We start from the raw sequence: 72,089 nt of genomic DNA, 5'->3' as shown, positions 1-72,089 counted from the left end.
GTTCTTTCACCAAACAAGCATCTTCTTGAACTTAGAAATAACCTTGAAATTTTGCAAAAAACCGGTTTAACCGGGGTTAGTTAAATTTTCCGGATTGTTCTTTCCTGCTCTCCCTTTTCGCAGTTCATGTGCTTATCTCCTACCGGTTTATCTTGCTTGCCATGAAGCCGGTTTGCGGACAGCAGCAGAGTCGAAGACTCCGGTAGGATTTAGCACACTACTAAACCGGAAAGAAAAAACATTCAATAAGCAACCGGTAAACTGAAAAAAAAGACAAGTTGCATGCAACTTAAGTTGGGTAGTCCCCGAGATTCATTCCAGGTTCCGGCATCTTTTATTCATAGCATATAAGGTACAAAAAAGGAACTTCTTACACCACCACTTCAAGAGTAGAAAGGACGCAACAGAGCTACGTTCCATGGACGCTTGCTCTCCTCTCCGGACCTGTCCGCCTTTCCTTTCTTCCACTCCTGTGCATCGATCAAGTAGTATGCATCATTGTGAAGCACCTTGCTTACAATGAAGGGACCTTCCCATGGTGGCAAGAGCTTATGCCGGCCTTCAGTGCGCTGCACCAGGCGAAGCACAAGATCTCCTTCCCGGAAAACTCTTGGGTTAACCTTCCGGTTATGATAGCGTCTTAGGTTTTGCTGGTAAATGGCTGTTCTTGCCAAAGCCAGCTCTCTTGCTTCTTCCAGCAAGTCGACATCATTTTCTCTGGCCTCTTTGACCTCTTGCTCAGTATAGAGCTGTACCCTTGGTGAATCATGAATGATATCGGTTGGTATCACTGCTTCTGCTCCATAAACCATGAAGAAAGGAGTGTATCCGGTAGACCGGTTTGGAGTTGTTCTTATACTCCACAGTACTGATGGTAGCTCATCGAGCCAACATCCCGGTGACTTTTCCACCGCATCAATGAGTCTAGGCTTGATACCGGAAAGCACCAAGGCATTCATTCTTTCCACTTGGCCATTGCCTTGTGGGTGTGCCACTGAGCACAAATCCAACCGGATGTTCTTTTCTTCACAGAACCTTTTGAACTCACCTTGAGCAAAGTTGGTTCCATTATCAGTGATGATGCTGTGCGGGTATCCATACCGCAAAATGACATCTTTTAGGAATTTCACCGCTGTATGCCCATCACATTTTGCGATGGGTTTTACTTCTAGCCACTTGGTGAACTTATCCACCATGACCAAGATGTGAGTCATGCTGCTTCTTGCAGTTTTGAATGGTCCAACCATGTCAAGGCACCAAACAGCGAATGGCCATGTTAGCGGTATTGTCTTTAAACCGGATGCTGGGGTATGGTTTTGCTTGGCGTACCTCTGGCAGCCGTTGCATTTTCTTACCAAATCCTCAGCGTCCTCCAAAGCAGTGGGCCAATAGAACCCATGCCGGAATACCTTTGCTACTAGCGCCCTTGACGAAGCATGATGCCCACACTCTCCTTGGTGAATTTCCTCAAGCATTTCTTTCCCTTCCTCCGGTTCCACACATCTTTGCAGGACACCGGTAACGCTTCTCTTGTACACCTCACCATTGATGAATGTGTAAGCTTTGGACCTTCTTTGTATCCTCCTTGATTCATTTTCGTCAGCCGGCAAGGTGCCGCTGATCAGGAATTCCTTAATAGGTTTAACCCATGATGGTATCTCCCGAACCAAAAACACCGGTGCATCTATCTCCATGCTATCCACCAGCATCATTTCTTCCGGTATGGGTACAGCAGTCCCTGAGCCTACCGGAGCAGTCCCCGAGCTTGCCGGAGCAGTCCCCGGGTTTGCCGGAGCAGTCCCCGGGTTCCCTTCATCGATATCCATGGGTACTACGTGTGACTCCGGTACAAAAATTGATTCTGATTCCGGGCTCGGTTTGATCGATGGCACTCTTAGGTGAGCCAAAGCTATTCCGGGAGGAATTTCTTGCCTAGATGAGCCCAGCTTGGACAAAGCATCCGCGGCCTCATTTTCTGCTCGCGGCACATGGTGAAACTCACACCCTTCGAAGAATCCGGCAATCTTTTGCACGTGAAACCGGTACAAGGCCATGTTGGCATCTTTTGCATCCCAATCTCCTGAACACTGCTGTACCACAAGATCTGAATCGCCATAGCAAATGATCCGGTGTGCACCGATTTCTTTTGCGACCTTAAGCCCATGGATCAAAGCTTCATATTCAGCGACATTGTTTGATGCCCTGAAATGTACTTGCAAAACATACCGGAGGTGGTCTCCTTTTGGTGAAGTAAGCACCACACCGGCACCTAGACCTTCCTTGAGCTTAGATCCATCAAAGTGCATCTTCCAGTATTCTATCCTTTGATCTGGCGGTTTGTATTGCATCTCCGCCCAATCAACAAGGAAATCAGCCAAAGCCTGTGATTTTATGGCATCTCTTCTTTCATACACCGGCACGTATGGTGATATCTGGATTGCCCATTTTGCAATCCGGCCGCTGGCATCTTTGTTGCACATGATGTCGGAAATTGGTGCTTCGCTCACCACTTTCATGGGGTGCTCCTCAAAGTAGTGCTTGAGCTTTGTGGCGGCCATGTATACGCCATAAGTCATTTTCTGGAAGTGAGGGTAGTTTTGTTTTGAGAGGGAGAGCACCTCGCTCAAGTAGTATACCGGCCTCTGGACGGTTTTTTCTTCCTCTTCTCTTTCAACCACAACTACTACACTCACAACCCGGTTTGTTGCTGCTATGTATAACAGCATAGGCTCCCTTTCTAGAGGTGAAGCCAGTATGGGTGCTGTGGCTAGCATTGTTTTTAGCTCTTTAAATGCTGCGTCTGCCTGAGGGGTCCAGACGAACGTGTCGGATTTTTTCATGAGAGCATAGAGTGGCAGAGCTTTTTCTCCCAACCTGCTTACAAACCGGCTTAGCGATGCCAAGCTTCCGGTAAACTTCTGCACATCTTTTAACTCTCGAGGGATAGCCATTCTTTCTATTGCCCGGATCTTTACCGGATTAACCTCTATGCCCCGGCTTGAAACCAGGAAACCGAGCAACTTGCCGGCAGGGACACCAAAGGTGCATTTTGCCGGATTGAGTTTCATCCGGAACCGCCTTAGGTTATCGAATGTTTGCCGGATGTCATCGATTAAAGTGTTCTTTACCTTAGTTTTTATCACGATGTCATCCACATAGACTTGCACATTTTTTCCAATTTGATCAAACAAGCATTTTTTGCATACAGCGCTGGTACGTTGCACCAGCGTTGCGCAAACCAAAAGGCATAGTGACATAGCAATAAGCCCCGTGCGGGGTAATGAACGCAGTTTTTATTTGATCTTCCTTTTTCAAGGGAATTTGGTGGAAACCGGAATAGGCATCCAGAAAGGACAACAACTCACACCCAGCAGTTGAATCAATCACTTGATCGATTCGTGGCAAAGGAAAAGGATCTCTTGGGCAAGCCTTGTTCAGGTTGGTGTAGTCGATGCACATGCGCCACACCTTTGGAGCTTTTGCCTCCAGGTTTTCATCTTTCTTCTTTTCAACCATCACCGGATTGGCCAGCCACTCTGTGTGCGTGACCTCCACAATGAACCCGGCAACAAGCAGCTTGGTTACCTCTTCTCCTATGATCTTTCTTCTGTCTTCAGCGAACCGGCGCAGTGGTTGCCGCACCGGCTTGGCATCTTTCCGGACGTTTAGAGAGTGCTCAGCCAGCTCCCTCGGAACACCTACCAAATCATCAGTTGACCAGGCAAAGATATTCCGATTCTCACGGAGGAAGCTGACGAGCGCGCTTTCCTATGCGTGGTCGAGACCGGCACCGATACGAACGGTGCGCTCTGGGTAAGCCGGATCCAGCACGATGTCCTTTGTTTCATTGGTTGGCTTGAATGCCGGTGTGCCCATGTTTTCACTCATTGCCGCTAAGCTCATTTGTGAGGATTGAGCCAGCGCAACAGCTGTCTGCATTCTTTTCTTTTCCTCCGCGATCACCGGCGATTCCGCTAGGTTCGATCCGGCAGATGCAGTTTCCAGTGAGATCTTATAGTTTCCCACCACAGTCAGTGGTCCACGAGGTGCCGGCATCTTCATCTTGAGGTAAGCCGTATAAGTGGTGGCCATGAAAGCAGCCAACGCCGGTCTCCCCAGCAATGCATGGTAGGGACTGTCTAGATCCACCACCTCAAACTCCAGATTTTCCACCCGGCAATTGTCACGTCCTCCAAATGCCACGTCCACCCGAACTTTTCCTATCGGGGCACAGGACAAGCCAGGAACGATCCCATGGAACGTTGTGCGCGTTGGCTGAAGCATGTTTTCTGTTATGCCCAGCGTATGCATGGTGTGCTTGTACATGATGTTGATGCTACTGCCATTGTCTATCAGCACCTTGCTGAACTTCACTCGAGTTTGCGGCCCTTTCATGATTGGGTCCACAACAAGAGCATATCCACCCGGATTCGGCATGATCTTGGGGTGATCCTTGGATGACCAGGTAATTTCCTGATTGGACCACATCATGTACTTGGGAACTGCCGGCATCACAGCATTGACCTCCATGGAGCGCCGGTGTACACTTTGCCGGTCTGTTGGCTCAGTGACAAAGACAACACAGCACAGATGCGGATCTTCATAAACATTCCGGCCTAAAGGTGCCGGTGGAGGTGGCTGGTTATCATTTTGCTCCACCCGGGTAACTTGCTGGTACTGCTGCCGGTTTGGCTGCACCGGTAAGGCGTTTGCCCCGGTAAGCGGTGGTGGTGGCGGTAGCTGTTGTTGCTGCTGCGGCATGTCTTGCGGTGGCCGCGCATCTTTCACTGTTCCTTTTTGCATCAAGTACTTGGTCCAGGTGCAATCCTTCGTCAGATGGTTTGACGGATGTGCCGGATTCGGTGTGTGCCACTGGCAAGGTTGATCCATGGCAGCTTCCATGGTGTATTTTGCGGGTTCTTGCCAGTTTTTCTTCTGGACCCAGGGTTTCTTTTCCACCCATTGTTTCTTAGGACCCGCCCATGGCTGCGATCCGGTTTTTTGCCTCTGGCTGTCGCTGGCCTCAAAGTTTTCCTGCACAGCAGCAACTTGCTGCGGACCGTACCTTCGATCCAGAAAATCTTCTCTTCTCTTGTTGTTCCGGTTGTCCCGGTGTTGTTCGTGGCGCAGCTGTTCTGGCTCCGGTTGCACTGCCGGCTGCGTTGGGTCTCCCAACGCATAGCTATCAGCCACACGTATCATCTCTGCCAACGTTGTCGGCATGTTGCGCTGCAACTTTTGCCACAACGGTGAACCTCTTCTGCATCCACTGCTAAACCAAGCAATGGCTTGTGCCTCGATTACCCCTTCACAGGAGTTCCTTGTGGTGTTCCACCGGGCCAGATAGTCCCGTTCTGTTTCGTTCGGGCGCTGCACGCACAGAGCAAGTTGTTGCGGCCTGTTTGGCCTCTGATAGGTGCTGCTGAAATTGCTCACAAAAGCCTCCTCAAAATCCAGCCAGCCATTTATGCTTCCTGCCGGCAAGTTGTTTAGCCAAATTCTTGCCGGTCCAACCAAAAACGATGGTATGATCCTCACGGCCCAACGCCGGTTTCCTCCTCCTGCTACGGTTCCTCCACCGCCTGCAACGTATACCGCGGTCACGTAATCCGCGAGCCAGTCTTCCGGCTTTGTGGTGCCATCGTATGTTTTTGTGTCTCGGGGCAACATAAAGTTGCGAACTGGTGGTTTTTCTTTCATGATCCTTGGGCCAAAGCACTTTGGGCCTGGAGGACCTTCCTCCTCGATCATTTCTGACAAGTACACTCTATCCAGACGGTGCCTCGCATCCCGTTCCGGTAAGTATCTCTCTCCCAGGCGTTCTCCCAATGGGTTCCGGTATGCTGCCGGTCTCGTAGAATCGGCTTCATCGTAACATTCCGGTACCGCGGCCCTTGCCTGCCGGTACCTTGGGGGATCTATCTCCTCCTCATCGTACGCTGCCCTTGCAGCTCGATAGTTTTGCCCGGTCTCATATCTACCGGCATGATTGTTTCCGGCATAGCCTCTGGCGTAGCCTCGTTCTGCCCCTTGGCTTTTTCTACCGGCATCGTGTTGCCCGGCTTGTTGCTTTTCGGCAAGAACCGGATCGTACACAGTCATCTGCTGCGCATTCACTTCTTTTTCTCTCCTTCTATCCGGATGGGGGGACGATGCCTGCCCATGGGACTTGCTACCGGCATTCTTTGTTGAACGCGCTGATTTTGAGGCCGCGGCCTTGTTCAGTTTAGCCAGCTGCTCAGCATTTTGCTGCTCAATGGTTTCCAGCAGCTCTCTAACACGCTCTTGCTGCTTTACCAAAGCCTCTCCGGAAAGCGACTCGCACAGCTCTACAGCGGCCTTAGCAGCTTTTATAGTTTTATCCGGGCTGCTATACTTAGGCTTTTCCACGATGCTAACAGATGCAGAGGCACTCTTGCCGGTAAGAATCTCTTTGCGCAAATCTTGATCTAGGTTGCGAGCTTTTAGCCGGTTTTCCGGCATCCTAGCAGCATGCGCGCTAACAGAAGCAAAGCCATGGGCAGCGTTATACTCACGTACGGTTAGGTTCAGCTCGCGCTGCGCCCTGACGATGTCCTTGCCGCTTTCCAGCATCTTCTGGCGCTGCGCCTCCAGCTCCGCCTGAGCCGCTGCCGGGTCGATGTTCTGCGCGATGGGGGTGGCGAGGACGTTCATCGCCGCCTGGAGCGGTGTCTCCGGTGGCGCGGATGATGCTCCCGCTGCGCCTGCGCCGCGCTCCAGCGGTGGCTTAGCCGCACGGGTCGAAACCGCGCGACCGGCACCTTCAGCCGCAACCTCCTTTCCTGCACCAGCCACACCGGTCATCATTACCTCGACGCTGCCGGCGGCGCGGCCAGCACAGAGCCATCTTGGCGGGTCCGGTGCCACCAGCATCGGCGAGAGGCGCTGGCGCACGGGGACGGTGCCGAAGTAGACGCGGTGGCTGCCGAACTCGATGATGCGGCCGTTCTTGGGGAAGACGCCGCCGTTGGCGAAGCAGCCCGCGTTGTCGTTGATGAAGTCCATGGCGTAGATGCTCTGCACCAACGCGGACACCGTACGCTCGCCGGAGACCTCGAGGATGCCCGCCCGAATGTGAACTCCATCAAGCGCCACTTCATGCCCCACGGTGGGCGCCAACTGTCGTCGTGGTGAACGAGCAGATGCCATAGGATGGCTTAGATTGGGGCCGAATGGACGCAAGAGGATTCGGGGGAGGGTTTGCGATCAGGTGGGAAGAGATTCCGGATGGTTTCCTCAAGAACTTGGCCAAGGCCAGAGGTTGAAGAAGAAAGACACAAGGAAGAACTCCCTCTAGATCACCATGTTCATAGATTCACACAAGTTCTGTGCTCGCCTTTCCTGCATACACGCGTGCCCGTGAAGAAGGGCTGCCCCCTCTCCTTATATAGGGGAGAGGGTGGCTTACACTGCAAGAAACCCTAATGGCATCTTTGACTGGACAAACTACTTTACCAGCTACTGTACAAAGCTACTTTAATCATAGATGACACCGGGGTCTTCTTTAATCAGGGAGGCTGACGTCCTCCGGCTTCTTTCTTCGTCACCTTCTGCTTTATCGTCAGCCCTTCGTTTAAAGCTACTTTGCTTAGCTCATCTTTGTCTTCTAGTTCTGGAGAGGATCTTTGACCAGCCTTGCCGACAAGCCCTTCCTACCGGCAGCCCGGAACCTTTTCTATCCGGTTCCGGTATCCCTCTTATGAGGATACCGGTTTAGCTTGTTCAGCCAAACGCCTATCTGAGACTCCGGCATGAACATCTAACCGGTATCCTGATGGCTCAAACCATCCGGTTTGGCATGCCTTTGGCATACCGGGGGTTATCCCCCCAACAGTCTTGCTCATAAATAAGCATATGCACCAATCACACACAAGCAAAGGTGGGTAGATACCCTGTTTATGTCATCATCTGGCTATTAAGCCATATGGTGCAAGCAAATGTAGTAAGGCCATTAGGAAATCATCCTATGGGAACAACAGCTATGGAAATTAATGCATAACTGAAGAAATCCAGCAAGAGATGAAGACACAGCTAGCCTAGCCACATACTTAGCACCTATAGCTTCTGATGCCATCAGACTGATAGACACTCTGTGTCTATTCATGTTGTCAACATCAAAGTCCACTGGAAATCCATCAAGGGATTAGCCAGTGAGCATCTATTTACCACAGAAAGCCAATATAGGTGGGAGCTACCCTAACAGCAAGGATTTACTGTCAGGGCCACCTCAACCACTTTACCCAAATCCCACAAAGAAGCTAAGCACATATATCATTACCCAGAAGGGTTCAAATGAAGCTAGGGTTCCCAATATCTTATTGGCATCCCTCTAGCTCTACTAAATCAACTCATATAATCATCACTCCAAGGCAGTTCACATCATTTATCTATTTAATAAGCCAAAACTATTTAGATAAATGAAACAGAGAGGAAAACCATGCACCAAGTCCTGCAGATGATCCAATGGATCATTGCAGTTAGACACAGGCAATGAACCAGCATGCAAGCAACAAGCAAGTGGTGATCAATTGATCACCAGAGCCTGTTAGAGCACACCAAAGCATGCAAGAATCAATCCCTAGCATCACACAGTACTTGTATGAATTAAACAGCCACAGTAAGCAAGAGATGCTTCACAGATAATCAATTAATAATCATATGATTGTATCCAGAAGCACATCAAAGGCTTGATGAACCACTGGATCATGATAAACAAGTAAAGCACTTAGTACTTATCACTGAATCACACTATTAAGCCAACAGCAATGCTCAGATGAGCATGCTCATGAATTTGAGCACAAGAAACAGCATACCATTGCACTGGCACTTGCCAATTTGCAAGAAATACACACTGTAATCAAGCCAGGGCAGTATACATGAATACACTTGAGTATCTGGTAAGCATAGTAACAAGAACAGAGCCACAGAGATGGAATTAAGCAAGAAAGGAAAGCGTAGCAATCAATTAGACTAGGAATTGTTGCACAGGATAAAGGATAGCATGGCAGGACTGCACACAGCAGTAACACAAGCACTGGCATGGCCATGGCAACAATGGCCAAGGCCAGAGGAGCAGAGCAGCATGAACAAAGACAAAGAAGAAGACACAAACAAGACAAGAAGACAAAGAAGTATGCAAAGACAAACAAGACAAAGACAAAGACAAAGAAAGCACAAAGACAAGCAGGACAAGGGCCAGTCCACACCATCCAACTGCAAAACTTTGTAGTGTTCAGGCAAGTTCATCACTTGCTCATGTCATTTGAGTATTTCTATCAAATTACTTGCAAAGTACTATGGTTATCACTATTGCATAAAGAACCAAAACCACTACTTTCATAACTATGAATATGACTATGTGGTGGGCAATGGAACCATGGATTGTGTTGATATGGTGGAGGTTCCATTGCAAGGGTTTATATCCATCTAGGATTAAACAACAAATGTTGCCAGTGATTCTTGTCCCGTAATACCCGTGTTAACCATAAGATCCGGAGTGGGACGGAGTAGTCAAAAGTGTTTCCACCTCTCGTTCATCAACGGATGCGCTTTACCGTAGTACACTTGTAATCCAAGGGGGCAAGCGGTGAGGCTGGGGAGTCCTAAGTCCCCACGGCATAGTCCGTAGTACACCTGTCGCCCGAAGGAGCAAGCGGTGAGGCTGGGGAGTCCTAAGTCCCCACGGTAGTGCGGTCTAGGATGGGTTGCAGCTACCGGCGTAGGAATGTATGGTTGAGCCCTGCATTGACGTCGTGGTCGGGGTCCACCCTGAAATCTACGGGAATAATGGGACCGGCGTGGACCCAGGGTCGGGGCATGCAACAAAGGGTGGGTGTTCGAGGTAGCGGAGGAACATGATTGGCTAGACCTTATACCGGGCCTCACACCAAAGGAAGTGTGGACGGGAAAGCTGCCCGGTTGGCACCAAGGTTAAGATCTCTTATGGGTAAAGCAACACACCTCTGCAGAGTGTAAAGAACTGTGACCTGTCACTCCCTGTTCTGGGATATGGAACTGTGAACGCGGCCGGAATGGAGCTCCATGAAGTTCTAGTAAACCGGTGAAGGCTGACGGACATAGCTCTTTGAAATAAAAGCAATCTCTTGAAGAAATGTTTATCAAAACCTGCATTGGTATTAGACTTTCTGGTCTAATATCGTAGCTAGTGCATTAAACACCTGTTATCTATAATGAACTTGTTGAGTACGCTCGTACTCATCCCACTCTTAAATCCCTTGCTTAGATTGTCTGAATCGTCTGGAGGAGGACTACGACAACCCTGAAGGAGCCGAGATCATCGGCTATGAAGAACCAGACCTCTCTGGAGGTATTGAAGGCGTAGACTACCTCATAGTCTACGGAACCGGGGAGGCTTCCGAAGGAGACCAAGCCTAGAAGCATCGAGTAGTAGTAGTAGACGAGCAGCCCGAACTCTTAATACTTAGCTGCTCGAGAATAAATGTATAACTTAATGAGACTTCTATATTGTAAGTTAAGTTGGGTTCGCCTCGAACCCAGGAGTATTCCTCTTAGGACCCAGGAGGAGCTCCGAGATGATATGTGTAATATGCTTGTAATATTAAATGAATGAGTTATGGACCTGCTATGTTCTGTTGTACTACTCTGAGGGATGTAATATTTGCGGAATGGTACTTCGTGAATGTTATGTCAACGACTGGCATACTACAACATGCAGTCGTATGCAGGGTCACCACATCGAGCTTGCTAACAACATGGCGCGCCCATGGTGCTCGCCCATTTGCTCGAAAGGTATGCACCTCCGCCGGCTGGCCTCTATTAGCATGTGATTTTTACTCGCCAATAAGGTACAATAGTTAAGTAATTATATATATATATATATATAGATATATATATATGTTTGTAGAGTTCATCATACGATTCATCGGATGACGAGTATGACCAAGAGGAAGAGGAGAACATATCGCTACTATTAGCATACCGCGCCGTTAAGAAGCCAAAATTTGGTGGATCGGTGTTCGGTAGACAGAAGTTGTGGAGAAAAAGGATTGAAGGGCATGAAAAGTTGATGCGGTCGTACTTTAATGAGAATCCGATATTCCCCGAAAGCTATTTTCGGCGACGTTTCCGGATGAGTGTCAACTTTTTTCAAGCATATTGCAACGGAGGTGACCAAGTATGATCGCTTCTTTGAGCAAAGGAGAAATGCCGCCGGAGAACTTGGTCATAGCACATATCAAAAGGTGACCAGCGCCTTGCGTATGTTGGCGTATGGTATACCGGCGGATCTAGTTGATGATCATTTGCCCATGGGAGAGATGATAAGGGGTGGCCCGATCTTCTCAGTAAGCAACGGTGGTGATGATGATCACGGGGTGATAGCAGAGGAGGAACACGATGATGTAGTGGATGATAACTTGTATGACGGAGTGAGATCTCTCGATTGGTCTCTGTCGCCAATGCAACAACTCTCAACCCTGCAAGATATTCGCAACTCCACACACTTGCGCATGTAGCCGCCGACCACGAAGCGGTAAGTTGCAACCTTCTAATTCCCAATGGAACAGCAGATCACACAAGACTTTATCAGGATCTACACAATATCAAGCAATATGGTGTAGGGAATTCAATAGTTTTGCAGAACAAACAACTAAGAACTAGGGTTTATCTTAAACGTGGTCTAAAGCAACTTTGGGGGCGTCCTATGGACTTATATAGGCGTCCAGGACCGGGCCTGGGACCGGATGGTCCGGCGGCACGACCGGTCGGACAGGATCTGGCACCGGCCTGAACTTCAGCTTCCCCTCTCGCGCATGCCTCCCGCTCCTCCCCCGCGCGTCCATGGGATGTCTTCATGTGCAGCTCCATGTCCAGCTTCACGTCCATCTTCTGGTCCAGCTGCTCCTCTCCTCCTCGTGCAATGCTTGCTCCCTCCTCATACCTGATCATACATAAGTAATAGCACTTAGACAGTATAACATTCTCATCAATCAAAGTATTGTTTAGGAACAAGTTCACCTGTTGTTTAAGTAGCTTCACACGAGCTCGTGTCATTGGTCCAATCCTAACTTCATTGGACTTGAGCTTCACAGCAGGATCATCTTCAACTTGCAATGATGGAGGTAGTAGTGAGATAGGGATGTCCTCATCAGTAAGATCTTCCAGTTGATGAGTTTGGTGTCAGTAATTCTTTCAATGTTGCTGATTTATTGAGTTTGGCAAGCACGTCTATCTTGTGTGTGAAGCGCTTTGTAGTTGCAATTGTCAATGTCTTTGGCTCCACATACTTGAGAGCCGCCAATGCTCAAGACACGGCAAGGCTTTTGGAGATAAACACCAACCGGGGGTTTCCCGGTATGCTTGGTTCCATTGATTGTATACATTGGAGTTGGAAGAATTGTCCAGCGGCATGGAATGGATAATTCAAAGGCTATAAGAAGGATGCCACCATAGTACTTGAAGCGGTGGCCGACCAAGAGACTTGAATATGGCATGCTTTTTTTGGAATGCCCGGATCTTGCAATGACATCAATGTTCTTCAACGGTCACCACTAATGACAAGACTTGCAATGCGGGAAGGTCCATTGGTGGAGTTTGAAGCAAGTGGCCACAAGTACAACTATGGCTACTTCCTCGCCGACGGCATATATCCAAGGTGGCAAACATTTGTAAAGCCGATTATTCAACCAAGAGGTAAGAAGCAAACCCAATTCCATAATGCACAAGCGGCGGCTAGGAAAGATGTAGAGAGAGCATTTGGGATTTTGCAAGCCCAATTTGCCATTGTTAGAGGACTGTTATCACCAGAATTTGACCAAGTCAGAGGTGGGCCGCGATCAAGATGGGTTTAAAGATTATACATGGAAGAATATGCATGAATCGGCCTTATGCGTAATGTTGGGCTAGTATGCCCGTGTACCTGTAATATAGTAGATCGCATCTTAGATTAGAAGATAGAGTTTGTCCCGTGCACGGTTAGGTGCACGCCTAAATTAGAAGTCCCCTGGACTATAAATATGTATCTAGGGTTTATGAAAAAAAACAACAACCAACGTTCAACCACAAATCAATCTCGGCGCATCGCCAACTCCTTCGTCTCGAGGGTTTCTACCGGTAAGCATCATGCTGCCTAGATCGCATCTTACGATCTAGGCAGCACAAGCTTTATGTTGTTCATGCGTTGCTCGTACTGAAGCCTTTTTGATGGCGAGCAACGTAGTTATCATAGATGTGTTAGGGTTAGCATTGTTCTTCGTATCATATGCTATCGTAGTGCAACCCTTGCATATCTAGCCGCCCTTACACCTATCTTAGGTGTAGGGGTGGCACCTCGCTTGATCATTATTTAGTAGATCCGATCCGTTACGGTTGCTCCTTGTTCTGCAAGGATTAGTTTAATATCTGCAATAGTTAGGCCTTACAAAGGGTTGGAGGATCCAGCGGCACGTAGGGTGTCGTTTGCTAGTCCTAGGCAGGAAGTTCCGGGGATCAACCTCGTGTTGGTTTTTAGGCCCTATCTAGGATCGGCTTACGATCACCGTGCGTGGCCGCGAGGCCCAATCGTGAGTAGGATGATCCGATTATGCGGTGAAAACCCTAAATCGTCGTAGATCGCTTTAGCTTTATCTTGATCAAGCAGGACCACCATATATTCGTGCACCTCGTACGAATCATGGGTGGATCGGCTCCTTGAGCCGATTCACAGGATAACCTGAGAGCCGATCGAGGCTCGTATTTAATGTTTACGTGTATGCCATGCAGGATCTAAGCGAGGCATCTCCATCACCTTCCTGACCAGGTATAGGTCAGGTGGCACGCCCTTGCAACATCATCGGACGTGTGTACCAGAGGCTTTGCGGGCCGTCGCTCGGAGGGACCAGGGCCAGCCGCAGCCCTAAGTTGTTCCCGGCTCTACTGTGTTGCCCGTCGCTGCCCGCCGGTGGGTTTCTGACGTCAACACATTCTGGCACGCTCGGTGGGACGAGCTTCGACATCAACTACATCGCCATCTACATCTGAGATGGTGGACGGCACTCCAGTCACGTACGAGGGTCAACCACAAAAGGGGAGTATGGCGCCCCAAACGAAGGAAAGCCGGTGATGAGACATCGGCTGGCACAACGAGATGTAAGCCTCTTTTGAGCAATACAGTCAAAATAGGGGCCAATTCAGCAACCGCCCCGTATTATCCTTGCCATACGCTTCGCCTGCATTCAGCGTCGATCTAGCGGGTAACGGAAGGCTGGAGTATGGGTTTACATCGGCTTGCGAGTTCAGGGGAATCAGCATTGGTCCTGATTGCAGAGCCGATGTTCAGGTATAATCCTACCGATAACCGCAGAGCCGATATCTGCAGTGACCTGACAGATTCGGCTCGGGGGGGCACATGATCAGGCGGACAGACGCATAGGCAATGATAAATTAGGAGCCGATGGAAAATCGGCCAGTAAAAAAAAATGTAGCAAGTACAGCCGAAGCAGATTCAAGTTCAGCGAAACATTTGTCTCTGGAGACCCTACTGAAGAAACGCGTCGAGGGCGTGAAGGGCGTCAACACGGATGCGATCTACCTCAGCGATCTCAGCCTCGTCGTCCTCGTCTTTACCCGTCACCAGCTGACTGCTCAGAGTACGAATTTCAGCCAGATCGGTCTTCAGATCGGCTGTGAGGCCTTTTGCTTCCTCTTGAGAACGGGCAATAAGAGCTTCCTTGTCTTGGATAAGCTGCTTGGTCACCCTGACCCTCTCTTCAAGGCTCTCCAGCTCCTTGCGCAGGGTCTCGAGTTCGGCGCGATTGGCAGAAGTGTCCGTCTTGGCGTCCAGAGCAGCCTTCTTCTCGTTGAGCCGTTGGCACTTTTCCGCAATATTGGCTCTCAGTGGAAGCTGGGTTTGGCGAAGAGTAATCCTTTGTCGAGCCGATTGCACCCTTGACTTGAAGACCGACAGAGTAACAGCGGGCCAGAGCTTCACTTGCAGTGTCATAGGGAGATGGGGCTGGATATCTTCGAGGATACCTTTGACTTCCTCGGAATTTTCAATCAGGGTCTCAGTTGAGGAAGAGAGCAAGTCTTTGAGACGCTAGAGTGGACCATGGACCGTACTAAGACTCGGCTCCCCACTTGCCTTGGAAGAAGTTGGTTCGATGGATTCTGGATCGAACGTCAGCAAGCTCGAGAGATCACAACCCTGATAGGGCAAACAAAGCAAGTTTAGCATACAATGAAGAAAGTGATGGAGCCAAGGAGAGGGGGCATACCTCTCCCAAGGTAGGAGGAACAGCCGGTGTAGTGACGATCGGCTTTTCTGTGGACTTGGATAGGTCAGCCACTTGGGCAGCCGCGATCGTCGAGGTGGCTAGGTCCAGGGTGGCGGGCGGCATCGGTACCTCCTCGACGTCTCCGCTGGAAGTTTCTTCGGTCTGCAGGAGGAAATGGTTAGCCGGTCCAAGTGACAATGGGTTAGCATGAAGTATGACCGAGGAGATAATTACATTTGAGACCTGCTGGCTTGATGGAGAGACTCGTGGGTTTTTACGAGCCCTTTCGACGCATCGACGCTTCGTGCGTGACCCCGATCTGGTCGGGGCTTGGGGAGCAGGAGGCTCGGGGATCGACCTTTTCTTAGAAGCCGGCGCTGGTGAAGCCGTCTGGCTCTGGGTGGTGGACCTCTCGGAATTGCCCGAGCTCGAGTCCCCCTGGCTGGATTCTACGGCCCTGCTGGAGGTTTCTTCGGTGGAAGTCTGGAGAAAAGAATATGAGCGTGTTGTAAAAGACTGGGTAAGCGGATAAATGCGGACGGGGCATAAACCAACTTACATGCAAGCTTTCTTGGGCAGGAGCTTTACGCTTCAGGGTTTTCCTGGCAGCCACCTTCTTCACTGCCGTCCTCGCCTGAGTCGAGGCTCGGGGGGCAACTGGCCCCGAAGATGCTTTACTCTTGGGAGCCGATTTCGGTGAAATCGGCTGACTCTGCATTATGACTTTCTTCAGGGGTGGCGAGCTCTGGCAGAAGAGAACCACTGGTGCCGGAGGGAGGAATACGAAAGGGGAACCATCGGCTTGCGTGGGAGCCGGGCCATCTTGTTGCTGCCAGGAGATGGAATCAGGTCACAGACAATCACTATAATGCTATTACAAGAAATGTTTAAGTGGTGGTACCTGGTCTGCGGGTATGTCATATTCGGCATCAAGTTGTCTCAGCAGCGGTCCTAGAGCCCTCCTGAAGACGTGGGTCTTCCACATGGACCACCAAGTCTCGAAACCATCGGTAGTGGAGGAGAAATGGAGGTCGTGGGGAATTGGAATGGCCAAAGCATCAAAGAAGGTATAACACCTTTGGCCAGTAAGGATGTCAGGTAGTTCAGCTCTACTTGCTGTCAGGTGGTGTAAGAAGAAGTGTGGAGGCACCTGCCCGAGACCAAGCTGTCGGGCTACCACTACCGGCTGATAACACTCATAACCGGGCTTGATGATCCGGTTCGAGGTACTCATGCCAACAGGGAGGAAGCAAGGACGAATCATGATAGAATACAGATGCTGGGTGCTGGCGTCATCGGCAAAGTCATCCAATCGAAAGGAGACTGGGTTTTCAAAGTTCGCCGATTCAGTATAAGGAAAGAACAGGGGGTTGTCCAAACCTTGGAAGAAAATCTTGAACCACCCTGCTGCTTCCTTAGGGATCAGCCTGCTGCCTGGGAGACCATACAAAGCTTGGCCATAGCTGGTGCATCGGATCTCCTTTCCATTAACATCTGGAAAGGTGCAGGTGGTCAACGGTGGGAAGTCTGGGATCTGGTTCTGAAAGTATAGCTGGGCCCACAACTGAATAAACCACCAGGGGCCGCCAGTTTTAACTGTCTTTTGAGAGAACAGTTTGACAGACATCAGTTGAAGGGATCGATAGACCTCTCCAAGAAACAGTTTGCCTAGGCCAAGTTGGGTGCCTTTAGCAAGTTCATAGGCCAAGGAAAGGTAATTCTTGGTGGGGGCGAGCGATGGGCCACAGAATATGAAGTGCTCCAACCAGAAGTTCAGGAAGGCTGTGTGTTCCCTCTCTGTCACGGGGCCTTTGTTTTTCATATAACGATTGAGATAGGCACCCCAGCTGGTACACTCTTTTTTAGAGGAAAGAGTGAAAGGGACTTTCGGCAGTTTGAATGCAGAAGGGTTGGGGGATGCAATGTCTAGGCCTGTGATCATGGCCACATCCAGCAGGGTCGGTGTCATAGGGCCATGGCCAAACATGAAGCAATTCAGTGCATCAGACCAGAAGTAGCCGATGGTTTTCAGAATATTTTCATTCTTCTCAAGAGGAGACAATGATAATGACAAGGCATCGGCTATCCCTATGGTTTCCCAAGTGGCATAATGGGTTTTGGATACTCTATTGTACCATGCCACCCAACCCTCAGGAGGATTAGGCCAGGCTCGCAGGCAGTCGGCCCAGAAAGTTAGATCTAAGTTCTGATTCACGAAGGGGATTCTGTTAGCCTCGCACGAAATTAAGAGGGCGGGACTCTCGGAAGAACGAGGACCGAGGCACATCGAATTTGCGAGAGAAGGATGTGGCAGAAGGATGTCTGAAACCTAAATGAGTAACGGAGCAAAACATTAATTCAGGTGCTTGCTATTAATCCTAACGTCAATTCAGATGGCCAGAGGAGATTAAGGGTTACCTTCAGATCGGAGACCATGGCGTTGGTGTTGGATGATTCCGCCATTGGACGCGCTGAAGAGTTGCAGGCGGCGCGGTCGAGATCTGAGACGAAGGCGGCTGTGAGTGGGAACTGCTCAGGCGGCGATTTGGGGATCTGAGTTTGCTTTCTCAGACGAAGGTCGCAGGTTACCGTTTGGAAGGGCGGCTAGGGCGACCTTACTCGTGTTTTTATGGTAGAGACCGATGCGATGCCATCGGTTCTTTTGGAGAGATTGTTTGACTTTGACTATCGGCAAAAGGCTGACGGGAAATACTTCTTCATTAACAAAAGGAGGGTTTTTTACAATGAAGAGCCGATTGCTCAAAGAAAAAGGGAACAAAAGAAGAGCCGATTGCTCGCATGCTTCTGATCCTATTCTACTGATCCTCGCTGCCCTCGTCGTCGGCATCATAGCTTCCGCCGGCGCTGCTTCCGGAGAACTCCTCGTCACCGCTACCCCAGTCTTCGACTGGAGCTTCTTCCTCTTCGTCGTCATCGTCATCTTCACTGTCCGCCCAAGCACGGAAGCGCTTCGCTGGCGGGTACCCAGCGTAGGAGGAGGAGGAGTCGTCTTCCTCTTCGTTCCTCCATGAGTGGAGGTCATCCTCGCTCTCGCTCTCCAGTTCCCTTTCAATGAGGAACTGGAGGTCGTCCTCCCCGTCAGTCAGGGGCTTGTCGCCATCTGACAAGAGGCCGAAGTCCCACTCGGGCTCTGACATCGGCTCACTCGAGGAAGAAGATTGGAAAGAGAGGCCGGAGGAGACGGAGGAAGAAGAAGACATGGCTACGGAAAGAGGGTTTTTTGGTGCCGATAGCTAGAACAGAGGAAGGGGATGAAGAAGGGCTGATCAATCGGCATGGTTAAATGAAAAGGAGCTTAGTGGAGATTTAATGCCATTGCAGTTTCCAAGGAAGTAATGCTAGAGTTATCAAGTTCAGCAGAGAAGTTGAGAAGACAAGCATCATGATGAAGGATACTGCGACGGTTCTGCTCTGCCACGACATGACCCGACGAAGAGAAAGCAGAGTGATTTTGGAATTATCAATTCCAAAACCAGGGGGGCATGTGTTATCACCAGAATTTGACCAAGTCAGAGGTGGGCCGCGATCAAGATGGGTTTAAAGATTATACATGGAAGAATATGCATGAATCGGCCTTATGCGTAATGTTGGGCTAGTATGCCCGTGTACCTGTAATATAGTAGATCGCATCTTAGATTAGAAGATAGAGTTTGTCCCGTGCACGGTTAGGTGCACGCCTAAATTAGAAGTCCCCTGGACTATAAATATGTATCTAGGGTTTATGAAAAAAAAAACAACAACCAACGTTCAACCACAAATCAATCTCGGCGCATCACCAACTCCTTCGTCTCGAGGGTTTCTACCGGTAAGCATCATGCTGCCTAGATCGCATCTTGCGATCTAGGCAGCACAAGCTTTATGTTGTTCATGCGTTGCTCGTACTGAAGCCTTTTTGATGGCGAGCAATGTAGTTATCATAGATGTGTTAGGGTTAGCATTGTTCTTCGTATCATATGCTATCGTAGTGCAACCCTTGCATATCTAGCCGCCCTTACACCTATCTTAGGTGTAGGGGCGGCACCCCGCTTGATCATTATTTAGTAGATCCGATCCGTTACGGTTGCTCCTTGTTCTGCAAGGATTAGTTTAATATCTGCAATAGTTAGGCCTTACAAAGAGTTGGAGGATCCAGCGGCACGTAGGGTGTCGTTTGCTAGTCCTAGGCAGGAAGTTCCGGGGATCAACCTCGTGTTGGTTTTTAGGCCCTATCTAGGATCGGCTTACGATCACCGTGCGTGGCCGCGAGGCCCAATCGTGAGTAGGATGATCCGATTATGCGGTGAAAACCCTAAATCGTCGTAGATCGCTTTAGCTTTATCTTGATCAAGCAGGACTATTCGTGCACCTCGTACGAATCATGGGTGGATCGGCTCCTTGAACCGATTCACAGGATAACCTGAGAGCCGATCGAGGCTCATATTTAATGTTTACGTGTATGTCATGCAGGATCTAAGCGAGGCATCTCCATCACCTTCCTGACCAGGTATAGGTCAGGTGGCACGCCCTTGCAACAGCATCGGACGTGTGTACCAGAGGCTTTGCGGGCCGTCGCTCGGAGGGACCAGGGCCAGCCGCAGCCCTAAGTTGTTCCCGGCTCTACTGTGTTGCCCGTCGCTGCCCGCCGGTGGGTTTCTGACGTCAACAAGGACCTGCTAGATTTTGGGACCAAGAATGCCTTTGGTATATCATGACCGTGTGTGTCATCATGCATAACATGATTATAGAGGATGATCGCGGGAAAGATGTGGATCATACCCACTACGACTTGATGGGTGTTCCCGTGCAAGTGAGGAGGTCCGCACATAGGATTGCTCGGTTCATTGCTTCCTACCATGTCATTCGGTGCAACAACACACATGATGAGCTTCAAAAAGATCTCATGGAAGAACGGTGGAATTGGAATGGACAACAGTAGTTGCATACTTGGTGTATTTGTCTCAAAACTATATTGTATTGTTGTATGTTCGATTTGTTGTATTTGGTGTGAACAATGTATTGTATTTGAATGGTTCATTTTATTTGTGAATTTTATATGATTGTTTGATCTTGTTGGATGCATAGTTGTGTGTGTTTGTTGTTTGCGCCGCGCCCGCGCGCTGCAAAACAGAGCGTCTGACGGAGGTGCTATTTGTACGCGCCAACGCGCGCTGCAAAATGGCGCACCCGGCGGGGGAAAAATCGCTCCGTCGCGCGGCAAAGGTTTACACCGCGGTAGCAGCGTCATATATCGGGCCAAATTATAGCGCGCCTGTTGGAGATGCTCTAAGAAACTGCCCAGGTAGCTAGGTCTTGCTTGCTATATATATACTAGCACAAAATCCATGCGTTGCTACGGAATCACAATAAAATTAGTTTCAATGTGATTTAAAAAAATATTAAATATTTCTAATAGTAATGCAAGCTTGGATATAAAGATTGCAAAGTCACATTTCCATTCGTGCATCATCAGCTTCCGACCGCTCTAGTCCCCGCGCCGCTCTGCTCCCGCGTAAGGGCATCTCCAACCGGGCGACCCATCCCGCGCCCGCGCGTCCGGATGGGTCGACGCGGGGACGCACCGCAAAAGCGGACGGCCGCGGCGTCCGGAACGACGCAAACCCGGCCCAAATCTGGGCTAGGTTTGCGTGGCCGCGGATGGCACGCGCCGTCCGCTCGCGTCCGCGCGCTGGTCGCCTCGTCTCCCTTGGGCCCACCCGTCGGTGACCAGGGGAGTCTATTAAATGGGGATTGGAGGGGATCTGGCCCTCCACTCCAGTCCCCACTCCACTCCCGCAGCGAAACCGCCGCCATGGCCCCGAAGCGGGTTTTCGCCGGAGCCAACGACGACGAGGCGAGCAGCAGCCGGCGTCGTCCGCCGGCGCTGCGACCATCATGCGGAAACCGAGGCGGCCTCCACATCGGAGAGGCCGCCCGCGGCGGCGCGGCATTGCCGCAACCGCCGCCGCTGCTGCTCGAGCCCAAGCCCGAGTCCTCGGAGGAGGACCCGGACCTCCGCGCCGCCCTCATCATCTCGGCGGCGGAGGAGGAGGCGAAATGGCCGCAACTCCATGCGGCCATTCGCACCTCCGAAATGGAGGAGGCGGCGCGGCGGGAGGTGGAGGACGCGGAGGGCCGGGAGCTCTACGCCTGGGCCCTCCGGCGCGACGGGAGGAGGAGGAGGAGGCGGCGCGGCGGGAGGAGGCCGGCGCCGCGCCGACGAGCAGCGGCGCCGCCAGAGGAGAGGTGCCGCCGCCGGGAGGAGGCGGCGCCAGAGGACAGGGGCCGCCGGCGGAGAGGCAGCAGCGCCTCCGGGCGGCGCGGGTGGCGGCGCGGGTGGCTCCGGACCCCCACTCGCCGTGGGAGGAGGCCCTGTGGTCTCCCTGGCCGGAGTCCCCGGCGCGGTCGAGCCACAACAGTGCCTCGCCGCCCGGGGACCTCGACGACGTCGCCGACGACGCCCACAGGGGCTAGGCGGCGCACCGGCGGCCACCGCGCCGCCGACCAAACCCTAGAGGGTTTTTTATTTTCTGTTTATATTTTAGTTTAAATTTAAAAGCCCATATAGGGGCTTCTTTTGTTAGTTTTATTTGCCCAAAATAGGGCTATGTACTAAATTTGCCCAAAATAGGGCATATGTTTAATCAAATATCGTTTAAATTTTCCATTTTCATTTTGTTTTCGTGTTTCTCCAATTTGCGATGCGTCCGCGCGTTGAGCGCAGCGCGCGACCCAAACGGACACGCGGACGCGGGGCGCTGTCCGCGTGTCCGGGCGGCGACCCAAACGGCCCAAAACGGACGGCCCAGCGCGTCCGTTTGGGTCGCCCGGTTGGAGATGCCCTAAGTCCGCCTCCGATCAGCATGACAACAGGAGCCAACCGAGGTTAACACCCCATACCGCGCGCATGAGCCAGCCATGTTGCCCTGATCCAGATCCCATCTTCGCCTCCGTTTCGGTCTTTCTTGGCCTCCACAAATACTTTTTTAGAAAACACTTATTATCCGGCGACCGATTGCTCGCCAGCGATCGGTCGTTCGGCCTCGCTCCCGCTTTGGCTTAATAGGCCTGTTTTTTCGGTCCAATAATAGTTTCGCTGCAAAACACATGAGTGAGTTGATGAAATTTTTGTTGTAAACAATCCGTAATTTTTGTAGGATTTGTTGTTAACAATTGTTGTAAAGAGACAACATTTATTTTTATTTTTGTTGTTGATGCTAATAAAGTGATTTTTTTGTTGTAACCATTTGTGACTTTTGGATAAAATAGTAGGTGATTTTTGTTGTAATTCAATTTGTAGCAAATTAAATATCGATTGACCACTTTGCATCATTTTTGCAAACATATTGATTTTTTATTGTAATCGTTTGTGACTTTTTGTAAAAAAAAGTTGGTGACTTTTATTGTAATTCAATATGTAACAAATTAATGTTTTCTTTTTTTGTAAACGTATGGATTTTTGTTGTAATAGTCTCCGGTTTTTGTTAATAATAATGGCTACTTTTGTTGTAAATTGATCTCCAATAAAACAATTTGTTGGTTTAACCACTTTATTTGTGACATTACTTTTTAAAAATGTTGCGACTTTTTGTTGTAATAGTATATATTTTTTGTACGCGTAGAGATGATTTTTGTTGTAATACTCTTCGCATTAGGGAGGTACTGCGGGTTGGTTTCCAGAAAAAGGAGGGTGGCAACTATAAAACTGCATTTATACTATTATCTGAGAAATATAGTACTGCGGGTTGATTCTCCACAAAACCGGGGGCTATAATGTAAACTTCCTAATGCGACTGATTCTGCCCATCGGATCGCCATCGGACGACGCGGAGGACAACCGATTTTTGTCCCCAGATCCACCGCCCGACGGGTAGCGTTGGCCTACTTTTTTCCACAAAGTGGCATGTCTCTCTAGGTCCGCGAGTGAGGTTCTCAACATTATTCGCAAAAAAATGAGTGTGATTCTCAACATTGCCAACGTGGGCCCACACCTGCCTTGGCCGCTCAGCAGCATCGCTTGTCCACGCCTGCCTTGCCACGTGCTCACGTCTATTTTTTCGCCCGATGCGTTGCCGAGAGGGGAGAGAGAAGAGTGCGGGTGCGGGTGAGGTTGTGATGTTGAGGGTGAGGCTAGAGTGTGGGTTGATGTCAAATAAATTTTAAGTTTTTTTTGCAAAGTGTTCTGTCCGACGCTTTTTAGGATAGAAGGGAGTACTCCATCATTAACAAGCGCGCACATAGTTTAAAAAATTGCTTAGACCATTATTTTAGTCAATAAAATATGAAATATATGACACAAAATTTATATCATTGGAAAGCTTTTTTTGCATACGAATCTAACGATATATATCTTGTAGACATAAAAGTTATATTTTGTTGACTAAATTAGTGGTCAAAGTTTATCTTAAACTGCGTGCGTGCCTGTTAAACCGAAACGGAGGTAGTAGTATTTTTGGTGCTAACACCAAAGGATTATGTTGTTGGGAATCAGCTAATCTGCTTTAACAATACCATATTTAGCGTGACATTGTTCTTATTGGTTTCCTTGATATTCCGTTTAGAAGAAATAGTTAATTGATAGTCCATAATTGTCCTTATCTTATTTGAAATGAAGAAACCTAACCAGTAAACCAAGACGATTCCAAGAACAATAGCAGAGAAAACAGCCTATTTATGTATTGTTAAACGAATGGCGAGAATTGTTTCCGCGGGCCGGCATAAATCAGCAGGTACGTACCTTCCAATTGCTGTAAACCGGCTACGGCTTTAGCTAATTTGACAGTTTAACAATGTGATATGCAGCCCCAGGCCGACAGAAGCTATTGGGACGAAGATCACAAGGGATCACGGGATGCCATCCTTCGAGACAGCAAGAAGAAGTGCTTGCATCGAAATTCATTTTTTTACGGTGTAATGTTTGTTTAGCCTAGCAACATACAATTATTTTTTTCGCTGAAATTTGTTTCGTGTCTCCATGTAGTCGACAATAAAAAAAAATTCCAGAACTAAATGATGGCTTTCAGCAGCTTAGCACGCATCGAAACATTTCTAAGATGCCATGTTCTCCCGTTTCAAAAAAAAAAGAAAAAAAAGATGCCATGTTCTCTACGAAATCATCAGCAAGTTAGCACGCATGTCTTCATCCATTTGGCTCAGAGAATATGCACCCAATTATGTCCTTGTACAGAAGAAGGTTTACAGCTCAGCTAGCAGCCGAAGAACTCAGTATTTTTAATTGACATGAATGGGAAATTGAACTCAATTGCTCATGATCCCAGCATGGAAAATCCCAAATCGAAGCAACACATCATCCCAATTAACTACAGAATACAGATGTATCAGCCTCATGTGCCTAGATGGGAAGGGTCGTAGGGGAGTAGAGACCAGAGACTCGGAAACTGCACCGAGAAAAGAGAGCGGGCGTCGCCAACATCAAGAGGAAAAGAGGGGTTTCTGGAGTAGAATAGAAGCTGGAGCGTGCAGATAAGGCAGCAGCGGCCGCTACTGGTTCAGACGGGAAAGGAGGGTGATAGGTTGGTTCTGCGCGGCGTCAGGAAGCAGCGGGAGCAGAGCGCGACCGTCTGTAGCGATCTTGGCGGATGGCCGGAGCTGGTCTCGGGGGAAGAACCGGCATGGTCGGACGCGGAAGGTCTGCGTATTGCGCCGGTGACGTCTGTGCCCGCGAGCAGATCTTGGCGGCTGCTCGGGGCTAGGCTCGGAGGAAGAATCGACGTGGTATGAGGGCTCGGGAACAGAGCAACGAATAGGTATTTTCACTTGGCGGTGGCAAAACATGTAATATTAGCTCACGGTTTTCTCTGCCTACAATGACGACTGGTTCTTTTCCTTCTCTAGTTTTTTCTTTATCTAGCTAGGCGATCTGGTTAATTTAACGTACCAAAACGGTCGCAGGTTGGAAGTTACTGGGAGTCTCGGTTTTTTTCACGGACGAAAATTTATTCGGTTTTTTTGATCTACCAACACCACCGATTCGTAACTTATTAGAGCATCTCCAGGAGCTCATCCAAATTTGGTCCTCTATATCTCCATATAGATGATCATCTATAAAGATTCCTTTTTAGATGTCCCCAGTTTTCCAGCAGATCATCTATAATTTCCATATAGATGCAGTACCAAGACAGTAGCAAAACAGACAAATCAACTTCCGTGCGATGCAGTACCAAGACAGTAGCAAACTAGCAAAGCAGAAAATCGACCCTGCCCTCCGCCGCCCCCTGCTCCCTTGCTCCCTACCACCATGGCGCCGGATCCCATGCCCGCCGCCACCCCCTGCTTCCCTGCTTCCTCCCAGGACGGCGCCCGACGGCGGCTCCCTCCCAGGCCCTCCGGCCCCCATCTCAGCCGCCTCCGTCGCCCCATCTCGGCCGCCGCCGCCGTCCCCATGTCGCATGCGCCGCCCCGGGCCCTATACCCAGCGCCACCGCCGTTCCCATCTCGCCTGCGCCGCCCCGGCCCGGGCCCTACTTCCAGCGTCGCCGCCGTCCCCATCCTACCTACCGCGCCACCGTCCCCATCCTACCTACCGCGCGGCGATGCATACCTTGGGCGAGTCGCGGACAGGCGCCGGCGTCCTCCTCCTCGTCGCCTGCAGCTTCCAATTCGCGCGGGACCCGGGCGGAATCGCGCGGGAGGCGAGCGGAATCACGCGGGAGGCGAGCGGAATTGCGCGGGCGAGGGAGCGATCATCCTGGCTTGGTCACCCAGAAGTGGAGGACGCACCCGAGAGCTCGATGGTCATGTATCGACCCATGTCCATATACATGTGCTGCTGGAGACGGTTTTTGTGGGCTGCTACTACGACAAGACCATAACTTGCTAGGTTGTAAACCCCTTTCTGTCATGGCAAAACTAGTACATGCCAGTTGGGTTTAAATTTTATACTTGATGATCATGCATTTTCTGTGTGCAATATTACAGCTTATTCCATACTGCTCTAAACAGGACCTAGCCTTTCATGTATATATAACCTTCCAAATAAGAATAGCATTGTGTTTCTTTTTTCCCGAGTAAAAAATAAACTTTATACACAGGACTCTAAAATAATAAACTTTGTACACAAACCAATTAATATAAAAAACTATGATACTAATATATGATATCATGCATTGTGGAGATAGTAACATATAGTAGTATCATACGCATGATACTTCTATATGATACCATGCATTGTGACTAGTCTAAGATCCAAGAACTACAGAAATAAATAAACATTGTAGGCAATCTTTCCTATCATTTGCTTGTGCAGATCACAAATGCCAGGTTCAGAGTAGTCAGGGAACATGCAAATTCTGCAAAACCTTGCAGTTAACTAACAGGCTCCAGAGTGGCTATTAGAGTATATTACGGTTTAGATATACTACCTTCTTCCCAAATGTTAAGGCTTGTATTATTTATAGAAAGTCAAACTATATTAAGTTTGACCAAGTTTTTATTAAATTTTATTAACATCCAAAAATACATAATCAATATTATTAGATAGGTAATGAAATATATTTTCATATGGTATCTATATAATATCATATTTGTTGATAGATTTTTCAAAAAGTTGTGCTCAATCTTTACTTGATTTTACTTTTCAAACAAAATATAAGCCTTAACCTTTGGGATGGAGGTAGTATTTGGCAGTTTAAGATTGTAACCTATTGTACATTATAAATCACGAATTTCTCCACTATTTCTAACCATAGATTTCATATCTATTTGGTTAAATTATTCTAATGATGTGGATTAATGTGGAAGATTTTACTGTGCCTTTAATTAGTAAATATAAGATATAAGATGGTATAATTTTCTGACATAATTTATATTTCGCTAAACAAATTTAGAGTCAAACTGACACGGAGGGAGTACCAAATATCATAGCTAGCGCCGCGTTCTAGAAACAGCTTATATATGACCATTGTAAATGCCAGGTCGCACTTGTTCTCAATCATGTAAGCAAACTCCTAATGGAAGAAAAATGAATAAGAATTATGATGCCTTGGATAATAAAGTTACATAGGACAAAACTAAATATCCGCACTAAATTTTAGTAACAATTGAAGCATTTCATCGTTACAATTTTTGTTTGAAGCAACCTAAGAACATTGCAATATGTATCCAAAGACATAAATAAAACTAGTTGAATACCCGTGCTTGCTACGGTCCATTTAAAATATTATGTGATGGCTTATGTCTCATATGTAAATTAAAGTCAATGAATCCTACCACCATGTGGCATACGTTGGTGAGCAACTCAAAATTGATATATAATCAAAAAAATGTCCATGGATCCTAGAGGATAGGGTGTTTTCTGCACCTAGGTGCATATGCACCCTTTATTTGAAATGTATATTGAACATATTTAAAAATGTCAAATAGATACAAAAAAATGTCTCATGTATATCTTGATATTCTACATGCTCAGAAAGTTGTTTCAGCAAAAAAAAAAACGACATGTTTTCTTACCTATGTAAAAAAGATATTTTTTTATCTTTTTTCTCGAGATCTTCTTTATCTTTTCTACATAAGGCACCAAAATTGTCGGCTTTATGTGAAACTTTACGTGCACACATAGATTATGTCCCTCTACATGCGGAAAAAAACTATTTTTTTAGTTTTTGAAATATGGTTTATACATACTAATGCAGCTCGACCTTCGGTCTTCGCCACATCATGTGCGTCAACACCGACACGTCACACAAAGGTGAATCTTCTCCTTTATGCGTGCCTACAAATGTCCATGTGAAATGATATGCTACTTCATACTCCGTCATATGCCTATGATAGGGATGCATCGACAAGCACGGAGGGAAGGGAGGATGCCATGGACGCTCGAAGACTCAAGACCGAGGTCGTGGAAGCATGTAAGAGGAGACGTAAGAAGAGATGGTCAAACCGGCACCGCCGGATCCCACGCCGATCCAAATCGGTGCCCAATCCGGTGTGCCGGAATCCACGCCGAACCAGACCGGCACCCAGCCCGACACCGTCGGTCTTACGGCCGAAACACATCGCAATATGTACATTTATTCCTACGTATGCCTAAACTACCCCTCCTTTAGTGGCTCCCTATATATAGCCCCCCCCCCCCCCCCCCCTCATTAGATAGAGTTGATTTGAACTAGAACTTGGCTTGTGCCACCATCCTTTTGGGATTAGGGAAACTCACTCCTTAGATTACCAAATCTATTGTATCAAGTCACTTTTCATATGATTGATCTTTCATACTTGTGATTCTACCTCGGTGTTTCACTCGTGTGACTCTACGATCGTAAGCTGGTCTTTCTCTCGGGTATTCAACCTCGTGTCGTTCTCTTCAGAGATTCTAACGGGATATGGTTCGGGCTATCAGAAGTAAACCGGAATTGTATCGGATTTGTGTGTGTTGTTTTGCGTGTATTCATCTTATTCTTCGCCGTGTTTTTCGTGGTCTTTCTCTTTTCCGCCTTTTCTTTGGTCAATTCGTGAGATCGGGCAACCCACGTAGCCTTAGACCGTATCACATACCAGGTGCATATGCACCCGGATCAGTTTTGAATTTTTTTGTGGTAACGCTAATCAAAATCTGAACAATGCGGTTCTTAAAATTTTTAATCACTGGCACTAGCACCCCGCAGGCTGAGCGTGCCTCACTTCATATTCTTGTCCATTTTCTGTGGAACGAATGGAGGAGGTCAAAATTGCAGTGTTGTACATCGGAAGGCGAATGAGAGAATGGCAAAAACAGATCACTCGCTCACATCTTTTCTTCCCTTAAATATTCTAAAATGCAGTTTTATGGAGGCGGTTAAAGTACTTTATAAAATAACTTATCAAAATATCCATATAAGTGCCAAATATTTTGTACTAATCTAGTCCGAAGTTTGTAAAGTCGACACTTCTATTTTTTATCAGAGGGAGTAAGGAGAATTAACAGTGTTAACATATTTCATAAAACACGGTTTCTACATGCATTGCCATCAACCATGTAATGATAAATAAAGATGAAAAAAACATCACTGGCATCTTGTATTGTCACAAATACAAATATACATCAGATCCACACTGTGCTCTGCGTACATGTTGAAAGCTATCCAAATCATACCAATTCATTTGAGGCAGACAATGGCAGTGACAGATTGAAAGCCATACCATCTACACAAAAACATGATATCATTTGATTTCCTATACCAAATCCCCTCGTTTCCACTTTACCAAGTCCACTCACATACCTTTAGAGACGCCCAAATAATTCACCTAGTACAAAACATTCCACGAGTGCAATCCTAATCGCAGATTTAGAACCAGTGTTATGGAAGAAAACAAATACCATCCTAGGTAATTTCTTTAGCTAGTCAATCTCCCAGGAAAAGATAGTTATTCCCTGAGGTATCCAAAAAAAAAAAGTAGGCCCCATGTTGTGATAACTATACAACACGGCCAGGACCCAGGATCAATTCGACCTATAGTCGCCAAAAAATACAGTACCTCAAGCTGAACATCTAAAAATAGCAGTCTCGTCCTATTTCTGTCTGTAGTGGGAACCAGCGGTTAAACCATGAAGGATCAGTAGCATAAGGAACAGTAAATGTACCGTCCCATCTCCGCCTATAAATGTCCCTCTGAATAACTGTGTAAGAAATATCTGGCTGTTGTTGCTGCTGGGATGATATGTTAAATTCACTGAACTGCAACTTCATGCCCATATTGACCAAATCGAAACACTCCTTCACGTATGTAGCTTCTTCGAGTGAGAAAAACTGCACACGTATGTTCTCAACATCTGGACAAGTCACCAACTCAGTCTACATATAACACATAAACAGTCTTTTCAGTACATCGAAAAGAGTCAGAAAGAAAATTAATGCTTGTGTGAGATCAAAAACATACAGCTGCTAGAGGATTCAGTATCTTCTTTACCGCCTCGTGAACAGCATTAATATCAGCATCGTCTTCAGCACACAGGTCACGGATGAACTGAGGCACATCCCTAAGAACTAATGTAGTAATCACCTGTCAATAGACAGCAGATTAAGGTGAAATGAAAACTAAAAGAATCTTTCTTGCAAAACGCTATTAATGGCGTTTAATCAGCCGCTTAAGAATATAAAATAATGGCTAATGGATAGCGTCCGGCGTAAGAGCCTCCGGCTCCAACGCTAGCGGCCGCTACAGTTTTCTTTTCTGGCACTGGATAGCGCATGCCGTTGCCTAGGATCTCTTTTTTTTGGCGGGCGACTTGTTTTGCCCCGATGCCAAGCCCGATCCCTGGAACGGACGGGAATTATGCATAATTGCCAGGAATCTAGCCCTAGCGTCGGCAGATTAGCGCCGCATTGTGGAAGGGAGAAAAAAATTGTTCTTGCTAGCGAAGCTTGCAAAACGCAATCCCTAACTGCCAGGAATCTATCCCTAGCGTCGGCATATTAGCGCCGCATTGTGGAAGGGAGAAAAAAATGTTCATGCCGCTGGAAAATACCAATCCGAACGGGAGAAAAAAAAGGAGCGCCGGAAGAAACTCAAGCGTCGAGGCAAAGGACCCAAAGAAACGGAAAAAGGGGTTACCTGGGCCATGGATCTGATTCCTCTCGCCCTCGCACCAGATCGGCTGCTGCTCCTGCTTGCTTCCGCCGCTCCTTCCCTTTCCTTTCTGCTGTGCTGCCGCTTCCCCGCCGCCGCCGCCGCCGCTTTTGGGGAAGAAAGAAGAGAGGGATAGAGCAAGTGCGGCAAGCTTTTGGGTAGAAAAGGGAAGCCGTGGCTGTCTGGCTGGTTGAGGGTTTCGGCTCCGTCGCATAGGTGGCGAAAAACCTATTCGCCGCTCTGCTATCTGGTGCTCCGCTCTCAGCGCGGTAGGTCTGGGCCGGCCCATTAGCGATGGCAGGAGCTTCGCTTCGATTTTTTCTTCTGTTTTCTCTTTTTCTTTCGGGTGTTTTTGGTTCAGCTGTTTTTTCCACTCCACTTTCTGGTTTTGCTGAACTTTTTTCCAAGTTTGGATTTTCTAAGATTTTTTTAAAATTTTGATTTTTAATTTTTTTTTGAACATTTTCATTTTAAATACTTAATCTGAACATTTTTTAATTTCAACTATTTTTCAGGTTTGATCTTTTTTAAAATTTGAATATTTTTTCAATCTTTATTCAATTTGGAACTTTTTCATATTTAAATATTTTAAATTTTGAACTTTATTAAAATTTAAAATTTGTTTGATTTTGAAACCTGCTGTTTTTAGAACCGTTCAATTTTGAATTTTGTTCGCTTTTAAATTTTGTATAGATTTTGATTTTTGTCATAACTAGATGATGCCCCGCGCGTTGCTGCGGGAACCTTGTTTCAGCAATAGTAATAGTTGCAATAAGATAATTCATTTTATTCTGATTGTAAAATCTGGTAGAAATAGTACGCATCAATTCCAAAGATATGCACTAATGCAATGGAAGGTGCAGTCTAACTTATTTGTCGTTACACTTTGCCTTTAATAATGTATTCATCTGCATAAGAATTTTTAGGTTCATAATGAAACGTACACGAAAAGAACTTCCACACATATCGTTGAAGAAACATTCTATAAAGAAGTGAGGTTTTTGATTTTCCTTTAATTAGTCATCTCAACCATTCACTTAAACCCTTTAGTTTGCAAGCACCATGCAAGATAATGGGGGCCGCAACTCCCCTGTGGCCTCCTACTTCTCAGTTCTTTACCAATCTCCTTGAAATATTTCAGTGTTAAAAGAAGAGCCAATCTCATACATACGTAAATATAGTATGTATTCATAAATCAACTTTTGTAGGTACATGATCCACCTTCCATTAACCAATTTGACAAAAGTACAACACGCCCTGAATTTTTCATAATATAAGCTACGTGTAAACATGCTTAATTGGAAGTCAATAACGTGGCAGAGGTCTGATTTCTCCTGTAATTTATTAGAGTCCATCCCATCCTCACAAGACATAAATCAATATATGAGTGTGTTCTATGAAGAGTTGAAGACAGTAAATGTGTTTTATGAAGTAATAAATCCAAACCTGTGAATATGGAGGAGGTTTGGTATGTCTTGTGCAAGGTGTCCTCTCCATCTTTTCTTCACACAGATATGGTTGGTCAGAAGGTATGTTTCCCGTTGCAATATGGCACAAGTGTTGAATTTAAGCTTGCAATTGCAAGGCGCTAAAGAGTATAACTGATGTCGAGGATTATTTCCTCATATACCTGCTGCACTGTCAATCTCAGTGTATATATATGTTTGTAATCGATACCAAGAAAATGAATTCTACATGAATATTTCATTTCAAAATGACATAAGTAAAAGAGATAAAGAATAAAAGTTGGATTTGGTTAGCACATGGCTAGCATACGTGACAAATCTTGTTGGATTCTTGTACATGGATTCTAAGTTGAAGGAGTGAATAAAATCCTGCAGAAACAACATACTGAAGTGAAAGAAATTGGTTAAACTGTGGAAGAAAGAGACGGGTTTGAGGTAGGTGATTACTCAGTACTCACCAAATTTAGCAGGTTTTAGCCCGACATGGAGATTTCTATCATAACCTGTTGCGGAGGACAATCAGCATATCTTCATCGGTTTCCTCTCTGTATCATTGCGGCAAAATTAATTAGGAGAGTTAATCGGGATTGACATGAAGGGTTAGTTGCCTGTTCACATGCGTTGTTCTAGGCATCATCGAAGCAGGGGACATGTCCATTAGACAAAGAAAGAGATCTCAACCACGGGACTATTCAAACAAAGTGGCCTTACAATCAATCTAGGTTATAGCATGCTAAAACAGTAAGTTGTGTAAACTGCAAACAAACACGTGTGGCTCGTCTCTCGACTTCAGTCTGGGAAGGCATGCTACACAAAAAACATTAGGCATGGTATGCCCAGTTCCAAAAAAAATCAACATTAAGAGCAGGTCTAACAGACCCCTTAAAAGGCCCAACCCCGTAAAATAACCGCCGATATACGGGGTAGGGCTTTACCCGGCCGTCTAGCAGACCCCGTAAAACAGGCCACCATGTCGATTTTTTACAGTTTTGGCTACGGGGTGGCTTTTGGCCCCTTACTTGTAGGGGGCGGGAGGCTGAATACAGGGCCAACCCCTCACTCGTGGCGCGCTGAACTTTCAGAAAATCGCGACGGTTGGAGCTACCGGGCGCGTGTGCACCCGATGGTGTCGGAGCCGGCACGGGCGGGGAGCGCGCAAGGCACGACGCGGTGCGAGCGGCGGCTGCGGGTGCGGCCAAGCCAGAGATGCAGGGGCGCGCGGGCGTGGTCGGGCGCGGCGGAGCAAAGGCGCAGCTGGCGGCAAGGCAGCGCGCAGGGGCGGCGGCCGCGACAAGGCAGCGCGCAGCGGGCGGCAAGGCAGCGCGCAGGGCGGCGGCCGCGGCGGGGCAGCGAGCAGCGGGCGGCGGGGCAGCGCGCAGGGCGGCGGCCGCGGCGGGGCAGCTCGCAGGGGGCGGCGACCGCGCAGGCAGCGCAGCGGCGGCGGTCGGCCGGGGTGGGGCAGCGCGCAGGGGCAGGGCAGGGCTTGGGGTAGGGGACAGGGTGGTTGGAGGAAGAAGAAGGAGAGGTGGAAGAAGAGAAAAAAAGAAAAATAAATTGATTTGGCATATTTTAGGAATATGCCCTTTTACAGTTTAGGGATACGGGGTCTGCTAGCTCGGACGAGTTTTCGGCCGATCAAAATCGAATACAAAGCCCTCTACTCGCGTTTTAAGGGGCGAAAAAATACGGGAGCCTGTTAGACATGCTCTAAGCATGGCATGAATATAATTAGGAAGAACCTGGAGCGGCGAGGGAACTGGATTAGGTTGCGAGCGACAGGATGGGAAGGAGCTGTGTCCCAGCCAACACGTGATAACAGCAGGATATTGATCTCCACACCACGGACTTCAAATCCGCCCATTGATCTCGCATCTGGTTGGTTTTTCGAGGATGCGACTCTTGAGATGGGGGACGGGAATGAAGCTTTGCTGCTGTGGTGACGATGGCGAGATCGGAGAACCTCTACTGATTAATAGAGGGAGGAATTGCGTCGGTTACTCGTGCATTTGTTTCGGATCCGTGGATACAGAAGGTCAGATGAAATCCCTAAAGAGCTCTAAGCTCTCAGGGTTGGGCGCCCTTCTTAGCGACCGGCGGGTCGCTGTCGCCAACCCCACATCGTCCAACTATTACATGTCGGTGTATCCATGTGTTGCATCTCGGTTCCTCCTCTCCAACCGACATCGGCACTGTCGTTCCACCCCCACCCGCAAATCATCTCCATGGTTCCTCAATCCACAACAGGCCTGTAGGTGGTCACGGGCCGTCCACGGTGCCGCCAGCCCAGCCTGATTAAATCGTTATATCGGACGCCCACTGTCGGGGAAAAAAACTTGGTGGGCTTCCGCTACTCGTTCCCTACCGCCGCTCGACGCCTCGACGGGATTAGGGGTGTGTTTGGATTGTTACCAAATCATACCCTACCAATTTTTTGGTCATGACCAAAAAATTAGTTGTTGTTTGGATAGTTGCCAATTTTTTGGCTTGCCAATGCTCCACTACCAACTCTAGTTCAATTTTTTAGCCAATATTGGCCAACTTGTGGGCAAGAAATAGCTCAACCAAAATATTGGCTAGCCAAAATTTTGATGGGGCAATCTTGGGCACAAACCAAACACACCCTAGGTTTCTTCCTCGCTGGTCGCTGCGGTCCGCTCCTCTTCGTGCCGCGCCGCGCCATGGCCGGCGACGGTCCGCCGCTCCCGCCGCTCCCTCCCTCCGCTCAACCAACTGCCCCTCCCTCCACTCCGCTTCCCCCTCGAGCTCGCGCGCCGCCGCCACCCCTCCTCTCTCTCCGCCGCTCGCCGCTCCCCTCCATGGCCACTGCCCTCCGCCTCCTGTGTTGACCTCGTCCGCGTCCGGCACCTCCATTCTGCCACGGGAAAGTACCACTCTCACCCCGTCGTTTGAGCAGCAGGCCTGTGTGGAGCTCCCGGCGGCCGGCGAGGTTCTTGGGGATCCTCAACCGCACGCATCCGGCGAGGTCCATGGGGAGCTGCCGAAGAAGATTTGCAGAAGGTACTCTTCCTCTCTTACTCCTTGCTTGCAGCTCATGGAAGAAGACAGTCATTGCTGAGATAAGGAGCTTCACAGATATGACCCTCTGTTACAAATTTGAGATTTTTCTAGGGAAAATTGAACCCACTGTAAAATTATAGCCTATTCTGTAGCAACTAGAACTATCACTTTAATGGTTGCTACCAAGTTCACCTCCTCCTAGACTGTCGTTGTGTTCTTGGAGAGTCCCCAAGTCTCTGTCATCTATTTTGTCTGTAGTTCTTAGATGTCTGAAGTGTGTTTGTAACCATGCCGCATCGTGTAAGAAATGATTACAACTGTTATCTCAATCTGAAGAAATATTACTGTTGCTGCTTCAATCTTGCTCATGACCGTTTCAATATGGATCTGGGGATACTGTAGTTGTTCCTATGAATTTGTTTGTTCAACGACATTTTAGTTCTTACTCTTTGGTTTTAACCTGTTCATAATAAGAATTAAGTGTTGCGTTGGTCTGATCTATGTGTTACCTTCTCTGAAGCCCTGAAGGTAATCACTTCAGAAATGTTGCTGTTCTGTTTGTTTTTCAGTTTGGCCCCGTTGCCTATGTGTTGCTTCTCTTGCCAGAAGAATCTACTGTTGCACACTCAATTACCTTTTCCATGACCTGATAATGTGCGCGTGCATGATTTAAAATCATGACTTTAAATTTAGAAGGGAGTGTTCTGTCTAGTTTGTTTGCTGAATCCTTTCGTCTCAGTAAAACCATTTGTATGCTCCTGTGTCTCTTGTATGCATGATGTCTGATGCAGAAGTTATATGAAACATGCAGAAGTTATAATTTCTTCTTTTTGTTGTTCAGCTTCAATGATCATCCAAATATGCATGAAGTTATAATTTCAGAGGCTAGTGTTTATTATTGTTGTCAAGATCTGGAACTTTTTTTAATCCCTCAGCTTGAGCAATTCAGTACTTGATTCTTATTATCCATCACTCTACTGTAGCAGTATTGCACAACCTTTCAACGGAAATCTGCTAGTAGTAACGTGGTATCATCATGTACAACTAATGCTGATGAAGTTTGCCAGCAGTATCAGCTCTTCAGATTCTACAAAGCAATTGATGAAGTTTGCCAGCAGAAATGTGCAGTACTAGTGCAATGGTCTTCATTGTGCAATGGGCTCTGTCCACGTCCCGCCCCGGCGAGCTCCGCCCCGGCTTCGTCTTGCTCGGTGGCGTCGAGGCCGGCGGCGCTTGTTTCTGCTCCGGCGACTTTCAGCAGGGCTGAAAAAAAAGGAGGCGGCGGCGCCGGGAGTCTCTAGGCGAGGGCGACGACGAAGCTTAGCTAGGCGAGCTCCAATCCGACGGGAAGAATGGAGGTATCCATGGCAGAAAAGCAAACAGAGAAGGGATAGAGGAGAGAGAATGGAGTCCCTTTGTATTGTTTTGAGATACTCTGAATATCCTGAGACATTTTCCTGTCATTTCCCTTTGTACTGGTTTAAAGATAGTCTGAATTTCTGGACGTGTTCTTATACATGAATGTATTATACTGTAGTAAGTGTATGTGCTAGCAGTTGTACCAAATCTGTCGTCTGAAGGAAGCTCTGTGCTGTGCTAAAAATTGATCCTTGCCTCGTCCTGGCAGCTGGCGAAGTGCTCACTCTGAGCTTTGAGGCGTCAGTGCATAGCTCCTCTGTGCGTGCGGTAGCGAACGCCCACCTAGTCTCAAGGAAAGGAACGGACATGTAGCGGTGACCAGCCCAAGTCAGGCGGGCAGAGGTGGTCAGCTAGTGGGCACCCATGGACAGGCCCACCTACAGCCTGAATCCACATTCCCTCCTGGCTCCTGCTACAATCCAGTGCTTTTGGAGTACCATGAGGGCACTATGCCTCCCCCATTTTCTCTCCGACAGAGAAAATCTCGCCGACAGGGAAGATGATGGGGAACGACGGGGTCGTTGGTCCGGCGGCCGAAGATGCGGCAAGAGAGAAGGAGAGAGGGGGATAGGGGACAAGGCAGGAGCACGCAGGCAAGGATAGGGGAAAATCTGCAGCTGATACCTCCCATTGCGTCTTCCTCCTCCCCCACGCCCAGGTGAGTTGACGAGATAGTGGTCGAGAATGTATGTAGTACATATTCAGTTTGTTTCCTAACCTAATTTCTTTGATTCTGCATAGTATTCAATTTCCCCTAATAATCCACTAGTGCGGCCATCCTTGTTGTAATTCGCACTTTCTAAAAAACAAAGTTATGTGTGCTTTCTTCTCCACAGATTATCGAACTCTCCATCTCCATAGAAGGCATATATTGATGTTCTGATTTAGATTACTGCCTTTTTTTTTTTTGCTTGATTACTGAGCCTCACGAGGTTCTCTAAATTTTGGTCATGCATATGCCAAATCAAATATATCGTAGTTATTTTTTCTTAGGTTTTGTGACGTACATCTGTGACATTTTGCACCTTCAATCAGAAACTGTTTTTTTTCATACTAAAGGTGCTCTTTTTGTATATTAGATGATATTTGCGTGCTCTTTGGGTTTGATTGATTGATAGATTCGTGTTTAAATTCGATTTTGCGGACTGAGGCAGTTTTACTAGAGGGGATAGTGTATCTCGACAGCAGAGGTACCTGGAGCTGCAGAAAGCAATGTAAGTGAATATTGCATTCACTTTCTTCTGGAAAAAATATCTTTTGTTGTTAGCCGCATTATTCTACTTGTGTGGCATCGAATCTGGATGCGCATTTCAGTTGGCGCAGCTTTACAGCGCAGGAAGTTATAAGGTCTGCATTTACGATAAGATGAGGTATGAATAATTATTTGAGTGGATTGTGGAACAGATAGAAGGTTCTGATATAAAGTTAGGAGATCTAGCTCCAAGTGCAGCTTTAGAAGAATTAACAAGTATTTAATCCTAATAACTATATACAGAAAACATAATAGGTACAACAATGCAAGGACTGTAGCGTTATTAATACATGATTAATTAAGTATTAAAAGTTCAGTAGCAAAGGAAGTCGGTATTTAAATATCAGTTAGTGAAGATCTTTGGAAACTTACTTTTGCAATAAGTTCAGTTGCATTTTTCATGTAGAGCCCCCGCAGTCTCCTAGAGTTAAGACATGTTAAAGATCTGGCTGCACTGCAGAAAAAAATGATTATGAATGGAACCACAGAAAAGGACAAGAAAGTAAGTAAGAACTGTAATGGTCTGGTCCATATTTTGAATGTATTGCGGTTCAGTAATTTCTTATATATTCCATGTAGTGTTATGGACTGCTATCATGTCATGCTAAGTCGCTACCCACAATCCAAGTCCGACCAACCTAAATAAATATCATGTCAATTTCTTTACTAATCCAGTTAGTTATTCTTATTTGCAGAACCGGGGCGCAAGGGGAGACTAAGAGCCTGAAAGATTCGAGCCAGCAACAAGTCGTTAAGGAGCCTCACCCTCTCAGGTATTTCTTTTCTTTCTCCTTGGAGCTTAATTTTGCCTGCCATTGAATGGATTTTGCATCGAAGAAATATTGGGGCAAAAGAAAATGATTTGCTTGGAATGCATTGCGTTGTACCATTCTACTGAACATGTAAAGTTGCCCTACAAATAGCATGGATTTTCTTTTACAGTTTATATGGGATAAAATAGTTGATAGGATCTGGATATTCATACAGGAAATAGAAAGATAATGGTTGGTGTAATTTTTTTAGACGAGTCAAAAGTTTTGCCTTTTATATTGATAAAGAAGGACCAAACAAGGGGGCCTAAGCCATCATAAACAAAAAAGGAACCAGAAAAAAAGTAGCCAATTATTTTCGCCAGATCTGTGTCACCCGTCATAAACACGATGGATGATGTATTTTTGTGAAGCACCTTGACAGAGTTACAATACAGTTCTAATTTTACATATCTACATATAAATAAAAAAGGAGATAAATAGAAGGAAATGGGCTTGGATGCCCACAAGGCGCAGTTCACATCAGAAAACCACCAAAACCAGCCATGTGTTGGCTAATGGTACCAAGGAAACCAGCAACGTGTTGTATTTGTTCACATTAACTGTATATTGTTTAAAGAAAAGTAGTAATGAGCAGTAATGACTTCCAACCAAGTGGCATTCTGATCATTTTGAGTCATTTGCTCTATGATGTTGGTTAAATCTTTTTTACCTTTTACATTTTCAGTATCCAGTTTTAGATGAAGTAATTATTGAGTTAACATTGTTTCTACAAACATAGTTGAGGACGTTGCATGTACAATACACTTGTGCCATTATAAAAGCAATTATGTTGGTAGAATATGTGCATAATAATTGGTCTGAAAGCCGTAAACATTGATTTATTTTTCTAGACCAGATCCTACAGAATTTTACTTTGAATTTCATTTCATATCTTATTTTTTTTTAGGATGACTTCCTAAAAGATGGATACCCAAATTGTTGGCTTTTGTCCGACATCTAATTTTTTTTGTGATTGTAGAACAATTAGCTCTTCAGTATAGTATTCATTTTCCAGGCACATCCTGACTGTCAGAATATACCTACCACTTTAAGATGAAACAAGTTATGTCAATGTTTTTACTGCCAGTCTCATTGATCTTTCAGGAAGTTGTCCTGAAAAATAAGATATGAGGTGAAACAGTCCACTGTATTTGAACTTTCGACCCACACACATGCCCTACTCACAGTTGGTATTTTTCAAATTAAGTTGCAAAGTTTGTAGTGACATGGTTCCACTTTTCCCTCTCTTTTTCTAAGAAAATGTACCTGCCTTTTCTGTCACTAGCAATAGATGTTTACAAATTACAAGCACTTGTTCAAGGTGAACACATGTCAAATCAATACTTTCTGAACTGGGAAACTGTAGTTATCTTCTCTCATACTCCGCTACTATTGTTGCGGTGCTGGTGTTCATCAATAAAAACCTACTGGTCTGTTGATCTTTAACTGTTTATATTTCTTTCAATTTCCTTTACATCACTTGTGTGTCTGTGTTAAAATTGCCAAGTTCCCAGGTGCAGAGCATCTGTTCTAATTGATTCTGTTGAAGAATTGAACAAAAGTTTCAATCAATTTACATCATATCATCCCTAGAGGGTTATTCTCTCCTTTGCAACTTTGTAAGTCACCCGCCTTCTTGAGTTGTCATTCGCTTTGCTATCTATTGTCTGTTGGTCTGATCTTAGTCACGCAATCCTAGGTAGCATGCAACAAATATTCTCAAGGCAAAGAGGAAAATATGGCATGTGATATATATAATGGCTTGCAATGTTTGGTACATATATTAGGAGGTGGCACCTCTCTACTGTTCATTACAGGTAATATTTTAGTAGCTTTCGAAACATTTCACTACAATGGCAGATTTCATAATCTTTAGAGTAGTTTTAGTATGAGTATGAAATAGAAGTAGTGCTGTATCAGGAAAGTTCATGACAAGGTACATAATGTCTTAATCCACTGGCACTACCGGGTAGACTGTTGCATCTGCTATACTTATTCTGTTCAGTACTGGTTATATATGGCATCTCATTTATAACCAGTGTGTCTCATTTCTTGCATATATCAGCACTTAACTACTTGTGAATCAACTTCTAAATGCTAGAAGATAACTGTTTGCATGCATACAACGGTTCAGTCCACATTGAGGCAGACCTCCAAAACAACGCACACATCTTGAAACAAGTTGCGAATTGCGGCGAAGTTTGGGCATGAGGGCGATTGGTTATGGTGTCAAAACGAGAAGATTGAGCTGGCTGAACCAGAGCTGATATGCGAACCAGAATGAGTGGTCTTTGGTATTGCTAGATTCCTGAGAGATTACTAGCAGCGTATCTATTTTTGGACAGCTTATTTTAATCACGGTTGCATCTGCTGTTGTGTACCTGTATAGTTGTATGCATGTAGGCAAGGCATCAGTTGATTGAAAAGAAAATCATTGGATGATTAATTGATCGTTACATATCTCCTCAAAATACTGCTCCCTAGAAATGGGAAGCTGCACTTGCTCATAGAGCTGGTCGCTGCTTTTGTGGCCCATCTATCGGCGCGACCGTGCATTTCCTCAGTTTCCTAAAACACGATGGTACCAGTTGGCTGGCAAAATACAGTGAAGTTATCATTCGCTGATGTTTACTCATTGTTATTGCTTGGAGCATATCCAGATTTAGTAGGTATTACAATTATAATAGTTGATGTTAAGTTCAAACCACAAGAAATATGGGAATTTTGTGTGGATGTGACTAGAGGTGCTATATTTGCATTGCCTTTCCAAGATAGAAGATATGGTGATAAACTGTCCTTTTTTACATGGGTTGCCTCGAAACATTTCGGTAGCTGTTGCCTGTTGGATACTATTGATATTGATATATTCCTAAAAGCTGGTAGAAAGAAAGCTTCTACCTGAACTAAATGCCAAAGGTACGAATAAATCAGTCATTTCTAGATTTGTCTCAGATATTAAAAATCTCATGTATCACCTGTTGATTGTGTAGTCTCTAAAAGTGAGCCGTCTTGGAAACAGAGTTGCCCATGAGCTGGCTAGATTAGGTGGATCAGTTCCTGCTGATGTACATGAGCTGACTAAGGATGATTGTAACCAAACCTCGGTTTCGTGATATAATACGAGCAATAGTTCAAGAAAAAGTACTGTGTGCCAACTGACTATCCACTACTTATTCAATTTCCTCTCCTCAGGCACTGAATGTATTAGTCGTAGGTCAGCTTAGTTCTCGTGGCATGCCAGCATTAGTGAGTATGTAAAACAAGAAATGATCAAGGATATAAATAGAGGTACGCCTCTCCTTGAATTATATATATTTGTTTTACTTTTGTTTTTCGAGGTTGAACAAGAAAAATAAATGATCAAGGATATATATATTTGTTTTACTTTTGCATAATGCAATGGTTTAGTTTTATTGACCAGACTCTTTATCAGAGACTGGATCTCACTTTGGAAGAGCAGAAGGTTTAAGGTCTCCCAAGAGATCATCCAGGCTGTAGGAGCGGTACATCTTAGATTCCATATTTTTATACTTTTGCATGACTGATTTGGTTTATTTTCATTTGACAGGAACTTTACCAAAGTCTGGATCTTGGAAGGATCGAAGGTTAAATACCAGCAGGGAACTTCATTTTTAGAATCATACTGTAGTCATTGTGAAAAGGTGCTTTCGCTCATGTCCATGTGATGCCCGAATGCTAGAAGCCTTGAGCGTTTGGGAAAATATTGCTTCCAGGGTATATTGGATTTAATCTCTTCTACAGCCTTCGTTAGTTCCAAATCATCACAAGTTGTTAGTACCTTTGATAAAGGCCTCTCTTCTGGTTGATCACACATTTTTTTATTAGCTAACAAAGGAATGTGTCTTATAAATGGTTTGAAACTATACGGTCCTAGCACTGCAGAACACTAATGGAATTTCATATTGCATCATCACTGCTGCCTTCTATTATCCATTTGTCTTTTCCTCGCAATTGTTACTAATTTCCTAGCTTCTTATGCTTCTGAATTCATTTTGTCTAGCTGTTTGATCGACATTAGTGATTACTTATTTTTATTATAGGGATTTCTATTTTTGTGCCCTCGGTTACTTAGTTGTGCTCAGTTTTCCCCAGCTCCTTAGTTTTTCCTCAGTTTTCTCCAAATCCTTGTTTGAAACCCGCAGAAGCAGCTCAGACAGCAGGAATCCGTTAAGTTGACCGTTCCGTGCTGACGAGTGGGGTCGTGTCGTTTGTGGGGTCGCGTCGTGTGGGGCTGGTAGGAAGGAACCGCGTGGGACAGGACGAGACCATGTTTGTCTGGCCGTAGCGTGTGGGGCCGTAGCGTGTGGAGCCGTGTGGGTCCGGGACGTGGGCACGAGTAGTTTCTGTCTCTTTCGCCCAGATTAGCAGTTTTCAATGTACCTTTTTCCTCTCTCTCGCTCGATCTCATTCATATTTGATAGCCCAAATTGGTAGCAAATCTAGAGCAGCTTCTCCTTCTGTTTTTTTAACGCCATTCATTTCTTTATGCCTTCGTTTTTACCCAATCAGGTAGGAAATCTAGGGCACAAATCCAGAGAAAATATAGGATAAGCTGCATACAGCAGTCAACATAGCATAAATATATTCACGACAGATCCAACAGTAGTACCGATAGAACCCTACAACATAAGCTACATTTTACATGAATTTAAGCTGCTCTACAGATAGAGCAGTCACATACAGAGAGTGCAGTAGGCATGTTCAACGCCTCCAGGTTGCGCCTGTGACTCGCCTGGAGGTTGCGCAGGTGAATCCCAAGTGCTTTGTGTTTGGCCATGAACGCATGCACGTTCACCGTCGTTCCAACTCTAGCGCCGCATCTGCCAATGGATTCAGCATGGTTCACCAGACAGTTGAAGTCGGTGGCGCGGAGCTTCCTGTTGCAGAAGGGGCACTTGTAAATGCCTCGAGCAAAGGGGCTAGTGGCCGGACTGCAGCCACCTGAGGACGTGACGAGTCTTGGTGTGGAAGGACTCGTCGTCGCTGTCGACGTCGCTGCTCTGCACCTGTCACGTAGCACCAAAGATCGTGTAAAAAAACACGGAGTCAATTGCAACGATGATGGAACAGAGAGTGAACAAAGATCATGCATGATAATATGGGCTCGAAAAAAAGAGGTAGCCTCAGTTACATTGGACACACTTATATCCAGGATTTGAGTGAGTAAACAAAAGATCATGCACAACAAATTTGTACACACCAATTGTTTACTGACCAAACCCTGAATCAATTTGTGCTCAAATATTCATCATCATCGGCACAAATCTTAAACAAAAGCAAATCACAAGCACTAATAACGCAAGATCTAACACAAAAGGATTGAACTAGGAACAGACGCACCCTAATAACGCAAGATCTAACACAAATGGATTGAACTAGGAACAGACGAACCCTAATAACGCTAGATCTAACACAAAAGGATTGAAATAGGATAAGAACAAGGGAGCAAAGGGTTACCTCCGGCTCATCGTCGACGATGCTGGTGTCGTAGGGGTTCTCCGGCGCGACGTACGGCACTGGTTCGTACGGGTCCCAAGCGACGGGGGCCTGGACGGTGGCGGCGGCCGATGCGCCGGCGGCTGATGCGCCGGCTGCTACGTTGGAAGCAGCGAAAGGGGCCTGGACGGGGGCAGCGGCCGATGCGCCGGCGGCTGATGCGCCGGCTGCTACGTTGGAAGCAGCGACAGGGGCCTGGACGGGGGGCAGCGGCCGATGCGCCGGCGGCCGATGCGCCGGCAATGGGCATCTCATTCTTGTCCATCGCCAGCGGTTTTCTTCGGGGTTTTTTCTTCGGTTGTGGAGAAGATGATGGGACATGAGAGGCGGTTGCAGTGAGAACGTGCGTCGAGGGATAGAAAGAGGGGCTCTATAAAGACGAAGGTGGCGTGTACCGCAACACGCGTCCGCTATGCACGGCTGCAGCGTGCACCGCGACACGAGTCTAACCCTGAGACGTTTGGTGTACTCAGTTATAACCTCGGGCCTTATACAGAAATTTTATCTATACTCAGTTTTTCCCTCGAGTACTTAGACTGGCAAGTGCAATATACTCAGTTTTACCCTCAAGTAGCTGGTCAACAGAGAGTCAACAAATGAGATTAACATATCTAATTGAGTCATTTCATGCGCAAAAAAATCTACAAAAATAAAAACATAGTGGCACCTACTCATGGAGTCTTCCTACGCAAACTACCACCTAGAAAACCTTAACAAACATATATAAATCAAGTTTTACCCCAAATTGCCACTTCTCAGAATCACTAGTGTAGCTATGAAGATGCATGGTTTTCCACTCAAACCCCTTTGCAAAACATCTTCCCCAAAAACATAGTTTGTCTAAATGATGCCATAATTGTCACACTCATGTATATTTGAATTGCAAATACTTTGATGTATCCCAATATGAATTATACTGTACAAAACACGCATTTTTCATTTTGTAATTTTTTTTGTTTGAATCCCTTAGTCTATTTACTATTTATGTGCCCTTGGATTGTTAGTACTACTCAGTTTTTCCCTCAAGTTCTGTCACAAATTCTCTCAGAAGTCCAAACTTATCCTGATTGGTTGAGTCGTTGTCACACGGATCGACTCCACGAACCGTTGATCAACTGATCTAACGGGCAGTATACCCCTCCCCGTCTTTTCGTGGCCACACCTCTCTCTCTCTCTCTCTTCGTGGCCACCCCTCTCTCTCTCTGTCGGTGGATGCATTATTGTCACCCCTCTAACAATTATCAACTATCTTTCGCTTTCCTTTTCTTTTAGGGGATATAGTTTGGGATATAGTTTCGGTAATTTGAAACGGCCCAAAAGTGGTATAATTTTGGTACAAACATGAGGCATACATATTTGCGGATTTCGGTGAATGCATTATTGTCACCCCTCTAACAATTATCAACTATCTTTCGCTTTCCTTTTCTTTTAGGGGATATAGTTTTGGCATATAGTTTTGGTAATTTGAAACGATCCAAAAGTGGTATAATTTTGGTATAAACATGAGGCATACATATTTGCGGATTTCGGTGAATGCATTATTGCCACCCCTCTAACAATTATCAAGTATCTTTCGCTTTTCTTTTCTTTTAGGGGATATAGTTTTGGCATATAGTTTTGGTAATTTGAAACGGCCCAAAAGTGGTATAATTTTGGTATAAACATGAGGCATACATATTTGCGGATTTCGGTGAAGGCATTATTGTCACCCCTCTAACAATTATCAACTATCTTTCGCTTTCCTTTTCTTTTAGGGGATATAGTTTTGGCATATTTGGGGGATTTCGGTGAATAAATTATTGGGATTATTTGTCACCCCTTTAACAATTATCAACTTTCTTTAGCATTCCAATATAGTTGGTAATTTCGGTGAATGCACACACTAACTATGAAAACAACTACAAGTACATGTAACTGAATTATGGATTTGTAACAAGGTATCCCTTGTAACAACTTCTAGCGTCTGGTGAGCAATGATAAGAATCCGATCGCAATTATACAACAGAAAAACAACCATCCATCAGATTAGCTTGCTTCTTCAACTTGATCAGCTGCCTTAACTGCTTGTTCATTTTCTTCAGTTCTCCCTTCACTTTCACCAGTCCTGCATTGGGAGCATTAGGCATAATCGGAACGGCTCCTCTCTCCGCCGCATTCTCTACAGCAAGCCCCCCCTCCCAAATTGCGCTCCCCAATAGCGCCAATTGATTCCTGCAATTGAAGCATCTGAACGTACACATCGATCCACTCGAAATTCCTGCATTTCTTCAGGATCTGAAAACAACAACGTGAACCCTAAATCCCAAATTCGAGGGAATAACAAGAAAATCGAGAGAAAACAGAGAAATTGGAGCGAGATCTAACCTTATCCCCCTCTCTATATGGCAAGCTCTCGCATGCAAGGAACTCACGTCCACGGTTGCCGTTCTCGTCCGTCTTACAGATCGACCGCTTCAGAGGCTCCTGGCATGGGCAGTCCGGACATCTTGTCAAAGGCACGGGTCCATACTGCGGCCATGAAGAACGGGAGGTCGAAGAGAAACTAGACGTCACCCGCCTGCCGGAGAAGGGCTGCCGCTGGCGGAGAAGAAGAACAATGGGGCGCGGGGAAAGAAAGGGGAAGCAATGGCACGGGCACGGGCGCGGGGCTGGCTCGGGCTCCCATTTTGCAACGGTCACCTGGGTAAGCTGTGGGTCCGGCGCACTAACGAGGATAGGTTGTGGGTCCCACGATGATCTGGATAAGTGAAGACGTGTCCACTGCGGGGCACCAACAGCGGCCCCACTTGGCAGCACCAACCAACGTCAACTAAACGGGAATCCTCCATCCGAGCTCCTTCTGCGGGTTTCAGACAAGGTCTTGGAAAAAAACTGAGGAAAAACTAAGGGGCTGGGGAAAACTGAGCACAACTAAGGAGCCAGGGGCAGAAAAATTGAAATCCCTTTATATACAAGGTTTTCATATTTTCTCACTGTTGTATTTTTCTGGCCTAACCACTTTCAGGCATGGATGGCAATTCTCAAAGTTTTTGCTAATTTTATGCATCGCTGTTGTGTTGCTTGGAAGCAAAGATTTTATATTTTGTATCTTATTATTATTTAGAAAAATCTGTCTTGTCTATGTAAATGTGGTTCGTAAAAGATAAATCGATAATGGGTATGAAACTAAAAAAGTGAAAGTCCACACATATATACTCACGGAACCAGGTTGAACTCCAAATTACAGCCTTTGCTCCTAGGTGAAGCCAATGCACACATACATCACGTGAACAGCAAAAAATGGGCGCGACGGGTCCTTCTAGTAGGAATCTGTTAGTACTGATTATAATAGGAAAAGAAGGCCGTGATGGGAGTAGGAGAAGGCAACGGCTGCTCTCCTACCTCGTCGCTAATGTGGCTCGGTTGTTTTCTTTCCCTGAAATTGTGGCGAGGAGAGGCAGGGACACGGGGGATCTGGCTGAAACAAATAGTGGGGCCAAAGGTCAAGACCCATGAAAGCCAATCAGAATAATTGAGGTGACGTGGAAGGCTGCATGGCTTGGAAAATCATGTAATGGGGTGTTACTATTTAGAGATAAAATATTTGGAAAACCGAAGCAACCCTCGCAACTCAGGCTACCCACGAAAGTGAACTAGAGAATAAATGGGTCTGGCCAGCGTATGTTGTTGAAGCAGACCAACGCTCTCTCCTTCTTAGGGCACGTACAATAGGGTGATATCAGCCTTTCCTTAGAGATGTCACGTCAGATTTTTGCTTAGTTGGAGGAAAGAGAATGAAGAGAGAGAATGCTGTCTTTTCCCTTAGCTACGGGATCATCTCTTACGAAATAAGGGAAGACTATTTTCTCCATTGTATCACATATATCTTCCCTTAGCAACAAATTTTCTACCTAAATTTAATTATTAATATTAATTGCTAGAGATGGCAGTAAGAGATAATGCGTTGTATGACTTATATCTAATGTCTTCTCTATCTGATGTGGCTGGGTAAGGAAAGACATGCCTTCTCTACCATTGTACATGCCCTTAAAGCGATATATTGTAGCCCTGCATATGCTGTCATTCAGTTTTTTCTCTTAGATTAGAAAAGTGTTAATATTTTTCGGATTTCCTTTTTCTAAGAAGTGGGCCCATCTTGCCCAGAACACCATGACTTAAAATGCACAAACTCATTCAAAATTTTGAACCCTCTAGTGTCAAGAGAGATGCAAATTTTTGTGCACATATATGTGCAAAGGGTCGAGTAGGAGTTTTAGTGGTTATGACATATACAGGACTTTTTTGTCTGGACCTATACCACGGAGTCTTATTCCTGTTTAATACCTTATATGAAAATAGGACGCTGCTACGCAGCGGCGCCGCACGGGAGTAGCGGGCGTGCGACGGCCCATGTTGCCTCTACTTCAAACACGGGTCAGCCCAAATGTGTCAGACCTGCTGTGATGACTCCATTTTATTTTGTATGGTCCATCTAGCAAGGTCGCTTTCTCGTATCAGACTCTCGATGGGTGAGTTTTGATTTTTCTCATGCAACCGTACATGCTCTCCTGTGAGCACAAAAACAACCGAAAAATCTGTTTTATCGGAGACAACTACTCCTGTCTTTCTAGTATACAAGAATATCTTGTACGGTTCACAAAAGGAAAGTAAATTTTAACACTCATGTCTGTATATACTATTCAGGTAACAAACAGTTGGTAGTGTTAGTAATTGCCAGGTTAATTTAGTCCGACTCCCAGATTAATTGAGCATAGATGCCATATTCAACAGTTGATAGTGTTTGTATTACATGAGAGTTAATTACCTAGTTAATTAAGCTTGGTTGCCCGATTAATTTTTCCATTCTATCAGATTGTCAGGTAGAACTGTTAGTACATATTAATTAGGTTTCACTTGCCAGATTATCTAAGCTTAACTTACCTGATTAATTGAACTTAACTTCCAGGTTCAATCGGTACTCCAAAAAAATATGTAGTAGCACTAGTTCGATAAAGCCATCGTCCTCCAACGAAAAAGCAAGGCAAGATGCAACTACTCCAGATTAAGTTCACATACAAAACAGACGAGCATCTCACCAAAAAAATTTAGGAGTGTGACAGATACAGATGAGCAAGTAGAGGAAAAATCTGTCACAAAATGCTCTGGTCGCCGGCGGTAAACGGCCGCGATGTGCTCGAGCGCTGTCTTGGCGGCGGCGAGGTGCCCGGCGGTGGCCGCGGTCGCGCAATCGAGGAGGAGGTGGATGGGGCAGAGGCCGCGTTCGTCGGACCGGGGTTCTCACTTGCCGTGGCCACCCGGCGCAAGCCATGGCCGCCTCTTCTCGCGCGCCGCGGCCTGCCGACGCTAGCCCATGGAAGCATCTTCGCACTTTTTGGCGGCGCCCTCACCGATGCAAGGTCGGCGGCGAGAGAGAGAGAGCAAGTTGTGTGGGCAGCGTGAGGAGGATAAGGAGGAGTGGAGAACGGGTGGTTGGTGGAGCACTGGCTAGCGTGACCCTTCTCAGGAACGTGTCACACGACAAGCATCGCTCCTTAAGGGCAGCGATGCGTTTTAAGAAGCGCCGCACGGGAAGGCGAGCGGTGCGGCGCCTCCTGTTAGATTTTCCCATGAAAATATAGTTCAACACTTCCTTTTTTTTTTTGGTATATACCAAAGATATGTAATGTACCCAGCTCAACCTACATCAACATCTACACTAATATATAAAAGAAAACTGCAGGATCCGATCCAACAAATCATGGCCATTAACCCGGTCTATCCAATGCCTCGAATCTATTTCGTGCAGACAACACCATTTGTTGTAATACCCCGCCATTTAGCGAACGAACAATTTTTTTCTTAACATTCCCCATGATGTCGCCATCTTTGCTGCCGACATAGCCATCCCGTCCCATCGCCGGTGCAGCCCTCCCGCAGTTGCAGTCCTACCACTCCTTCGCCGCATCCCTCACAGTAGACTGCCTTCGTCTCAGAGCATCTCTAGTCACGTCCCCCAATGTGTTTCCTAAACCGCCGGATCGAGCGTTTGGGGGACGTGTTTTGTTCGTGCCGCGTTTGGGGGATCTCGCTCCCCAGTCGCGTCCCCCAAACGCCTCTCCCAAATGAATATTTGTGCACGAAAATAAATATTTTCATTCAATTTTAATTATATATTACAAAGTTTGAATGAAAACGGCTAGATTTCATCTAAACCTAGACTACTGACCGCCCGACGGTGCGTTCGATGACCCCGCCCTGTCGTCGCCTCCCCTACGCCGCAGCTCCGCCTTCTCTCCTTGCGTTCGGCGGTGGCCAGACGGCTCCGCTCCAGCCGCGCGACCTCCTCCGCCCTCCCCTGATAGCTTCCCGTCCCTGTTGCAATTGATGGTGGCATGGTCTCCCACTGGTTGCCGGCGGCGAGGCCTCAGCCTCACGGCGCGGTGATACTCCCCCACGGCGTTCACACACGAGCCTCGACGGGCGCGCTCGACGGCCACCCTGTGCTAGCGACGGAGACCTCCTCCCTGTGCATGTTGGCAGCGACCCGCTGCATCACCAGAGGCGGCGGCCTCCTCCTCTCCTGCGCCTTTCCAGCGCGGCAGTTCTCTAGATACTTCCACTCATGCCATCCAGCGTGGCTCCTCGGCGTTGTATGCTCGACGGCGGCGCCTCCTGCTCCGCGCTCGGATGCGCCAACCTCCTCTGCGTGCTTCTCTGGCTCGGTGGCGAGGCGAACTCCTCGTCCCAGCGAGCACGCCGGAGATTCTCGCCGGCAATGGCCTCCACTGCGCTAGCAGAGGCCTCTCCTCCTCGCGAGCACGCCGCGGATGCTCGCCGGAGATGAACTCCCATGCGCCAGCACGCTCCTCAATCCCCCCTCCCGCTCCTCGACACGCGACCTCGAAGCCCGCCGGCGTGCGCGACCTCGCCACTCCCCGGCATGGGGATCGTTGGTGTCCCGACGGTGAGAGATTGGGGATTGTGTGGACACGAGTTATTCACGGGGTAAAGCGGTGCGTGCAGGAGGGGCTTCTGGCTCACGATGGAGAAAGGCATCAGTTTCTATAAGGGTGCGATGCACTTTGCACGTATCGTAGCGCGTCGCACGAAAGTGCAGCGTGTGCTTCTGTGTATCATTTCCCTTCTCTCTTTTTTTTTTTCTTTTTTTTCCTTTATTTGATAAGATATTTGGGGCACCAAAAATAATCAAAAAAATGCAAATAAAATATCCGTGGATTCCTTGTGAAAAGGGCATCATTTTGGAACCACTTTTAAAACAAATAAAACTTTTATAAAACAAATAAAATAGCCGTTTACGATGCAGGATCATGGGTCCCGCAAGTTATCCTCTATGAACGAAAATCTTTTCTTGGATTTATTTTACCCCTGATTTCTGGCTATTTCTTTTTTTTTTTTTGATCCCGTGCCGTCTTGAAAACGTTGAGACCGCTGCTGCAAAATGGGACCCAACATGTCATCCTCTATGTGCAATTAAGTTTCTTTTGTTGGAGTTAATTTTGGCACCTTATATTTGGTCACTTGCCTTTTTCTTTCGATCCCGTGCCGCCTCTGAGACGTTGATACCGCTGCTTCTAAATGGGAAAAAACCCGCATGTCATCACCTATGTACAATCAAGTTTCTTTTCTTGGAGCTACTTTTGGCACCTAATATTTGATCACTTGCCTTTTTCTTTCAATCCCGTGCCGCCTCTGAAACGTTGATACCGCTACTGCTAAATGGGACCTGACAAGGGATTAACTTATCAATGCCTACAGATTGTAGACTAGGGTTTTAGTCGGAAGTAGAGGGCAAGTAGATCTCGAAGGTTTCAGCCGAAAAGAACTCGACGATGTAAAAGCTAGGGTTGCGTGGAACAATGAATCGATCCTCTTTTTGTCCCTCGACTCCCACTTATATAGGAGGCGGAGCCGAGGGATTCGTAATACACAGGTTACAGAGTCCGGGAGGGTTTCTAACCCGTCCCGTAAAATTACAAGTCTATATTTCCTAATACAATTCTACCTTTCCTTAATAATAACTTGGGCTTCCGAATCTTCTTATTCTTCGAGTCATGGGCCTTCAGTAAACCCTGGGTACCATCTTCGGCCTTCAGTAAACCCCGGGTAGAATCAAGTTTCTTTTCTTGGAGTTATTTTTGGCACCTGATATTTGGTCAGTTGTGAAAGAACATCTCTCACATTATGTTTTCAAGTGTTTGATGTCAATATATGTGATACACTAATATTTGATGTAGTGGTGCAGGATATATATATATATATATATATATATATATATATATATATATATATATACATGTATATGGGTGTCTTGTCTGGAAAAACGAGACAAAAAGGAGCAAACAGTTTTTCCCCAGGCCGGATAATCCGGGCCAGATAGTTGCAAAATATCCGGCCCCCCAAAATCGGCTAAGGACTTTTGGCGATGCAGCTGAGTACATCCCTGGACATAGGCCGGATTTTGGCCGGACTTTTCAGGGGGGCCGGATTATCCGGCCCTCGAAGATCTCCAACGACTAGATTTGAGAGGGGGTATTTATACCCCCCATTCCTCTTCCTTCCAAGCTGCTCAATCATTGCACAAAATCTGCCAAGCTTCACCACCATTAGAGCCACCTCAAGAACACAAGAATTGCAAGATCTACTCCTCCACCCAACCAAAGCTCTTGATCGTTGGAGATCCGAAGGAGAAGACCCCGATCTACATCCTCACCGAAGCGATTCTCATTTCCCCCTCATATGCTTGAGGGCCCCCTTGCTAGTGTTCCTTTTTGGATCCCTAGTTGTTGTTGTTGATGTATTCTTGTTGATTTGTTGTGTTGTTACAGATTTGGGAGCCTCCAATTTGGTTGTGGATGTGTGCCCCAAGAACCTTGTAAAGGCCCGGTTTCCGCCTCGAGGAAATCCCTTAGTGGAAGTGGGCTAGGCCTTCGTGGCGTTGCTCACAGGAGACCTGAGTGAAGCCTTCGTGGTTGTTGGTCTGGCTTTCGTAGCGACCACACTCCTCCGAACGTAGACGTACCTTCTTGCATAGGAAGGGAACTACGGGAATCAACTCCGTGTCTCCGTGTGCTCCACTCTCGGTTACCTCTATCCTTTATCACCTCTATATATTGCGTAGCCATATCTTGCTTAGTCGTTGACCTTGTCATATAGGTAAATTCACATAGTTGCATATCTAGAGAATTTACCTTTGTGTCAAGCCTAAATTTAAAAAGAACTAAAAATTGGTTAGCACCTATTCACCCCCCCTCTAGGTGCGTCATACGATCCTTTCAATTGGTATCAGAGCCTCGGCTCTTATTTCGGGCTTAACCGCCTAAGAGTATGCCGGACGATGAGCCTGTGGAAGGGGCCGCTAAGATGGTCTCCATGGATGATCTCAAGTCGTTGGAAACATCCTTGAGGTCCGCCGTGGAAGCTCAAATGGGAAGCATGAGAAAAATGATTTCCGAGCTTTTGTGATCAGGGGGAACCCAGTGGTTCCTCCTTTGGTTGATGCCCGGTCTTTCACAGCGAGAACCTGGGGTAGAGAATCCTCCCAACAACGCGATGAACGCAGCCTGGAGAAGAGGGAACGAATCCAGCAAGCAACGGATCGATGACCGATACGCCTCAAACCAAAAGCTAGACAATCCTTGATGAACACAAGAACCTTCACAGCGGATATGATAAATAACGGTAGCGCCGTACCCCCGGAGGGATGATACACGTGATTACACGCAGTAGGGAAACCCTAAACTTTTAGACTAAACTTGTTCTCCCTGAACCCTAGCCGCCCCACCTCCTTATATGAGGGGGAGGTGGCCGGCCAGCCCTTGCTGGGCTGGGGCGCCCCTCTATGGGCCTACCTAACTTGGTTGGACAGGCCCAAACCAAGACTGACTCGATTTATTAAAAATCCCTAATTGGCCCACATATGACCATAGACATAAAAATAAAATAACTAAGCTGGTGGAGTCCTGAATCGGGGCTCCACATAGGCCTCCATGCCCGTATTATCCTCCCCCCTTCAAGAAGCGTTGTCCCCAACGCGTGAGGGTCTTCTGGAAAAGGTGACGTGATATGAACATGACACGTCCTTGCCGTCTTCAAGTCTTGCTTGCCTTCCACACCACATTCTCCATCGCGGCCTGCTTGACTTGACACAGCACTTGCCGCCTCCTTTCTTCTCCACATGAACTTGGACTCCGGCACCAATACCTTCCTCTTGCGAGGTTTTGATGGACCCTTGTATCGGTGCACATGACCCTGCACAAGATGTGTAATTCCTGGGCCACATAGATGTCTCACACGGCCATCCTTGCCTCGATGCATCCGCGGTGTCGCGGAAAACTAGACAGTACTCCTAGCACGGTAGTGCCGCTGCCCACCATCTCCACTGACGCGCTCGCCTCCCACTCCTCCCACGCGCATCTGCGCCACATGTACTGAATCACCATCAGCACAAACATCATCAGTCTGTATACTGGCATCAACACAAACTGGAACTGTAGCACATGTTGCAACATCCACATCAACAATAAGTGTAGCTTCATCCGGCTTGTCACCAACAAGAATTGGTGTGGTGACCCTGCATACCACTGCATGTTGTAGTATGCCAGTCGTTGATATAACATTCGCGAAGTACCATTCCGCAAATATTACATCCCTCAGAGTAGTACAACAGAACATAGCAGGGTCCATAACTCATTCACATATTATTACAATTAACATACACAAGTCGTCTCGGAGCTCCTCTTGGGTCCTAAGAGGATAACTCCTGGGTTCGAGGCGAACCCATCTTAACTTACAATACCATAGTCTCATTAAACTAAACATTTATTTAATCGAGCAGCTACATGGTAAGAGTTTGTGCTGCTCGGCTACTACTACTCCTCAGATATCTCTAGGCTTGTTCTCCTCCGGAAGCCTCCCCGGATCCGTAGACTATGATATAGTCTACGCCTTCAACTCCTCCTGAGAGGTCTGGTTCCTCGTAGCCGATGATCTCGGCCCCTTCATTGTTGTTGTAGTCCTCCTCCAGATGATTCAGACAATCTAAGCAGGGGATTTAAGAGTGGTATGAGTACGAGCGTACTCAACAAGTTCATTATAGATAAGAGGTGTTTAATGCACTAGCTACGATATTAGACCAGAAAGTCTAATACCAATGCAAGTTTTGATAAACATTTCTTCAAGAGATTGCTTTTATTTCAAAGAGCTATGTCCGTCAGCCTTCACCGGTTTACTAGAACTTCATGGAGCTCCTTTCCGGCCGCGTTCGCAGTTCCTCAATCCCGGAACAGGGAGTGACAGGTCACAGTTCTTACACTCTGCAAAGGTGTGTTGCTTTACCCATAAGAGATCTTAACCTTGGTGCCAACCGGGCAGCTTTCCCGTCCACACTTCCTTTGGTGTGAGGCCCGGTATAAGGTCTAGCCAATCATGTTCCTCCGCTACCTCGAACACCCACCCTTTGTTGCATGCGCCGACCCTGGGTCCACGTCGGTCCCATTATTCCCGTAATTTCAGGGTGGACCCCGACCACGACAACAGTGCTGGGCTCTTACCATACACTCCTACGCCGGTGGCTGCAACCCATCATAGACCGCAATACCGTGGGGAATTAGAATGGGATCCCCACCCTACCGCTTGCACTTCGCACGACAAGTGTCTACGGACTATGCCGTGGGGACTTAAGGCTTCCCCAGCCTACCGCTTGCTGCCGACAGATACAAGTGTCTACGGTAAAGCGCATCCGTTGATGAACGAGAGGTGGAAACACTTTTGACTACTCCGTCCCACTCCAGATCTTATGGTTAACACGGGTATTACGGCACAAGAATCACTGGCGACAGTTGTTGTTAATCCTAGATGGATATAAACCCTTGCAATGGAACCTCCACCATATCAACACAATCCATGGTTCCATTGCCCACCACATAGTCATATCATAGTTATGAAAATAGTGGTTTTGTTTTTTATGCAATAGTGATAAATATAGTACTTTGCAAGTAATTTGGTAAAAATACTCGAATGACATGAGCAAGCGATGAACTTGCCTGAACACTGCAAAGTTCTGCAGTTGGAAGGTATGGACTGACCCTTGTCCTCTTGTTCTGAAAAATAGCATCATTGTCCGATAAGGGCAATGGTTAAAGAAGCAATTATGCATGATTCCATTTTTAGGGTTTGTTCCCCCCTTCCGATGTCGTTATTATTTCATGTAAGAGGTTAATACTAAGAATAATTTGGGAATACTTGTTTAGAAGTAAAATACAACCTTGAAATGTTGTCAAGGTGTTTTTATAGTCCAAATGCATTAATGGACTTATTTTCATTATTGAAAATAATATGTGTGTTTTAAACCATTATTTTAATTCATCAAATTAAGACTTATTCTTCATTGTCTTCAAAAATTCTCTTTGATATTTTATTTGGATAGAGAATTTTATGCTGATTAATTTTCATATTTTTACTTATTTTTTTAGAGCTTTTATCAATTTTCTATTGTATTTCCAATTTCCTGGTTTTTAATGAAATTTGGACAAGTCTGTTTTGCCCCTGGGCCCACCTGTCAGTGGAGCCCAGTGGTTTGGCTAGACCAGCTCGGGTCCAACCGACCCGAGCGGTCGGTCGCTCACTCCCTCACCTCACGCCGCTCGTCCTAACCCTAATCCCCTCCGCTCTCACTGGCGACCTGCGTCGCCCGCACCGTCGCCGGCCGATTCCGGCGATCTCTGGCCGCCATGGCCTACGCCATGGGGCGCAATCGAGCCGCCAGTCGACGGCGGTTCATTCTCTCCGCGTCGATTTGAATCTGATGCCGTCCCTCGCTCGCCATCGACCCTCGCCGCCATGCCTAGGGTTTGAGATCCGCTTGATCCCGTGGTTTCCCCAAGCCCCGGGCGAGATGGTGCTGTGACCGCCACGATGGGGTGATGCTGTGGCGCCGCCATGGCCTGGCTTGGCCTGGCGCCGCCGCGCCCTGGCGTGTGCCGCCGTGGCCGCCATGGTGGTTGGCCAGCTCGACCCTGGTACGTCCTCCAACTCTTCTTCTCCCCTGTGTGCCTCTCTTCTTCCTCTCTCAGCAACTCCAGCCAATGCTTTCCTCCCAATGGAGGGCCTGTCGTGCTGTTGCTGCTGCTCTGTTGCGCCTGGCTTGCTGTGTGGCGTGTACTGCTGCTGCTAGAGCTACTGCTATGATTCCTAGCTACGGTGCTGCTCTATTCTGTCTAGTAGCTGGCTTAATTCTTGTTATCTTGATTGTGCACAGTTCTGTGCAAGTTCCCGAGCCATATGCTTGCTGAATCTTGCATATCTGGCTTGGAACCTTCCCTGTGCCTCTGTTCTATTCTTCGTTCTCGGCTAGAAATTCATGTGTATTCAATTTGACTGCCCTGGCTTGATTACCAAGTGTAATCCTTGCAATTTGCAAGTTCCAGGGCACTGAGATGCTGTCCCTTGTGCTCAGTTTCATGTGTAAGTTTGGTTGAGCATTACTGCTGGTTAACTGCAGGTTTCAGTGATGAGCACCAAGTGCTGTGCTTATTTATCTTGATCTAGAGGTTCATCCTGCCTTGGGTGTGCTTCTGGATACAATCATTTAGTTATTTATTTGGTTGCCTGTGAAGCACTGGTTGATTATCTGTGGCCAATTACATGCTTGGTTTATGCTCTGTTGCTTAGTGATGCTCTAGCATGCTATGGCAAGCTCTGATGATCAGGTGATCATCAATAACTGATGATTTGGTTTACTTACCTGTGCCTGTGCATTACTGTTACCCTTTTTATGTGTATGTGTGTGGCACAGATCAATGCTGGTGCTTGATCAAGCATTAGCTGATGCTTGCAGTGATCCTCTGGTTCATTAGCAATAATTTACTCCAAGGTTTGCTTGTTAACATCAATTATCTGTGTTGCCTTAACTGATGTAGTGGATAATTGATGTGAACTGTGATACAGTGATGATCATCACACTAGGTTGGCTTAGGCTAGATGGATGCCCACAGTGGATGGGAACCCTAGCCCTCATTTGAACCTGTTGACTGCCAAAACCCACCGGCGGGCAGCGACGGTCAACACGGTAGAGCCGGGAAGAGCCTAGAGCTGCGGCTGGCTGAGACCCCTCCGAGCGACGGCCCGCAATGCTCTTCTGGTCACACGTCCGATGCGAAGTGCAAGGGCGTGCCACCTGACCTATACCTGGTCAGGAAGGTGATGGGGATGCCTCGCTTAGTTTCCTGCATGGCATACACGTAAACATTAAATACGAGCCTCGATCGGCTCTCAGGTTATCCTGTGAATCGGCTCAAAGAGCCGATCCACCCATGATTCGTACGGGGTGCACGAATATATGGTGATCCTGCTTGATCAAGATAAAGCTAATGAGATCTACGACGATTTAGGGTTTTCACCGCATAATCGGATCATCCTACTCCAGGTTGGGCCTCGCGGCCACGCACGGTGATCGTAAGCCGATCCTAAACAAGGCCTAAAAACCAACATGAAGTTGATCCTCGGAACATCCTGTTTAGGACTTGCGAACGCCACCCTACGTGCCGCTGGATCCTCCCCCCCTTTGTAAGGCCTAACTATTGCAGATATTAAACTAATCCTTGCATAACAAGGAGCAATCGTAACGGATCAGATCTACTAAATAATGATCAAGCGGGGTGCCGCCCCCACACCTGAGATAGATGTGAGGGCGGCTAGATATGCAAGGGTTGCACTACGTAAGCATGTTATACGAAGAACTATGCTAACCCTAACACATCTATGATAACTACGTTGCTCGCCATCAAAGACGCTTCAGTACGAGCAACGCATGAACAACGTGGAGCTTGTGCTGCCTAGATCGCAAGATGCGATCTAGGCAGCTTGTCGCTTACCTGATAGAAACCCTCGAGACGAAGGAGTTGGCGATGCGCCGAGATTGGTTTGTTTGGGTTGAACGTGAGTTGTTGTTTATTCCATAAACCCTAGATACATATTTATAGTCCAGCGGACTTTCTAATTCAGGCGTGCACCTAACTGTGCACGGGTAAAACTCTAACTTTTAATCTAAGATGCGATCTACTATATTACAGATACATGGGCAATTCAGCCCAACTTCGTGTATAAGGCCAATTCTTGTTCTTCCTTCCATGTATATCTTCAAGTCTATCTCAATCGTGGCCCACCTCTGACTCGGTCAAATTCTGGTGATAACACATGCCCCCCTGGTTTTGGAATTGGTAATTCCAAAATCACTCTGTTTTCCTTTGTCGGGTCATGTCATGGCAGAACCGTTGCAGTATCCTTCATCATGATGCCCTGCCTTCTCAACTTCTCCGCGTGATCTGGCAGTTTTTTTTTTTCTTTAGGCACCACTTCCTCGGAAACTGCTGTGGCATTGAATTTCCACTATATCCCCTTTTATTTAACCGCTACGAACAGTTCTCCTCTGCATCTCCTTTGCATTAGCACTCCAAAAGCCCTCCTGCCACCATGTCTTCTTCCTCCTCTGCTCCATCGGATCCTTCCAGCCAGTCCTCCACATCCCGTGAGCCGACGCCGGAGTACAACCCGGCAGAGGTCCACGCGGCGAACATCCGCCGCGCCATTGCGGCCGGGGAGGAGTCAGACCATGACTTCTCCATCTGGTCCGAGGACGACCAATCCTCGACGGACGGGGAGAGCGACCTCCGCTTCCTCGCCAACGGGGAATCGGAGGAGGAGAGCGATGACGATCGCTTCTCCTGGGATGACTTCACCTCCTCCGAGGGGGTGGAGGAGGAGGAAGAGGAGGAGGAGGACGACGACGACAGCTCCTCCGACGAGCCGCCGGCCAAGCGGTTCTGCCCTTGGCCGGGCAACCTTAGCGACTTCAACAGCGACGAGGACGACGCTGACGAAGAAGATGAAGACAATGAGGGCCCGGTCGGCGGCCATTGGAGCGACGACGAGCCCGCCGGGAGCAGCGCCGATAGCGGCGACGACGACGACGACGAGGGCAGTGATGGCCCGTAGATAGGACCTCTAGAATAGGGCCAGCAGTAGTAGATGGGGCAATGTATCCCCTAGTATTTCCTTTTGAGAGCAATTAGCTTTTATGTAAGAAATCTCGCCTATCAATGAAGAACTTTTCCCCAATTTGATTTTGCCGATTTCTTCTAAGTTTAATTGAGCCGATTCCCTCTTCTTCTGGCCTTGCCGATTCGTCCCCTTTGCCAATGCGTATTGAGCCGATAGCACCGCATCGGTTCTTTGAAATTCACCCTTCCCTTCTTCAACTGATGATTTTCTAAATCTGGTGGAAAATGCAGGATCTTCAGGGAAACCTTTGAACTTTTCCAACCAAATCCAATAATCCTCTTCAGTACTCATCATTGTGAAGAAGGTTGCAATGAAGGAGCAGCCGATGGTATCCCCATCGGCTCTTTAAACAGAGTAAAACAGAGCATCCACCAGGCCTGCTGCCCCCCGAGCCTTACTCGAGCCTGCTGCCCCCCGAGCCTTACTCGAGGCGAGAATGTCAGAGAGAATGCGCCAAAGCCGATCCTCTTTCTTCCTCAGACAGCCGATAATCTTCCGTTTCAGCTGAACTAGCCCCAAAGATTGGAAATCCTCGACAAAAAGGTTCAGGAACCCGGATCGGCTCGAAGCAGCTGAAGAAATTTCCATTGTTTTATTCCCTCGAAGCAACAGAAGGCACCACCGCTGGCCTGGATTTGGTGGAGACTCGATAAACATCGCATAATTCCACTAGAGTCGATGGCTGCGCATCGGCTGTTTCTCAATTCTAAAGTCGATGCCCTTGCATCGGCTGTAAAAATTTTTTTACTGGCCGGTTTTCTCCTATCGGCCCCCAGTATTTCATTGCACACATGTACCCCTGCATCTGTTCCCATGTTTAGGTGCCCCCCGAGCCGAATCTGTCAAATGGCAGATATCGGCTCTGTAATTCGCACGTCGGCTCCTGATAGGGTCAAGGGCGAACACAAGCAGAACATGTGGTGAGGACAATTTTGGCCGATTGCTGGGATCGGCCTCCATAATGATTGGAGCGCTGTCTGAAGGTTCTGTAATGTCCCTTCATAGACCTTTGGGGCCGATCACAATGATCAGCCTCGCCAAGTTGCACATCGCTTTGCTCCAACTACATGGTCAGGCCAGTGGATAAAACCAGCTTAACCCTTCCCTTTGTCACATCGATGCGCTCGCAGTCGTCCAAGTTGATGCCTGAGAGGGGTTCTTGGCCTGCTGCTTCCCATGCGTTCATGCCAGCCGTTGAAATTTCAGCTGAGTCATCGGCCTGGACGACCTCTACCTCATCTCCATCCCACTGTATTATGCATTGGTGCATCGTGGAGGGAATACAGCAGTTGGCGTGGATCCAATCTCTTCCCAGCAAAGACAAAGATAACTGCTCGTGCTATCAACGATGAAGAACGTTGTAGGGATAGTTTTCCTTCCTACGGTCAGATCCACGTTCAGAACTCCTTGTGCCTCAGACGCTTGGCCGTTGAAGTCGCTCAATGTCACGTTGGTCTTGATTAGATCCGAGCTAGAGCGTCCCAGCCGACGTAGCATAAAATACGGCATGATGTTAACTGCCGCTCCGGTGTCCACCAGCATCTTATTTATAGGCCTCCCATCGATATATCCTCGCAAGTACAGGGCCTTCAGATGCCTGTAGCTCTTTTCTCGTGGCTTCTCAAAGATAACCGGCCGTGGGCCGCAGTCAAGTTGTGCCACGGATATCTCATCTAACCCTGGAGCACTGAACTCCGAAGGGAGGATGAACACCATGTTCGTGCCAGCCGATGTTTCATCATCGGCTCTCCTTTGTTTGGGGCGCCACTCCATTTTCCGTGGACGACCCTCTTCGTCCAGGGTTCGCTGAACTTTTGCAGCCAGATCAGGTCGTGCCTTCCTTAGCGTATGCAGGTATAACCTTTCGGCTTCCTCCAGGCCGCGCAACCGCTGAACCCTGCGTTTTTGTGAACGGCTGAGTCCGTCAGGGCACCACCTTGGACGGTGGTACCTGTCTTCTTCTTCTTCTTGTCCCTCGTCTTCGGAATCTTCAAGATCTGCCCAACGAGGTGACTCAGCGCGTTTGCTTTGTGGCGGGAGAGGCCCTAAGCGCTCGAACACAGACACGTTGGCTGCCTCCTTCTTCTTCTTGTTGCATTCTGGGCAATTGCCGATTGTGGGCAATCGGCTCATTCCTGAATCCCAGCAGTGTCTGAAGAAGGGGCAATCCCAGTGTCTGGCGTTGTCATCTTGCTCCCTTGACCTGTCCGTGGCACGGCGCTCGTGCTCCTCCTCATCGTGATCATGCTGACGATGTCTTCTAGCTTCTCTAGCCAGACGATCTCCTTCATCATCATAGTTGGATCGTCGGCGTTGGCCATACTGACTCACATATTTGTTGAGGAGGTGATCAGAGAGAGGTCGTTGATATCTTATGTTCTTCACCTCTCCGTCTGTGACGTAGCGCTTGCCATCATGATGGAGCCGATCGCGTGGAGCGGCCTCCTCTGTGTCCTTGCTATGAGAGCAGCTGCCCTCATCTCCATCTTTGCCAGAGTGGTTCCCAGGTCCTACCATGTTGATGCTGAACGAGGGACCTGGCTGGCAACTCTCAGGGTAGGTGACTTCCACCATGTTAACGGCGGGGAAGGGTTGGGTGTCGACCTTCATGGCGTACTGGTTGAAAATTAGATGCCCCTTCTCTATCGCCGCTTGGATGTGCTGACGCCACACCCTGCAGTCGTTGGTGGCATGGGAGAGCGAGTTGTGGTATTTGCAGTACGGCTTTCCGTTCAGCTCTTGCGCCGTGGGGAACTTGAGACCTTCAGGAATCGTCAACTATTTCTCCTTGAGCAGGAGGTCGAAGATTTGTTCAGTCTTGGTCACGTCAAAATCAAATCCCCTGGGCGGCCCTGGTGGCTTTACCCATTTGCAGGACACGGGGGTTCCTCCCCGAGTCCACTCAGCCATCGCTACTTCTTGGTCTCCCGCAGGAACTTCGTCTTCCTCTCGCATCGACCAGGACTATCGCACGCTTGAACTTGTCTTGGTACAGTCCGGGTGGCGCTGTTCATATGCCGATAGTTTCTGAACCATGTGCGCCACGAGGGATAATCTGCTTGGGAGGCCATGTCCTTGAGCTGTGTTGCAAGGCCAGCTACGCCAACTCGATCGCTTCCTTTTCAGCTTATACGAACCGAATAACATCGGTTCCTAAGATTCTGAAGCGCCGGATGTACTCTGTCACCGTTTCTCCGCGCTTCGACGTAGTTGTGCTAGATCGGCAATGCTAGACTCGGAAGCTTCGAATGGTATTGCATATGGAACTGTTCTTCCAATTGCTTCCAAGACCGGATGGAGTTTGCCGGCAAAGAGGTGTACCATCCGAAAGCCGATCCCGTGAGGGACTGTGAAAAGAGCCTCACGCGTAGCTGATCCGACACCGAAGCCGGTCCTAGTTGCGCCAAATATCGGCCGACGTGCTCGATGGAGCTGGAGCCATCTGATCCACCGAATTTGGAGAAGTCGGGAGCCGATATTTAGGTGGCGGCGGGATCATCTCGTACTCGTCGGGGTACGGCTTGGAATAGCCGATTGCCCTTCTTTTCGGCACCATGCCGAACTGGTCTCTCGATGGTACCGATCTGATCCGTCGTGGCCGGGCCGCAGGAGCTGCACTCGAAGATTCGCCGGGGTGGCGTACTTAGCCAGCCATGTTTGCTTTTCCAGCTCGAGCCAACCGCAGGAGCCGGGCTCGGAGTTTCGTCGGGGTGGCGTACTTAGTTAGCCACGTCTCGCTTCTCAAGCTCGTCGCCGACGTTCCTCCCGTTTTCGCCGGAGTCCCCGATGTTGTGGCCTGGTTTGAGAGTGCCCGGTTGCCACAATCGGCACATACGTGCACGCGTATCCTTGAGGGATCTCCTTAGGCGCCTCAGCCAAGAACCGGTAGTCACTAGGGTCACCACCGATCTTGTAGACGACGAATGCCGGTGTAGCCGGCACTTTCAGCTGGTGCTGCCAACGCATATGGCAGCGGTGGACGGATCCGGAGTGGCAACTCTCCTTGATGCGTCCCGAGAGCTGGTCCCGACGGCGAGTACTGGTGGCTCATGATCTCCTGGATCACGCGCAGAGCGACACGCTCCAACACGTTGACCAGGTTCTCGCAGTGGCGGTGTAGCGAGTGAGCCACCAAGTAGTTGATCTCCGCCGCAGCCCCGGTGTGCGTTCCTCCGATGGGGCAGAGAGGTCTATCCCATCGAGTGCACCTTGCGGTGAGAATCCCTTCCATCTCGATGCCATGGGAACGGGTTCTTCGAAAAGAGCCGATGAGGTCGGCTTCGAGGGTGACCTTGATCTCGTCATATCTCTTCTTGAGCTCGTCAGCAGCTCCTCGTAGGTGATCGGCGTGCGTCCGCCATCTCAGATGTAGATGGCGATGTGGTTGATGTAGACGATTGTCCCACCGGGCGTGCCGTAATGTGTTGACTGCCAAAACCCACCGGCGGGCAGCGACGGTCAACACGGTAGAGCCGGGAAGAGCCTAGAGCTGCGGCTGGCCGAGACCCTCCGAGCGACGGCCCGCAATGCTCTTCGGTCACACATCCGATGCGAAGTGCAGGCGTGCCACCTGACCTATACCTGGTCGTGAAGGTGATGGGGATGCCTCGCTTAGTTTCCTGCATGGCATACACGTAAACATTAAATACGAGCCTCGATCGGCTCTCAGGTTATCCTGTGAATCGGCTCAAAGAGCCGATCCACCCATGATTCGTACGGGGTGCACGAATATATGGTGATCCTGCTTGATCAAGATAAAGCTAATGAGATCTACGACGATTTAGGGTTTTCACAGCATAATCGGATCATCCTACTCCAGGTTGGGCCTTGCGGCCACGCACGGTGATCGTAAGCCGATCCTAAACAAGGCCTAAAAACCAACATGAAGTTGATCCTCGGAACATCCTGTTTAGGACTTGCGAACGCCACCCTACGTGCCGCTGGATCCTCCCCCCCTTTGTAAGGCCTAACTATTGCAGATATTAAACTAATCCTTGCATAACAAGGAGCAATCGTAACGGATTAGATCTACTAAATAATGATCAAGCGGGGTGCCGCCCCCACACCTGAGATAGATGTGAGGGCGGCTAGATATGCAAGGGTTGCACTACGTAAGCATGTTATACGAAGAACTATGCTAACCCTAACACATCTATGATAACTACGTTGCTCGCCATCAAAGACGCTTCAGTACGAGCAACGCATGAACAACGTGGAGCTTGTGCTGCCTAGATCGCAAGATGCGATCTAGGCAGCATGTCGCTTACCTGATAGAAACCCTCGAGACGAAGGAGTTGGCGATGCGCCGAGATTGGTTTGTTTGGGTTGAACGTGAGTTGTTGTTTATTCCATAAACCCTAGATACATATTTATAGTCCAGCGGACTTTCTAATTCAGGCGTGCACCTAACTGTGCACGGGTAAAACTCTAACTTTTAATCTAAGATGCGATCTACTATATTACAGATACATGGGCAATTCAGCCCAACTTCGTGTATAAGGCCAATTCTTGTTCTTCCTTCCATGTATATCTTCAAGTCTATCTCAATCGTGGCCCACCTCTGACTCGGTCAAATTCTGGTGATAACAGAACCCCACCAGGGTGATGATATATGTATCTGGCTTGTTGGTTTGGCTATTCTAGGGTTTGAGGTGACCCTGGCAGTAAACTTGTGCTGCCCTAGGGTAGCTCCCCTGTTTGTTGGTTGGCTGTGATTTGGTGGATCTCTCACTGGAAGTAACCATGTTGGTTTTCCAGTACCTTTACTGTTGACAACAGAAATAGACAGGATCTGTCTAATATCTGATGGCTTGCTTGGCTTTAGGTGCTAAGTGTGTGGGCTAGGCTAACTGTGATTTCATTCTTGGCTGGATTCCTCTAGTTATGCATGGATTTGCATAACTGTTGTTCCCCTAGGATGTTTACCTAGTGGTCTTACCCATCTATGCTTGCACCAAATGGCCTGGTAGCCAGATGATGACACACACAGGGTATTCTACCCTTCTGTGCTCCAGTGATGCATTGTATGCTTATTTATGAGCAAAACAGAGTTTTGCTCAGGTTGATCTGGTTTATACCTCACTCCAGCTCCTAGGTGATTTGTTGATGTAGAGGTTTTGCTTCTGTGCTGATCTTGTGGTTGGTTTACTTGCCCTGCTCCTCCTGGTGATCTTGTGAGGCTTGATTCAGTGTTGTTGTGAGTGAGCAGATTGAACAGCAGTGGCTGTTCATGTGTTCTTGAGTTCTTGTGTTCTTACCAGTGAAGCCTGTCGATGAATGAGCTAGGGTTTGGCTCAAAAAGGTTATATATGATGCTCCTATGCTCTCCCTGGTCGACAGCTTGGGTCTGCACACTTGGTGACTCACTGATGATGTGTGAGTGTGTTGTGCCACATGCACACCCAGTGGCTTGGTGTTGAGCATGCACACATGCTGTGTGTGCTGCTTGTGTGTATGTGTGTACCAGATCCTTTGAACTTGGCTTGGAGAGGATCAGCTCGGCAGAGCTGTGATATTATCCACCATATTCACTTCTTTTCTAATCTGCCAAGTGGCTTTGCCACTTGGCATAATTTGTTCTTGCTTTGATTTGTGCAGGGATCATCCATTGAGCAAAATGAACATGGAGTTCATCAAATCCAACATCAAGTGAAGATGATCTTGTAGTATTTAGACTAGGATCATTTCTTGTACTTTTCTTTTTATTTTCTTTTATTGTTTTTCAATTTCACCAATTCTTGTAATGTGTTGTAATTCATTTATTTCCATTATGAATATTGTAAAGACAATGTATCTTGTGTGTTATTCAATAAAGCTCAAAGTTTTCCCTAATGAGCTTTACCTTATTATAATTGTTCATCTTGTTTATTGTTGATTATTTACTTAAGGAATTTCCTCAATTGAATTATTTAGGGTAATTATTTAATGTTTTAATTTGAAATTCAAATTCAACATTGGTTTGAATTCAACCATGTCACTTCCTTTAGAATTCAATCATGCAAACTCTCCCCTCTCTTCTCAAAACCCTAAACTAGTGAAGTGAGATGCAAGTTTGTCGCACTCTCGGAACCCTAACCCTGTAAGGTGTCGAGAGAGAAACTTGTCCCCCTTCGATGCAGTTTTTGTTTAAAAGCGCGAAATTTCCCCAGAATTTACTATGCAATGCACATCCCTTTCTAAAATCTACCCCTCGATCGTCTCTAAACCTGGGACATTACAGCCTTTCCCCCTTAAAGAAAACTTCGTCCCGAAGTTGTGGTTGTAATACCTGAACAGCTCGGGGTATGTTTTCCTCAGGTCTTCCTCTTTTTCCCAGGTGGCTTCCCTCTCGGGATGATGCTTCCATTGTATCTTGCAATACTTGATCGCCTTATTTCTGAGTTGTTTCCAGCTCTCCTCGAGAATCTTGGCTGGCTTCTCGATGTATGTCAAGTCTGGTTGTAACTCGAGCTCCTCATGTGATATTGGTTCATCTGGGGTCTTCAAACATTTCCGAAGTTGTGACACATGGAATACATTGTGAACTTGATCTAACCTTCCTGGTAAATCCAATTCAAAGGCTAAACCTCGATTCTGACTCAGTATCTTGAAAGGTCCTATATATCTAGGACTGAGTTTTCCTTTAACTCCAAATCTCTGGAGTCCTTTCATCGGGCTTACCTTAAGATAAACCATGTCTCCAACTTGTGGCTCCCATGTCCTTCTCTTCTGATCGGCATAACTCTTTTGCCGACTCTGGGCTATCTTGAGCCTGTCTCTGATAATGTCAATGATTTGTTGTTTTTCCTTGACATAATCAGGGTTGAACTCTTTGCTTGCTCCGGCTTCATACCAACATATCGGTGATCTACACTTCCTTCCATACAGAGCTTCAAATGGTGCCATCTTGATGCTGCTTTGATAACTATTGTTATATGAAAACTCTGCTAGTGGTAAGTGTTCTTCCCATGATCCTCCGAAGTCTAGGGCACAAGCCCTAAGCATATCTTCTAAAATCTGATTGGTTCTCTCGGTTTGTCCACCTGTTTGTGGATGATACGCGGTACTATAATCCAACTTGGATCCTAAAGCTTCGTGAAGCTGCTTCCAGAATGCTGATGTGAACACGGATCCTCGATCCAATACGATCTTCTTAGGCACTCCATGCTTACTCACGATCTCTTTGATGTAAAGATCGATGAGTTTCTCTCCTTTATCCTGCTGGTTTACCGCAAAAAAGTGTGCACTTTTCGTCAACCGGTCCACGATTACCCATATCATGTCCTTCTTTTTATTAGTCATGGGTAGTCCGGTGATGAAATCCATTCCTATCTCCTCCCATTTCCACTCTGGAATAGGTAAAGGTTGTAACTTCCCTGCCGGACTGCGGTGTTCGCTTTCACTCTTTGGCAGGTATGGCATTCTGCCACATATTGTGCTATCTCCCTCTTCATGTTATTCCACCAGAATAGTTCCTTTAGGTCCATGTACATCTTTGTACTTCCCGGATGTATGGAATATGGGGTTTGATGAGCTTCCCGGAGTATTACTTCCTTAATTTCAGCAATATCCGGAACGCAAATTCTTTTCTGGAACCATAAAGATCCAGATTCTCCTCGGTGAAATTCTGATGGTCTTCCCTCATCTATTCTTCTCATCTCTTCTACAATGAATGGATCGTCCATCTGACCCTGTTGACTGCCAAAACCCACCGGCGGGCAGCGACTTGTCAACACTGTAGAGCCGGGAAGAGCCTAGAGCTGCGGCTGGCTGAGACCCCTCCAAGCGACGGCCCGCAATGCTCTTCTGGTCACACGTCCGATGCGAAGTGCAAGGGCGTGCCACCTGACCTATACCTGGTCAGGAAGGTGATGGGGATGCCTCGCTTAGTTTCCTGCATGGCATACACGTAAACATTAAATACGAGCCTCGATCGGCTCTCAGGTTATCCTGTGAATCGGCTCAAAGAGCCGATCCACCCATGATTCGTACGGGGTGCACGAATATATGGTGATCCTGCTTGATCAAGATAAAGCTAATGAGATCTACGACGATTTAGGGTTTTCACCGCATAATCGGATCATCCTACTCCAGGTTGGGCCTCGCGGCCACGCACGGTGATCGTAAGCCGATCCTAAACAAGGCCTAAAAACCAACATGAAGTTGATCCTCGGAACATCCTGTTTAGGACTTGCGAACGCCACCCTACGTGCCGCTGGATCCTCCCCCCCTTTGTAAGGCCTAACTATTGCAGATATTAAACTAATCCTTGTAGAACAAGGAGCAATCGTAACGGATCAGATCTACTAAATAATGATCAAGCGGGGTGCCGCCCCCACACCTGAGATAGGTGTGAGGACGGCTAGATATGCAAGGGTTGCACTACGTAAGCATGTTATACGAAGAGCTATGCTAACCCTAACACATCTATGATAACTACGTTGCTCGCCATCAAAGACGCTTCAGTACGAGCAACGCATGAACAACGTGGAGCTTGTGCTGCCTAGATCGCAAGATGCGATCTAGGCAGCATGTCGCTTACCTGGTAGAAACCCTCGAGACGAAGGAGTTGGCGATGCACCGAGATTGGTTTGTTTTGGGTTGAACGTGAGTTGTTGTTTATTCCATAAACCCTAGATACATATTTATAGTCCAGCGGACTTTCTAATTCAGGCGTGCACCTAACCGTGCACGGGTAAAACTCTAACTCCTAACTTAAGATACGATCTAATATATTACAGATAAATGGGCAATCTAGCCCAACTTTGCATATAAGGCCGATCTTCGTATTCTCTCCATATATAACCTTCAAGCTTATCTTGATCGCGGCCCACCTCCAACTTGGTCAAATTCTGGTGATAACACATGCCCCCCTGGTTTTGGAAATGATATTTCCAAAATCATTACGCTTGTCTTTCGTCGGGTCATGTCGTGGCAGAGCAGAACCATTGCAGCATTTTTTGTCATGATGCCCTGCCTTCTCAACTGTTCCGCGTGATTTGACCGTTGGCTTTGGGCGCTGCCTCCTCGAAAACTGCTGTGGCATTGAATTTTTTCACCATAGCCCCCTTTTATTTAACCGCTCTGAGCAGTTCGTCACTTCATCATCCTGCTTTGTTCTTGCCATCGGCACCAAAAAACCCCCAATCTCCCACAGCCATGTCTTCCTCTTCTTCCTCTTCCTCGTCGGTCTTCCACGACTCCTCCTCCGAGCTTTCCTACGGGTCCTCCTCCTCCCGTGAGACGCCGCCGGACATCCGCGCCCCAGAAGCATGGGACCTGGAGGACCACGCCTCCTCCATCTGGTCCGAAGACGACCAGTCCCTGACCAGCGGGGACGAAGATCTTCAGTTCCTCGCCGTCGGGGAACTGGAGTCGGAAAGCGAGGACGACCAGTTCCCCTGGGATGGCTGCCCCACCTCTGAAGAAGAGGAAGAGGAAGACGACGACGACGACGACTCCCTCGAGGGGTACCCGCCAGCGAAACGCCTCCGCATGTGGTGGGACGACGACAGCAGCGACGATGAAGACGAAGATGAAGCTCCCGTAGAGGGCTATGGGAGCAGCGACGAAGAACCCATCGGCAGCAGTGCCGATGAGAGTTCCGAGGACGACGACGAAGGAAGCGATGGCCCGTAGATTAGGATCTACTAGTATAGGCCTAGCAGTAGTAGATTGGTCAATAGACCCTTCTTTTGTTCTTCCTTCCTGAGAAATCGGCTCTTTCTTTGTAAGAAATCCCCTTATCAATGAAGCAAATCCCTTAATTAAATTCGCTCCCTTGCCGATTGTCGAATGGAGTTGTCGTACAGGGAGCCGATAGCAGAACATCGGCTCGTATTGCTGTCTGAGGCCAAGCTGTTGTATAAACAGGCCTAAGTCTCGTCCAAACCATTAGACTGAACCCCTCAACAATCATTAGGAGATTCGTCTCTTGTATCCCGATTTCTGGCCTTGCTAATCTAAACTTATTTCGCTAAAGTCGATATCAGCGTATCGGCTTTGTTTTCTGAAGTCGATGCCCGTGCATCGGCTGTACTTGCATACTGTTAATCTCCATACGTTTTCTCAAGTCGATGTCTGTACATCGGCTGTGATTTTTTTTTTTACTGGCCGATTCTGAAATCGGCCCCCACATCTTACTGTCCATCATCCCACATGCTTGGGAAATATTTCTTGAGGTGTTGACCATTAACAGCCACTAGGAACTTTTCGCCGCTCAACTCCTCCAACATGTATGCATTACCCTTCAAGGCCTGGACAACTTTGTACGGACCGTGCCAATTAGGAGACCATTTGCCATATGCCTTATCCCTGGTTCCCAACGGCAACACAGCTTCCCACACAAGATCACCAACTTGGAACTCCTTTGGCCTAACCTTTTTGTTGTAAGCACGAGCCACCCTGGCTTTGTTCTCCTTAATCTTCTCCAATGACCAAAGCCTGAGTTCTGTTGCGTCCTCAATAGTGTCGCTCATCAAAGCTGCATATTCTTCAGCTGTCAGATCATTCTGAAACGTGACACGTCTTGATCCAGCCGTAATTTCCCAAGGCAATACAGCTTCCTGTCCATAGACAAGCTGGTACGGCGAAGTCTTTATAGCTCCATGGCACGACATGCGGTAGGCCCATAATGCTTCTGATAACTTCTCATGCCAATCCCGAGGGTTCTCGTCAATTTTTCTCTTGACTCTGATTGGACGCCTCGGCCTGCCCGTTAGCTTGAGCATAGTACGGGGATGATCGGATCAGTTTAATC

At 47.4% G+C, this 72,089-nt stretch overlaps 1 protein-coding gene and 2 long non-coding RNA genes across 9 annotated transcripts; 2 read left to right on the top strand and 1 right to left on the bottom strand.

The window, feature by feature from the left end:
* Positions 1-29,230: 29,230 nt before the first annotated feature.
* On the bottom strand, positions 29,231-31,005 carry LOC127348285 (uncharacterized). The gene is made up of 3 exons (XM_051374362.2): positions 30,798-31,005; positions 30,123-30,245; positions 29,231-30,037 (listed from the first exon to the last, which is right to left on the bottom strand). The coding sequence occupies exons 1-3, from the start codon at positions 30,804-30,806 to the stop codon at positions 29,735-29,737; spliced, it is 435 nt and encodes a 144-aa protein (XP_051230322.1). The 5' UTR covers positions 30,807-31,005; the 3' UTR covers positions 29,231-29,734.
* Positions 31,006-34,830: 3,825 nt separating this feature from the next.
* On the top strand, positions 34,831-36,862 carry LOC139830452 (uncharacterized). 2 transcript variants are annotated; one of them, XR_011742406.1, is made up of 2 exons: positions 34,831-35,296; positions 36,283-36,862. It is a non-coding gene; the product is annotated as an uncharacterized lncRNA (long non-coding RNA). The 2 variants fall into 2 exon arrangements; XR_011742405.1 differs by having other exon boundaries at positions 36,280-36,862.
* Positions 36,863-36,943: 81 nt separating this feature from the next.
* LOC127291995 (uncharacterized) lies at positions 36,944-42,650 on the top strand. Of its 6 annotated transcripts, none has more exons than XR_007844892.2 (4): positions 36,944-37,929; positions 38,030-38,469; positions 38,663-40,398; positions 40,479-42,650. It is a non-coding gene; the product is annotated as an uncharacterized lncRNA (long non-coding RNA). The 6 variants fall into 6 exon arrangements; XR_007844888.2 differs by having other exon boundaries at positions 36,944-38,085; positions 38,374-38,469; XR_007844890.2 differs by having other exon boundaries at positions 36,944-38,469; positions 40,479-40,596; positions 40,914-42,650.
* Positions 42,651-72,089: the final 29,439 nt, after the last annotated feature.

Source organism: Lolium perenne, chromosome 4, assembly GCF_019359855.2.
Source record: "Lolium perenne isolate Kyuss_39 chromosome 4, Kyuss_2.0, whole genome shotgun sequence".
Taxonomy (NCBI): Eukaryota; Viridiplantae; Streptophyta; class Magnoliopsida; order Poales; family Poaceae; genus Lolium; species Lolium perenne.
The sequence above is the reverse complement of the archived record's forward strand: the minus strand, read 5'-3'. Positions and strand labels throughout refer to the sequence as shown.

Bases quoted from the DNA above. Each gene is read 5' to 3' on its own strand.
- LOC127348285 (XM_051374362.2), bottom strand. The intron at 30,038-30,122 runs GTATGTTTTTGA...TGTTATATGTAG, and splicing joins TACTGAATCCTCTAGCAGCT to ACTGAGTTGGTGACTTGTCC.